Source organism: Corvus cornix, chromosome 18 (genome assembly GCF_000738735.6).
Source record: "Corvus cornix cornix isolate S_Up_H32 chromosome 18, ASM73873v5, whole genome shotgun sequence".
In the NCBI taxonomy this organism is placed as follows: domain Eukaryota; kingdom Metazoa; phylum Chordata; class Aves; order Passeriformes; family Corvidae; genus Corvus; species Corvus cornix.
In genome coordinates, this window is record NC_046347.1 from 9,319,406 (window position 1) to 9,380,353 (window position 60,948).

The 60,948-nt window shown below is 45.9% G+C and overlaps 2 protein-coding genes across 2 annotated transcripts; both read right to left on the reverse strand.

Moving 5' to 3' along the window:
* Nucleotides 1–3,211: 3,211 nt before the first annotated feature.
* Nucleotides 3,212–13,119, reverse strand: CACNG1 (calcium voltage-gated channel auxiliary subunit gamma 1). Its single transcript, XM_010410087.3, has 4 exons — nt 12,725–13,119; nt 7,062–7,136; nt 4,828–4,965; nt 3,212–4,110 (listed from the first exon to the last, which is right to left on the reverse strand). The coding sequence occupies exons 1-4, from the start codon at nt 12,963–12,965 to the stop codon at nt 3,884–3,886; spliced, it is 681 nt and encodes a 226-aa protein (XP_010408389.1). The 5' UTR covers nt 12,966–13,119; the 3' UTR covers nt 3,212–3,883.
* A 4,012-nt stretch (nt 13,120–17,131) lies between these two features.
* CACNG4 (calcium voltage-gated channel auxiliary subunit gamma 4) lies at nt 17,132–60,739 on the reverse strand. Its single transcript, XM_039562377.1, has 4 exons — nt 60,423–60,739; nt 27,729–27,812; nt 22,265–22,405; nt 17,132–21,434 (listed from the first exon to the last, which is right to left on the reverse strand). The coding sequence occupies exons 1-4, from the start codon at nt 60,643–60,645 to the stop codon at nt 20,896–20,898; spliced, it is 987 nt and encodes a 328-aa protein (XP_039418311.1). The 5' UTR covers nt 60,646–60,739; the 3' UTR covers nt 17,132–20,895.
* Between the last annotated feature and the right edge of the window lie 209 nt (nt 60,740–60,948).

Here is a 60,948-nt window from a genome sequence, read left to right on the forward strand (position 1 = left end):
GGCCAGGGATCTCATTGCAGAGCGGAAAATTCCCAGATCTTTGGGACTTCCTGGAAATCATTTCCACAGCTGTCAGAGTGAGGAGAAAAAGGTGACAGCCACAAGGAAGTCACAGAGTGGAAAGGGATCAGTGAAAAAAACAAAGTAAATTTGTAAATACCTGTGGCTTTGTAAACTAAGTCAGGGTGATCAAACACCTGAGCATCCTGCATGTGCTGGCACTTTCCAGGTTTGGACTACAGGAGAAATAGGGGTGTGTACCAGGATTTCTGAGTGAAATCCTCTCTCGTGCACCCATCTGTGCTGCCTTGTGTGCTGAGCTCTTCTCTCCCCGCCTGCTGGTGCTGGGCTGTGCCTGCAGTACCTCGTTGCAGATGAAGGGTGTTCAAGAGCTCAGCTTGCTGCTAAACAGGCAGTTTTCTTCTTCAGGGTTGCTTGTCTGACACCTTTTCTGCACATTAAATTCACACAACACAGCATTTAAAAACAAGGGAAGCAGATTCTCTCCATGCCTCACAGCAAATCTTACATAAACAAAAACCTTCACGTCTTCTGTTCCATTGACTGTGATTTAACACTTGGGCTTTGGCAGACTAAAGCAGCCCAAATCTCAGCACTGTGACTTGGGCAGTGCCCTGGGGCACCTCTCTGTGGGTGTCCTGAGCAGGGGACAGGCACTGGTGTTGGATTAGGGAGTGGCAAATGCCCAAGGGGCCCATCACCGAAGGTGTCCGTCGGTCTGGTAGTGGCAGGACCAGCGCTCAGGTTTTCATGGTGGCTGCTGGTGGTTCCTTGTTCTGCAGATTGCTTTGCCTCTCCCTCTCTCTGGTGCATGTTTCCCACTCAGTTCTTTGGCTGTGTCCCAAACCCACGAGGGCTCCTGTTGGATATGTGGCAGCCAGGTTCCCATCCCCATTTGGCTCTGGTGACTCCCTGCTGGTGAGGATGTTTCCTTCACATTTTCATGGTACAGTCCAGAGGTTCTGGTGGCTCTTCCCTGCTATTTGCTCAGCTGAGAGAACGAAAACTGAAACTGGTTACAGCTCCCCTCTCCAACATTATATTCCCTTTCCTTTATGAAGGCCAATTGCTTTTATTAACTCTCTTAAAACACATTATCAGCTCTCTGGCAGAACAAACCTGCTGCAGGAGCAGAGCCCTTCCCACTGTGAGAACCAACGACCAATTTAATGGACAGGTCCCTCTTCAGCAGTTCTTAATATCTGGAAGAAAATGAAGTTATCCACATGCGTCTTCTCAGTCTGACAGGGACCATACAGAGTAGGGAATGATCACAAAGCCTCAGCCTGGAGCAGAAAGAGAATAAAACTCAGTGAATTTTAAGGGCTTTAGGAGGCATCTGGCTGAGCCGCCTGATCTCTGGCTGTGAGTGTAGGATCTTGGTGCCGTGAGCTGTGTGTTTTCTCTGACTCATGAGTAAAGTGAGCCCAGAGAGACTGTAAAACCTTGGATCCAGGCCAAACACCAGCACTCACCAGGAATCTTTCCATTGCCGTCACTGAGACTTGGATGAAGCGGATCAGGAGCGTGCAGGAGATGGGTTTCAGGGTGTGTTTATCTGAAATGTGAATGTCTTACTCTTGAATATCAGGAACAGGGCTAAGCAGCGTCTTAGCTGGCAAAAAGTTGGCCCATCAGGATAAGAACCCACCTAGAAATTACTTTCTCCCAGGAGAGGTGTTGAAAGAGAGGGATGGCACTTCAGAAAAAGTGTGGATGGGTGAAGGGCTTCCCAGGGACACAGGACATGTCACTGCTCAGCATGGGGTGACAAACTCAGCTCCCTGTCCCCAAACCTTGCTTATCTCAACCCATGCCATGTCTGAGGTGATGATGATGATGATTGCTGAGCTGGGAATGCTGTTGTTCCTGCCAGTTGCTCTGCTTAGATTAATCTTTGCTGTGTAGGTTTGGATGTCCCAGCCTGGGGTCAGCCACCCCGGGGGTCACACCGACTACTTCCCTTTTTGTTGTTGCATGTAAAGGATCTCCCTAGAAACTAGCCTCTGTTTTCCTGAACAATGAAAATGCAAATTCAGGATGTCAGCTCTGTACCCAAAAATAAGATTTCAAAACCATTTAGCATTTCAGAGTGGTTCTGTGACAACGTGAAGACTTGCCGTTGTCTCTCATGATGAGAGACAAGCAGAGCTCCTCAGCTCACACTCAGATCTGAGCACCAATGCGTGCTTTATCCCCAAACTTTGTAATATATGTATTTGTAGTGTTTTTCAACTTCTAAGACCTTGAAAAACATTAATGCAACTTCACAAAAGGCTTCTGTTCTTGCTGCCACTCTGCTAGTGGGGAAAATGGAGATGAGCCTGAGTCTGGCTGGGGCTGCTGGGGCTCAGGCCACCCCAACGGAAGGGCCAAGGGCAGCCCCTTGAGCCAGCACTGAATTGCTGGGGAATTTCTCCAAATGTCTGAACATGCCATGATTTCAGACCTCTTCAAATTGACCAGAGATTTTCTGTTAAGAATTCTGGTTTTCTTTAGGATTGTGGACAGCTAAACACAGAGGGAAGGCCACTTCAGTTCCCCTTTCTCCTGATTTTTAAATTACCGGGTGAAAAGAGTACACTGTAAACCATGTACTTTTTCCTGCTTGGGGGGAAAATGCTGAGCAGATTCTGAAAATTGAACTGCAAAAAAACCCAAAAAACAACACCCCACCTCTTGGTGCTGGGGGGACCATGAGGGTGAAAAGGGCTTGGCTGGAGGGCTGGGTGAGCGTGTGAGACTGGGGGACGCCCAGTGCTGCAGATGGTTGGACTGGGGGACTCCCAGCCCCCCCAGTGCTTCAGGCAGCTGTGGCAGAGCCCTGCAGGCTCTCAGCAACAAAGCAGTGCCCGCAGCATCCCCCAGCACTGCCTGGGGTCTGTGCTTCTGCAGCAGCAGCAGCAGCAGCGAGGCACCGGCGGGGTGTTCTCAGGGCTGCCTCTCCCGGCTCTTTCAGGCTGAGTCCTTTCCATCTCGGCAGCTGCCTTGAAGGATTTTTCGTGATATGTAGCTTTATGTACACGTGTGCAGTGTGCAAAGCAGGGTGCTCTTAAAAAGCCACTCCTGGGGAACAAATGAGAGCTCCATGCAGCAAACACCACCCAGCACTGCACTGTTGTCGTGGACCTGGCAGAATCTGATGGGCCAAGTGATTCATCCATCAAAATAATTTTCCAGAAAATCATACTACTGGAAGATTATGCTTTTTATTAAAGGAAAATATCACTCTTCATGTTCAGTACTTCTTGGCTTTGCCATTGAAGTTTAAGCAAAATGAAAGACTCTGTTTTGTGGGGTTTTAAGCTTGATTTAAAACAATGGAACTGCAGGGTGTAAATTTGGAGGGGGGATTTTTATCCCAATGCTACACAAAGTTCTGTTTTGTTTTTATATCAAATGTTAACAGTTTAATAGAAGAGCATAAGGATCTCCAACTTATTCTGGAGACACAAGCTAACCTTTCTGAGGGAAGGAGAGGAGTAATGGCATGAATGGGGACATACGCCCAACTACACCAAACATCTTCTCCATCATAAAGCTGTCTCCGACACAGATTTCCCCTCAACTGCATCAGCACAGGTCAGCCCCAAATTGGCACAGAGCAGTGCCATTCACATACACCCATGGTGGTGTTGAATGGTCTTTCTGCTTTCTTAAAAAAAGAAAAAGAAAAAAAAGAATCAAAAAAGAGAGAAAAAAGAAAGGAAAAAAAGAGAGGAAAAGAAAAAGAAAGCAACAATTGCAATCGAACATGCCTTGGTTCAGTAAAGACTCACATTGTGTAGTGAGACCCAGACATTTTAAAAAATACTAATCTTTTCAGAACACTTTCTGGATTTTTTCATGGGTGCAGGGAACATCAGTGCTCCGGTTCTGCATCCATGCAGGTCTCCCAGGGGTTCTGGGGGAAGCGGGGCAGCGCGATAAGGAGGAGGGCGATGCCACAGACGAAGAGCAGCACAAAGGAGGCGCAGGCACAGGCGAAGGACCAGGAGTAACTGTACTTGATCCAGGCTGTCTCCTTGCTGTCAATCATCCTCTTCACGGATTGTCTCATGACTTCAACAGAGATGATGATGCAGAGACCTGAAGGAAGATAGGAGCAGTGGGTTGAATCAGCTGTCAATTCTTCATCCTTAATTAACTGCTTCATCTGTTGTTTTGCATACAGGAACTGCAGTGAGATTCACAGGTGAGTCACTGACTTCAGTGTTTGAAGGAACCAGTGCTCAGAACTGCCAAGAGCTCTGCCATAACCCAGGTCAGCCACTGACTTGTTGAGCGTGATCTCTTAGGCAGGCTTGGATGGGAAGCTCAAAGAGGGGGAGGAATAATTGCATTCCCTGGGGAGCTTTTTCAGAGGTTGAAGAAGATTTTGTATTGAGGTGACAATTTGCACCCTTGTCTTTCACTCATTGTGGCATGTCAAGGTATTCCTGGCTCATGTAAAAGTGCAGTCTTCATGTGTTTGGGAGACAGTTGAGTATTTTGGGCCTGTTGAGCCATTTTGTTGGTTTGAGGCTTAATAAATGAGACAGAATATTGTGTGTGCCTGGTTCAGACTGGGGTTGGCAGTGAATATACTAGAAGGGAGTGAATGTACTTTTAAAGGGGGTTGGAGAAAATACAGACCAGCTGCTGAGCAGGACGTTCTCACACCACACAGGGACCTGTAGTCTGTGGCCAGGAAGAAAATGCTTTCAGGGCATTTTTAGAAGGGTCTCCCTCCCCCTGGATCTATCTTAAGTTTCTCTGTCTTGTCCTATGAACCAAGTGCAGAAATGCGAGCAGCCCTCCTCGTACCTGCGAAGGTGTAGAACATAGATGCTGGCTTCAGCAGATAATCCCTCTTCTTCCTGAAAGACAGGAGGATGCAGATCGTCCCGATGATTGCAAAGCCAACGCTGAAGATGGCAATGGCTGCAGCTGAAATGCTGTATTCTGCCAAAGGGAAAAAAAACACCAAAAATGATGGTGTGTGCCCATTTTGAGCCCGCTGCCATCAGCTGTGGGGATGTTGCAGCAGCTCACTCTGAAATACGTGCACTCCTGAGGCTGGGGCGAGGTGGCTTTGGTGAATTATTTCCCTCAAGTGAAAACAAGGGCAAGTATTGGCCATGTATCTTTTGAATGTGGAGGGTATAAAATCAGAGCAGGAAGGGGAAAACACTTTCTAAACACCTACTGAGCAAGCTCAGGGCGCCTTTGCTCATCAGCTCACCTGTATGGGGCTGATGGAGTGCCGGGCTGGAGTCCCTTTGGCTCTGCCGTGTAAATGTTTAAAGCCTTGCTGGGCTCCATGCTCTCGTCCCTTACATCACCCCACACTCTGCTCCTGGAGTAAATAGACAGCCCTCTGCTATTTTTATTCCATGCTTTCTGCAGAGCCCTGGCCCGTGCACAGTGCTGATGCTGTCCCAGAGCATGGAGAGCCGAGTGCTCTGTAGGTTCAGCACCCAAGCGGGCCAAGGGTGAAGTGTTTGCACAGGTCATTTTTATTCCTTTTCCTTTACAACAATGATTTCCAGCTGTGAAAACCCAGCTTCTTCAGGGCACAAGATTAAACCTTCCCCAGAACTCCTGGTTTTTGCTAAGCCATGCCCTGGACGCTTCCCCCAGCCCAGCACAGCTCAGTGTCTGGGTGGAGAGGGAGAGTTGCTAATTGAGTAATTCAGGCCTTCATTTGCATGTTGTGTTCGTTTTCAGATTAGTTTAATATTTAACACATGTAGCCATGCATGAACATCACATTGCCTGATGATATTTGCCTTTCAAGCCATTAAAAAAAATATCTCCCAGGCAAAATCATGAAGAATTTTTTTGCCTGTTACTAATTAGCTCCCATCCAAACGAGCTATTTCTGTGAAGAGGAAGAGCAGCTCACTCTTTGTTCTTACTGCTTTTTGTATCTCTGTTTTACTATAATTTTCTAACTGTTTCTCTTTTCCCTGTGTTGGAACGGCCTGAAAGTGTTCATTTCGTTGTAAAATTGTTTGCTGGGCTTCAGATTTTCTTTTTGCCCCAAAGAAAAGAAATTCTTCCTGATTTTTTTTTTTTCTGAAGAAGAAATTCTTCCTGATTTTTTTCTTCATTGCCCTGAAGGCATTGGGTGCATTCTGAAGATCGGGTGGCTGGATCAGACAGCAGATAAGTGAGCAAAAGCAGGTGACTCAAATATATGCTTTTCTATTCAGTTAAAATTCCTGTCTTTCCTGTCTTAGGAAGCTACTCTTTTAGGGAACCTATCTTCAGGGTTTTCCACCATTACAATTTCCACTAGAAGCAAAGCAGATTAATACATGTAATGTAACCATTGGCTCACATTTTCCACAGTAAATACATTGTGTGGCAAACTAGGAAGGAATTTGTCCTCAAAGAGAGGATGAGAAAGAGAGAGGAGCATTTTACGGGAGCCCTCAAAATATTTGGACTTATTAAAAATGTGAAACTTGTCCATGAAAGACTATTTTGCTGTAAACACTGACAGTTCATGTCTTTGTAGGATCCCTGTTCCTTCCATCCATCGATAGCTCTATTTTTTACATGACTTTCATATAAAATCAATATGAAGCATAAAATTCCTAATGGTCTTCAGAGAGCCTCTGCACTTCTTTTCAGGGTCAAGACTCTGCCTGGGCTATGATGTTTTCATTTAGGTTTTATTAATATCTTCCCCTTTGATGGCAAAGGCTCAGTGTCATGGATAGTGCCAATGTTGTGAAGTCATTTTTATGCTGAAAGGACTTCTTGCAGTTTTCCTGCATATTGACACTGTTATATATTTGTCGGACAACTTATGTAAAATCATGTTTATGAGTGTGATCATATATAAAAATAATTGTCCCCAGGAAGCTGGGATTTGACCTTGTCCAGGGCATTTTCCACATTTTTCCCAGCTGATGATGCCTGTTAGAAATTCTGCTGCTTTCAGTGGAACCAGGGCTGAACCCTCATTCTGGGGACCCCTTTCCATTAGATCTTATGTGCCCATCACTTCATCCAACATTAGGAAAATATTCTTCTGTTATCATTCTTACCTTTCTGGGTGGTTACTTCAAATATCTCCGAGGTCTCTCCTGGAGTGAAGTGCTTGAAGTAGGAGCAGTTGTGGTCTGAAAGAGAAAAGAAAATTCAATTTTGTGTGCTTGGAAACCTCTGATATAATGCAGTAGAAGTCAATTAGCTTTTTTTTGATGTACCAAACTTGCGGTGGTTTTGAGGCTCCCTACCCTTGGTGATACCGAGGAACTGGAGTTGGATCTGATTTCCTCAGGAGCAGATGAGGACACCAGGCTCCAGCATGGACAAGGCTGAGGCCCCTCTGATACCTTTTGTATCCCTCTCAGAGCTGATTGCTCTTCTGTTTAAAATACGAATTAGAGATGATTTTTCTCATTCTGTCTTTGGCCATCACGTTTCTTCCTCTCGGTGTTGCAGCATTTCCTGGGGATGTGACCTGCCATGCCAAGAGCTGAGCTGGCAGTTCTCCTCCCTCACCAACCCACCCACAGTGGCATTACCCCATTGGGGTGTGGTGACCTTGGAGTCCAAAAAGGGAGGATGGGGTGTTGTCATCCACCTCTCCCTCCCAGCTCTTCCCTCCTGCAGCTCCCAGATCCCTGTGTAGCAGTTGGGGGGGTTTTGCTGCATGCAGGAGTTTGCTGATATGGGGGTCCCAGAGATGAGGCTGCTGCAATGCAGCAAAGCACATGGTGTTTTACTAAGATAGGGATGCTGAGAGCTTTTTTTTGTCTTTCAGTAAAAAAAGACAAAAGTAAAAAAAGACCAAAGCTTTTTGAAGCCCAAGCAGTTGCCCAGGGAAGGGTAGGCCGTAGGAGCCAAGGGCAAAGAGGCTCTCATGCCAGGCTTTGTCTAAGTTTGATCCCATCAGAGCAGCCTATTAAGGTAATTTGGTAAGACAGCAGAGTTAGATAGAGGGAGCTTTATGAAGTTCCTCTGTCTGGACTTCACATGAGCACAGTGCCAGGTATGGGGTGTTCATAGGGGGGTTGAGAAGTGATCAGGGATCACGACTATGGGGCAGGGGGATATGGGGACGAGGGAGGTTGTTAGCTGAGTCTCTTGATGGCCACGATCCTTTTTCCTCCTCAGCTTGGTGAGGGCCAGCCAGGGGAGCAATGTCACTGCTGTCAGCAGACTCACAAGAGACTTCCAGCCTCAGCCTCCCAGGAGGATGGGGTCTGGTGAGGACCTGCTGACTCGGATCTTTGGCAGCAGCAGGGTAAGGGTGGAGGGTGTTCTTGCTATTTATAACTGATTTAATTGAGGGTTTGAAGGGGTGTGGAGCTGGGAGAACAGTTGCTCACCAGGAATTTGGCTGGAAGGGTGCACTGGTGGAGACATGCTGAGCAGTGCCAGCCCCAACTGTGCCCTTCTGCTGAGCTGGGTTGGGGGGGGACATGCTCAGCACCTGCCCAGCACCTCTTGGGCAGCCAGGGGGGCTCCCAATGGCCCAGGAAATTGAGCCAAGGCTGCCCGAAACACAAAAAATAGGCACCCCTTGGTTAAGGCCAGCGTTGCTTCCATTAAATAATGGAGTTAGCACCAGCTTCCAGAAGATGCTGTGGGGAAGCCTCTCCACATCCAGGCTGAGACAGGCTGCTCCAGCACAGGGGGAAGCCTGAGCCAGGCTGGGTGCAGGACCATGCAGGGACTGCTGTGGGTTTCTGCCTGTGGGCACAGAGAGCATTTCAGTGGTTCGTTACAGCATTAATTCCTCTGGCAGAAGATCCCTGTATTCTACCTGTTGGTTCTTGTGGGTTTTTTCTGTCATGTAAATGGCGGCTGCTGGAGTAAGTGACTCAGGGAGGATTTATTTTCCGTCTCCCAGGAGATAGGTAATTGCAAAGCAGCATTTTTGGGCCTGTTAGTGGAAGATTCCTTTGAGACACTCTTATCTACTTAAGTTTATAAGCTGACTTTTATTTCATCTGCAGATTCTTCTTGCTAGAGACGAGGTTAATGTTTAGCTCTTGCATCTCCTGACCTGTTCTTTATTATCCTTGCAAATGACTGGAAGAAATATATTTGATCTCAGCCTCTGTGACTCTAATCATGAATTTTGAGCCTCAAAGCAGTGGTTGTGTGCCTCCACCAGCAATTCAGTGGTGGCTGAGGCTGAGCATTGTGTCTGGGATGCTTTATTTGGGATTGTTTGGTTTAGCTTTTCATTAATTCTTTAAAGAGCCTGAACTCAAAGGAGTCCCCAAGCATGTGATACAAAGGTGGAGGCATCCAGACTTGGTGTGGTGGGAGCACATAGCTCTGTGTCCACTGCAGGGGAACCAAACCAGCCCAGTCCACCCTCCATTCTCATAAACCTTTCAGAGTTGGACTTGCCTGCAGGAGATGGAGCTGCCTCTGTCCTTTGTGGCCCTTAGCAAAGCTCTGCCAAGGTATGATAAAAGGGGTCATCACCGAGGTGGGTTGGTGTTTTTGGAAAATGTGCTTGTTGTGGGAAAATATAACTAGATTGATTTTGGTGAAATGCTGAATTGTTTTCAGTTCTAAGATGGTTCCATGCTCTGTTGAGCTGGGGATATCTGTTTCAACAAGTGTGTTATTCATCAGAACCAAGGCACTGCAGTGACTCTGGTGCCATCATGAATAAGAGAAAAGCCCATTTATGTCACAGCACATTTCCATAACAGATAGGATTTACACTGGGGTTGATAATGGATGAACATTGTGTGGTAATCTTTTTTCTCTCCACCCCAGTTGCATTATCTCTGCCACGAGGTCACCCCAGCGTGCTGATGGGGACAGTCCAGGGGCTCTGTGGTCGCATGAACTTCAGGGTTGTAATGTGGTTTATCACACTGTCCTCACCCCTCCAAGTCACCCCCTCACAGCCTTCCTGCTCCCTGCCGTTCAGATCCATCGCTCCTGGATGCGGGCATGGGATGCAAGAGAAGTGCAAGCCCACTGAACTGTGGTTGAACCTTGGGGAGATGCAATTTGGAGACTTTGTGGGGGAAGAAGGGGTGGAAAGATGATGAGATGTTTGGGCCATGCAGAGTTTTGGGTGGCAGCTTCCCCTGTAAGAATTGGAGTGACAGGCTGGGAAAGGGCTAGAGCCCACCCTGCTCTGGAACCTGAGATGGACAGAGAATGGGGGGTTTGTGGCAGGATGGATGGTTAGAAAATCTGGGATTTTAGTGTGGGCTTTCCACTTGTGATGAGTTTGGGAGACAGGACTTTAGAGCAGGTGTTAAGGTGAGGGCTGAGCAGTGGAGGGGGGCAGGCCTTGGGCTCTGACCTGGCCAATGAGGCCTTTGACACACACAGAGTTTTGGAGATGGTCTCTCCAAGCAGTTTAATTTCACACCTGTCTTGCAGAGTGAGTCCCTTGTAACAGGGAACAGGCAGCCCTGCTGACAACCCATTTGCTCAAGCACTTCTCCTCTCCAGTTGCCTGCACTCAGGTTCTTGTATTTACAAGGACCTGTTTAAGCTGTTGAACATCCCTGCTACTGCTCAGAGCACAGGAGCCACTTTTCAGGACAGCACCAGCACTGGAGTTACAGGCAGTGACGCCAAACTCCGTTTACAGCTGGTAGTAAAATGCCCCAGTGCCCACCGACCACAGTTAAAAATGTCTCAGTATTAATCTGAATTTGCCTGGTTTTAACAAACATCTCCCTGATCTTTTTGTTTGTTACAGCAGGATGCTGTACCCTTTTCAATTTGTCAACACCCTCGGATGGGCGCTGTAAAATTTTAAAGCTCTGCCTAAATCACAGCCCTGCTTTGTGGACTGCAAGCCAAGTCATCCTCCCCACTTTGCACTGCTGAGCTCAAAACCTAATAAATAACATTAATCATGCCATCCATTTTCTCCACAGGGAGCGACTAGTAAATGGTTATTAATTCAGTGATAAATTCTGATGCCTCTTTCCCAGTCCTGGCAGTAAAGTCTGGTTATGTCTCATGATTTTCAGGAAAAGCAGCACCCGCATCTGCACTTTTACTGTGCGTTTGTTCATTCACATTTTCTCGGCTGCTGCAGGTTTCACAACCCTGGTGTTTCCCTGCTGACATCCCTTCCCAGAAGTGTGAAATCAATCTAACAGGAGCCGTGCAGCTGCAGCCTTGCTCGGCAGCCCCAGCCCCAGGGCTCTGCTCCCCTCTCCTTGCTCTGATCCTTTCCTGACTAGAACAGGGATGAGGGTATTTATGTTATAATTGAGGTGTGAATTTCACCCTTTGGAACATGATTATGATGCAGGCTATCATCCAAATTCCAAAATATCTTTAAAAACTGGATGAACCAGCTCTGGTGTGGGGGACAGTCCAGCCCCTCCATAATTCCCAGTTACTCTGTGCCTGGCGGAACGCGGCACTGGGATGTGATTCAATGTCTGTGCAAGCACATGCTGATGTCTGTCAAAGATAGTGGCTGCTTTTCTGTGCCCTGCCTGTGAATTTGCTTTGTGCAGACAGCTGGATATTTATGAGTTTTATATTTACCCCATGGTCATGCAGTTTTGCTGTTTATCCACCAATTTCTCTTGTTTTTCCTTTTGTGGGAGTTCTCTATGTGCGGGGGAAGGCATGCAGCGAGGAATACATCTCTAGGCACGTAAGTACCTTCCTGAGAGACATTAAGCATATGGATGACACACTCCCAAGTTTGATTAGAGGCAGATCCACGTGCTGAGGGCTCAGCTCCTCTCCTCAGAATATGTAATTTGGCCAAAGAGATAAAGGATTGCAGTAATACAGGCAATATACAGTCAGCCCAAGCAGGAAGATTTTTCACAGGAAATTTTCAAGTGTATGTTAACATATATTTCATTTCAAGCAATGAGTCTAACATGAAGGCAATCCTGTTATTTCTATTCTGGAAAGCATCCAGTACCCTATAAGCCTTCTAAAAAAGCAGCGTGGCTCAGTCACAGAGGGAGTGTATTAGTGCAAACAGCACAGATGTTGCTGACTTGGCAGTCAGCAAAAATATAATGAGCTCCTTTAACCATGGGAATGGAGCAGCCTTCCCGGAAAGCTGCTGTGCCCGCTGCCCTGCCCATCGATTGAACTGGAGGTGGAGACGTGTGTGAGAGCGGGTGCCTCTGGTGAGAGGTGAGGAGGCTCCCCCTAAGTCCTTGAGAAATTGATTCAAACTCCATTTATGACTCTTTTTCTGGAGATTGACAAACTATCCTGCAGGTCCCTCTCCCTCCCTGCCCTGAGGAATGGCTGTTACTGGAAAAGCTCAGAGATAACCCAGTGCCCACCGTGGATGGGCTGTTCCTCTGGGATTATATGGATCTGGAAATCCTAAGATCCGGCTGTGTTTGGTGGACCCATAAATCCTCTCTCTTGCCTGCTGCTGTCAACATGCCTGTAGGACCCTTGGCTGGGGTTCAGCAAGATTCCCTCCATCCCAATTTCCCTTTGTGATTCCCACTGTGCCCAATCCTCCTCCCCTTCTCCCCGCCACTGTTGCTGCTGCATGGGAGACTCAAATATGGTCACAGACAGATGTGCAAGGCAACACAGCAAAGCAGCTCCCGGCAGGAGGGATTGGCAACGAGGTGTGTTTGCAGACCAACATGAAAACAGCCCCATGCACCCCATCCCAAATGCAGTGCCTATTTTCCCTTCTGCCATGTCCTCCAGCCTGCTAAACAAAGCCTGGTGTGAGTTCTGGTACTTTCTCCCGTGCATGCTCACGTACCTCCTGGCAAGCTGATGGGCCCACAGCTCTTCTCTTTGAGACCTTGCTCCTGCATGAAAATCCGTTTGGTGCAGAGTCTCCAGAGCCCGAAATGAGCCGCCTCGCAGGTGGTGGTGTTTTTCTCCACACTGGGGCTGAGCACGGCCCAGTGGTCAGTCACTACGGCTGCGAAGAGCAGCGAGATGCCCACCAAGATCACGGAGAACGTCAGCCGGACCTTCAGGGGTTTGCTCTCGTCCATCCCGCTCCGGACCGGCGCTCCCGACGGAGCGCGGCGGGGGATTCGCGAGGGCTCCCGAAATCCTGGCGCATCTAAATGCCTGGAAATGTCAGCCCCGGGGCCGCAGGCAGCTGCTGGGCTGTGTCAGGAGGCTCCCAATGCACAGCTCAGCTTTCGCCCCGTCCCATCCGGGTTGTTTTGGATTCCCACGCCTGGCAGGGCGGGCGCTCCCTGGAGCGGCCGCAGCCGCTGCTCAGGGGCTGAGATCTCTTGACTTGCAGCATGCCCAGAAATAGGCATTAATAGGATGATTAACTTTTCTGCGGGGTTACAAAAACATCTGTGTTTATAATGGTATTGGGCCTGAGTTCAGACTGATCCTAAACAGTTTAATAGCCCTGGAGCCCGCTCGCTCCACGCCTGCAGCTCACGGGAACCCCTGCACGGAGCTTGGGGCTGGACGTGCCTCCAGAGCCCAGCACTGTGTCAGAGAGTGATAAAATCAGCCAACTAGTTTATTTTATTATTTATTTATATTATAGTTATTTTCATTCTATGTTTTTATTACAATTATTTTAAATTAACCTGAACTATTCAAAGTAGGGGGGGGGTGGTTTGTGGGTTCCATTTGTTTCGGGTATTTTTTGTTTTGCTTTTCTTTTGGTTAGCTTTTTTTTGTGTCTTTTTTTTTTTTCCTAATGCAAAATCTCTCAAATGCTTGTCTCCTTTCCTATCAACCAGGTTCCCTGCAATGCCTACAGTAACTCCAGCAGCCACTCGGCACATCCATTCCTTCTTCCAGAAGTGACTTCTCTTGCCTTGAGCCCAGATTGCTGGGGCTGGGCCAGTCTCTCTCCTTCCCTTTGATATTTCAGCTGATTGTAAAGCCAATTTGATGGTAATGTCAATGCAGAGGCCACTGTGGAGGTGACATTACAATTGTGATGTCAAACTGAGGAGGGTGACAGTACCTTAATGTTAAAAGAATGGTTAAAAAAATGCCAGTGAAAAGCTGCAAATATCATTGTGTCAAGATAATGTCAGAGCTTCTCCAGCCCTGTTTTATTAACACCCCAGTTTGATGTCAAAATAAAGGTGCAGAGGTGTCAGCTCAAGCTGATGAGGACAATGTGGAGCAAGGAATTAAAGTGTAGGGAGAGCATGGGAAAGGGAGAGAAAAAAAAGTGTAAATTAAAAAATGTTGGTCTAAAATAACTGTAATTGAAATATGAAATATTAGAGGGGTTAACATTACTCTGCTCCGCATGTGACAGGGATGGGTTAGACACCCCTGTGGAACACAGGGATGTGTGGGCACCCAGAGTGGCATCTGGTGCCCCATTCTTGCTGGGATGTGGGAACTGTGGGCAGGAGTGAAGGTGCAAAATTGGAGGGGAAGGGGACCAGAGAGGGAAGTGGGGACATGGAGCAAGGCAGTGACCAGGGACGACAGGCACATCTGTGCTGGGGCTGACAGAGATATTAGAGGCTTCCATTTAAACCAGAACCAAGAGTTCTCATGAAAGCAGAAAGGCCTAAAGCATTAAGCCAGAAAAGAAATGCATTAAAGATGTAATGCCTTTTCCTTTGAAGTAGACGCTTGTTAAATTTCACTAGACATCAGTCGATCTCAGGAGCTGCATCCCGACTTCAATTCCTTGATGCTACGAACTCCACAGGTGGAGCAGAGGGAAGTGAATGTGTGTTTGCAAATGTGGGCACAAAGCGAGGCTCTGGTTGCTGAGGCATCAAGTGCTAATGATCCTGCTTTAGACCAATTACAACCTACAAGGACTGCAGGGGTGGGAACTCATTAACTTTTTCACTGGTGTTGGTCTTTGTGCCTCTTCCGGTGTTGGCAAGAATCACACTTCTTGTTCTCATTTAGCTCCTTCATTCTGGAGAAGTTCTATGGGTTTGGTTTGGCTTTGAGTTTCTTAATTTCCAGGAAACAAATGAAGTGAAATCAGAAGGGAGTAATTGATCCTTCCCTACTGCTGAGTGGAGCTGGGAGTGTGAACAGGCTTCCAAGAGCCCCAGCATGGGCAGCAGTGGCTCTCCAAGCTCACATTGCTGCAGTTGAGGTGAAACACTGTCCCCAGCCCCCAAAAATGACCTAGTGCTGCCAGCCCATGGGAAGAAAAGGGTTTTGTGGGTTATTTTTGGGCACCTGAAAAATGCAGAAGCAAACCAGATTTCTGGAGGAGCACAGGACTAAAGCAAATCCTGGAAGTTTTCTGCACATCCAGAAGATCACGATACCTAATCCTCTGGGAATGGTTCCAGCAGTCTCCCTGTGTCAGCTGGTAAATACTCACATTTAAAAATTGATATCATGTGAAATAAAAACAGACTATTAATGAGGACCTGTTGGAAATCAGGGAGGGCTGCAATTAGTTGCACTTTAGCAGCAGTGAGTGAGGGACACAATTCTGTTTCTCTTCTGGAGAATACGGCAAAGGAGGCGTCTGAAGCCCAACTATTGTGTTGTTTTTTTCCCCTGGCAGAGGTGGTGACTTGGCTCTGCTCCCCAGCACTTAACTCTTCTGTATTTCTCCCAGACCAGCCTCAGTATCTACCACAACCAGATTAACCTCACTCTGTGGTTCCCTGCTTGCAGAACAATGCTCTGCAGAAGACCCTCCCCAGGTGAGAATAACCCAGAGAGGGGGAGATGGCACCTGCTCTGCTCTCAGCTCAAATGTGAGTTCAGCAAAGAGCTTTCTTCAAACAGGGGCTCCTCAGTAATATTTGGGCTCCCCAGCCTGCATTGCCCCAGTGTGGTGACACCACTGGGATCGGGGTGGGCTCTGCACAGCCAATATCTGGGAATGCCACCAATGGCACCCTCTGAAAGCTCCCCGATTCTGGGGTTGGGATCATGGAAGGCAAGAGTGGAACGTGTGTGTGCGCTTTGGCTGGCAATTTTATTTTTCAGTAGACTCCCACCCCGCTGTATATAGCTGGCCATCCCTGCTGCCCCGTGACTGATCCACAGCTCCGTGCTCCCAAAATACCGCCGGCCATGCCGGCTGTGTCGCTGGGGAAAGCGATCCCCTGGCTCTGGGAGCACGGACCGCCAGCTGAAGGTCGCACTGGATTGCAGACAGGTGCAGAGCTTCTCCTTTCCCTTTTAGTTTCAGCACTGCCCATGTCTGTTTGTTTGCTCATTCCAAGGAAATGCCACATCCTCTTTTTTCCACTTTCCGAAGCCTGTCTCTGCTTCCCCCCTCCTATAACACCACCACGTTTCCCAACACCCCTGCTCGCAGTGGGGTGGCCACACCTCCTGGAGTCACCATTTACCCACAGACTTGGGATGTAAATGTGGGAAAAACCCTTATTTATTTCAGTCCAAGGGAATCAGCTTTGGGCCTGAGCTTTAAATGGCTTCACTACCACATGTCAGAGGCATTTGAAAAGATGAATCCTCTACCTCCCTCCAGATGTGCCAATTCATCATGAGCCTGGGAGAGGTGGGTAGAGACAGGCAGCCAGTCCTCATCTTTGTAGACAGTCTGGAGGCTGAGGAACTGGGAGGTGAAGTTAAAAGAAGCATTTGAAGAAGAAATATTGTCTCTGATTCAGGGATGGTTGGGGATGTCTGGGAGTAGGGAGAGGCTGCTCAGCTGCTGGCCCATGTTCAGCACTGCTCGTCCTGCTGGGATTTTGTGTGGTGATCACAGCAAGGCTGTGTGGAGCCTCAGCACGTGGGGTCAGGCTTCCTTCAGGCAAAATGGGCGAGATCAGGGAGAGGAGGATGCTCGAGGTGAGATCATAAGAAGCCTTAAAAGCTGGAGGAAAGCTCAGGCTTGGGGAGGGCACTTCAGAACACTCTGGATTGTTTTCCTCAAGGGTGGTTTGCAGTGGCCTCTGGCCACCACACCAGGCTCAAACTGGGCACTGAAACCACAGTGTGTGTCATACGGGACAAGTTTAAGCTGGAAATGAGAAGGTTTTTCTTACTTTCCAACCAAATAACTGGAAATATTGTGAAGATATCTTATCTTGGAGATTTTGTGGTCTGTGGAACCACAAGGATAATTTTATCTCCTCTGAAATATTGGCTGCCAGTAACATGGCCAGCTGCAATCAAACAGTGAAAAACATGAAAAAATAAACAGAAATCTCAGCTCAGAGAATTTGGAAATTAAAAACCTATATACCTTTCTCCACACAAAACCAAATACATTTAAAATGGTTTATTTAAAAAGTAAGGATTGAGTACATTATACATGGTTGTGATTATACCAGTAGAACTGAAGCACAGTGGAAATAACACTTTAGAACTGCAGACAGAAATGTAGCCTCAAGGGACGTGATATATTAGCCCTTGTGGATATGTGATCCATACAGAGAGAAAAGGAAATAGAAAAAGAGTTTATTGTTAGATGTCTGGACAGCTGAAGTGATTTCTCCTTTTACTCCTATTGTGTATGAGAAATGAGGGAGAGCTCATGGTATACCTGAAACTTTGTTTCTTGGAAAATCATATCTGATCCAATAGCATTTATTATTTTTTTAGTTCTGCTGCTACAGTAGCCGATTATTGTTAATGATATGGTTTTATGGTTTTATCTGCAGGCCTTGCTGGGAAATGCGGCTCATTTGTTCGATGCTGTCCACGGAAACCAGAGAGATGTGGAAGAACAGATGATTTTTTTTTAAACTATCACTGAGTGGTTTCAAAGTCTGAGCACAATCTGACTCTGTTCAGATAGATCAACCATGGAGCAAGACTGTTCATGGGCAGGAATGCTGCAAATTTTTTAGTTTTGTCAGAATCAAAGTTTTCCATGGAAAAGGACTGGGTTTTTGAAGATTTTTTTTTTTTTTACTGGAATTGTCAAATGAATTTTTTTGGGTTTGGCTTTGGTTGAACAATTTACTGCACTGAAACTTAGCTGCTGCATTTTCAGTTGCAGCCCTTGTTGTCCCACAGGACAAAAGCTCTGGTCCGTGTTATCTCCCCATGCCTTTGTTCCCTGTCCAGACCCCATGAGCAGCCCATGATCCCCACTCCAGCTCCATTTCTTGAAGGTGCCTGCTGGAGAAGGAGCAGATGTTCCAGCTTGGACCGAAACAGGGCATCCCTCTTGGAGAGCTGCTGGACCCAGCCCTGCCCTGGGGGAGGAAGCTCCGGCAAAGAGCAACATCCCAGAAAGCCCAGCAAGACTTTTCTTTGCCAAAAATACTGCACGTGCCTCTGCAGGTCTGAGCTGGGCTGAAGAAAAACCTTGGATTTTGGCTGGAATCAGATGGGTGGTTTGAAGCACATTCACTGGAGAACGATGACTAAAAGAACAAAACCCACGCGTGGAGCAAACCTCACACTGTCCACTTCCAGTTCAAGGTACATGAGTTTAGAGAAACAGCCTATACCTAACTCCTGGTTTTAAAGGGAATGGTTTTATTCTTAATTACAGTAAACACGGATGAGGACTTAGTTCTAACTATTAGTTTATTAACACAGTGGGAAACAAATATTTCTGGGAAATTGCACTTGAAAAATACATTGACTATAATTAGATGTAAATTAATTAGCACTTAGTATGACACACTAATGAGACAGAAGGTTGGTTTTTTTCATTGCAAACTTCTACTTCTATCATAGCTAATCAAAGTATTTTAATATTACGAAGTCTCAAAAAGTAGGAAATAATTTATTGTTTGAAAGCATAAAGATTCTTGTAAAAAAACCTTTCATCAAGAACTTTAATAATTTTAGAACCCTTTTATGTTGTCCTAGCCGAAAAGTAGGTAAAAAAGTTTTCTTTTCTGCCTCTGTTTGAATGTTTTTTAAAAAGCTTGTGTAACATCTTTCTCCATAGTGTGTTGATACAGAAAGTAGCACAACATTTTCTACTTTTAAGTCGTTCCCATTGCTCCATTCGCTTTAGCTCTCAGAATTCAGAGGTTTGAAAAAAGGATCCCAGCAGAGTTTTAACCTGAATGGAAACTCTTAATGAGCAGGGATGAAGGCTCCAACCCACCTCTGTCAAAATAACGATGTGGCTCTGCCAGGCTGAGGGCCAGGCAGAGATTAACAGTGACTAGGGGAAGACTCTCGCTTAAAATTGAGAATTGTGTCTTGGTTCTTGCAAGGAGAGAGGCTTGAGCAGGGTTTATCTGGGGCGAGAGGGGATTCAACTTGCTTTTTGGGATGTTAAGGCAGTTTCTCCGAGATTTCCCTGGAGGACTTGGTTCCACTAGCTGAAAGCCTTGTATCCAAACCACCACTGAGTCTCTGGCCCTGGGGCCATCATAGGATAAATGAAGACTAAAGAGGTTTTAACAGTTTGGCTGAGATCTCCCACTACCAGTGACTCAGACTTTCCAAATTATGGAATTTTTCTTGTCACCACTTGTCTAGTCTTCTGCTAGCAAAGATTTTCTGGGCAAAGATGATGGGGATATTCAAAGGAATTTACAGGAATTAGATGCTCCTCTCTCACTGCATCTAATTCATCTGAGGGGAATCGGGCACCTCATTCTCATATGGCTTGGTTGAGTGGTCACTGAAATCAGCATGAGTACTATTAAATTAAATTACCTTTGAGTCAGGACCTTGAACTTTGAGATCCAAGCCTAAGTGTAAAAACTGAAAGCAGGAATTTATAAGAAAAAAAAAAAATATTTCAGACTCTTTCAAAAACATACAGAAGCAAATACAAATTAGTTCCCTCCTTACGTGATGCATAGAGTTTGCTGTGAGCTCTCTGCACGTAAGTAGAGGCATCATTACAAAATAAATTAAATTAGGTCGAACCACCATTTCCATCTAAAAGCAACTATACCTTGCACCATGCGGCACTTAATTAATAATAAAAAGAGTTTAATAAATATCTCATAAACTGTGATTATTTTTTTTGTTTTGTTTTGTTCTGTTTTAAAAAATACAAAGTTGTCATCTGCTCTGTTAACGCTTGGCTCCCATTGCTGTGGGAATTTCGCCAGTCCAGGCGCATGAGCTTCTCATTTGCTGACGCACGTTGCTCAGAGATCTTCGTTTCCAGTAGCGTTAGTGTTGCACTTGTGAAGCAGTAAGGAAATAGGAATGCGGTCTCAGGGGAGTTGCGGCTCCGCGGCTGCCCCGGCTCAGCCCTGCTCCTCGCCTCACTGTAGGAAGTCTCTAGGGGCTCCTGACAGCCAGCACTCAGCACCTTGCCAGATCAGGCACTAGGGCTCGTCGAAATGAGAATTCAAGTTTTCTAAACGTTAGGCAAGAAATTATATTTGCAACTATGCTCGAGTCCCACCTACTTTAATCTTTTCCCTTTCTAGGTGTTTCAAGACGCACCCACCCTCTGCTCCTCGGCCTGCATTGCCCCAAGGGATGCCTTACCCCAGGAATGGGAGACACCCTTCCCACCCCATTGGGGAGTCTGTAATGCTCAGTACATGGGTCCTCTACGGTTTCAGTGGCACAGGTCAGTTTTAGAAAGTGTTGCCTTCAAAAATATTTTCTTTTTTTTCTTTTTTTTCTTTTTTTTTTGAAAGAGGCAAAGCTTACGCCATGTAAAAGGAAAGTGGCTCACTTGATGAGTAGTTCATATTCATCCTTGGGCTTGGTTAAAAATTATATTTGCAAGTTTGTATTAAGGGATCTCAATATTAGAAAAAAAAAGTTGTACAACAATTTTTCAGTAATCCTTTAAAACACACTGGTGGCCAGTCCTTTGCAGTTTCTCCAAGACTGTGTACACACTACAAAAGTGCAGGAACATGAACTGCCTTCATCTTGTGACACCAAGAACGGAAATCAACAAACTCCAATTAGCTTCAAAAAAAGCTATGAGCATGTAAATATCTTTATGTTGGTCCAGAGGATCTCCACTTGCTACCTCAACACATGCCACAATTAAAGAGGTGAGAGGGTATTTTAACATCGCTCCTGACAGATCCATCCTGTTTGGACATCTCTTCAAAAAGCATGAGGAAGGAAGATGCTTCAAACAGGTGTCGTTCTCCTGTTGACCATATTCACATGGAGTCCTTCCTTAAATTCCTTCTGGAGGAAGTTGTGGACCTGCAGGAAACTGGCTTCTTGGTCTGCGTTGTAGCTGGCAGCCGTGGTAACCTTCAAAGGCTCCCTGGAAAGGGTGTACATGGAAATTTCGTTCATGGGGATGGTGCCTGCTATCTTCATGCCAACCGGAGAAATGTCCCTGGATGGAGAAGGCTCCGTGGATCGGGAGCTGGATCTGGACCTCCGCCTCCTGTACCTATAGCTTGGCATCCTGGCATAAGGAGAACTGGAAGAAGTCTTAAGGAATTCCCTCTTGGTCTTAAACCTCAGCTCTTTGTTCTTCTCAATATAAATGTTCACAGCCAGAACACCTATGGTTTCGGCCACAATAAAAGACAAGGCTCCAAAATAAAAAGACCAACCATAGTTGTAATGGTTCTTTTTGTCCTCATCTCGCTTGTCACTTGGGTCACCTGCATTGCTCGATATGTAGACAATGATCCCTATGATATTACTTAGACCTGGAGGAAGAAAAACATAAATCAGTGGTTATGTGCCTGGGGAGATAAAATTCAAGCCACGTTACTTTCTGGACCTGAATGGCTCTAAGACTGGGACAAGGAAATTTTATTATATTTATTTACTCTTACATTTATCTCAAGGTTTCAAAATATTCCTGAAAAACAACCAATAGATCAACATATGGGTCACGCGTGCTCACATGAATCCCAAAATACTCAGCAGGACTTTTTCCCATCTCTTCACTGCCACAGTGGGAAAGAAGAAGCGTATGGGAGCTTGCTAGTATTGTTAGTGGGATTCTAACATCCAGAAGAATGATAAAAATACATTTGGAGCTCAGGGCTATGGCTGTTCACCTTGATCAAGATAAGTTCTCTTCCATCTTGCTGAATTTTCATCTAAATGCAGCATGCTTAATCCAGGCTTCAGGGAGAGGTATTAACAATGGGGCTGACTCTCTCAGATGTCTCTAGTGTGAAAAACAGGTTCACCTATCAGAGGTGAATGTTTTCTGCCTTCATATTAAAAAAAAAGGCCCTAGGTATAAGAGATGCCTGATTCATCTAATGTTTAATACATTTTAAATAGTGTAAAACATGCTTGTTACCGAATTTCACTTCCTTCTGCAGGAAAACCAAAAGCTTTTCTAGAACATACTTGTTGTAGGGCTTCAAGAGCAAAATTTTGTCTTGAGAAATTTGCCTGGTGTGGTTTTGTTAATGCCCTCCGTTCAGGAAAGGGATGCAGAGAAAGCACTGCCAAGGAGCTTTTCCACAGTCTTTTCCAGTTGAAAAAGGCAGGACTTCTTAAGAACTCAATTTAAACATACCTGCTGCAACAAAGAGAATCCCAGCGCTGAGAATAATGTTGTTTTTGCTGTTGTAAATCCTTCCTGCTCCGACACAGAGTCCTCCCAGCAACAGCAAAATTGTGCTTAGGATGGGGAACACGCTGGAGGCACGGACAATGCCTGGAGGGAGACAGGTAGGAAAGGAAGAGAGACAGTAATCATTTCCAATGCCTCCTTGGGTGGAAGCATGGAGATTAGAGTCGCAAAACCCTTGCTTTTTCCTAAAATCTTTGAGAAGAATGATTTAATAGAACCAGAGAATTGTTAAGGTTGAAAAAGACCTTTAAGATCATCAAATCCATCTGTGAAACCAGCACCTCCACCATGCTTAGCACTAAACCATATCCTTGAGTGCCACATCCACATGTTTTTGAACATACTCAGGGGTGCCTATTCCAGTGCTTTATAACCCTTTCAGTGAAGAAATTTTCCCTAATCTAACTTACTATTTTTTTTTATTCCTTTTTGCTAGAATTATCACCGATTCTGCATTTCTGGGCATGTTTTTGGGATGATGAGGCCATGAGGTGGTCAGTGTGACAGACTCTCAACTGAGTGGCTTCAATCTTTTGAGCTTTCTCCCAGGAAGTCCAGTGTTATTGGCATTTTCTGATGCCACCGTGTGCAGAATATTTCTGGCAAAGCACGAGGTAAGTGACAGTAAGACCCAGCATCACGCAGGGAGCAGCAGTGAAAAATTCATGAGCTGGCTGTGAACCCTACAACGTTTGGGACAGCTGGAGCAGACGGATCTGTTCCGTGGTGCACACCCAAGGTAAGCAAATTACAGCTCTTGAAGTCAGCAGCGCCCATGTTGCCAGCAAGCACGGCTAATAACCCCTTTTTCTTTTGCTAGATATTAAGGACATCAAAACCTTTCAGATTTCTAAGGAAGGAATTTTAACAAGTGTATCTTAGATGTATGTGTTTAGTTTCCTGACAGCAAAATAGTCATTTAAAATTCTGTATGCTTCAGTCCATTCACCAGCGTGGGCTATAAAATCCCCCACAAAAATATTAAAACACTACTTCAAGCCAGCTTTCAAAGTCGGGTCACAACAAAGAGTAGCAATCGACAGGGAAGTGGCAGGGAAGGAACAAAAGGGCTGAGAAAAAATAAACAAGCATGAGAAGAGAGATGTCTGTATTGTAAAAACCATTCAGGTTTAAAAGCTGGCAGGGGTTCCTGAAAGGCAGAGTGAGGAACCGAGTTTTATTGCTCTAGAGAGAGGATTTTTTTTTTTTTTTTTTTTTTTAAGTCGGGGAGATAAGGTGCTGAATACTGCTGCGGAAAACAGGATCACTCTGAAGCCGGGGAAAGGCGAGAGCACAGAGGGGAGCCCTGGCAGTGCGAGGGGTGCCAGGCTGGGGGGATCCCAAGGCGAGTGAGAGTCGGGGCTGCTGTCACAGTGGCATGGAAATCCCACAGCAGACTGGGAGGCCACGGGCACCCCAGGGCTGAATGAATGGAGAGGAGAAAACGCCATCTGGGCCGCTGCGGTGCCGTGACCGCCGCGGTCTCTCCGGGTCCATCCTCCTGGCTGACACGCACAGCGAGCGGCGCCCGTTTCCCCGGGAGAAACGGGCAGATGTTACAGCTGCTGCTTTCTCATTTTGCTGTCGATGGCCGTGGCGTTCCCGACTCAGTGAATCGCTTCCTAACGATTCCCCTGGTAACTGGTGGCAGAGCTCCCAGTGGCTGCGGGAGGGACAGGGCTGGGGGGCTGCACCAGCATCGCTCTGTGTGCCCTGCACGACCCCGGAGCCCCCGCTCGGCCCGGGCCTTGGAGGGAGGGTGCAGACGCAAACCCAAAAAGACAGTCCCTGCCTGGGAAGCTTCTGCCTTTATCGATCTGCAACAGCGAGAAAAGCCCATCCATTCCCAAACTAGCAGCGTCGCTGCACGTGTCCTTCACAGATGGGGCATTTTCCAGCCGGATCTGAGCCCAGTCCAGGCGGGTGCATTGCTATTCAGACAGCGTCTTGCAGGAACTGCCAAATCCAAGTGATGCGGGTGGGTGTAAGGTCTCTGGTCAAAGCCTGTTGAGAGGTGAGAGCCTGTTCCCTTGTCCTGGGTGTACCCTCACGTGTGTGGTATGAATTAACAGCACTTTGGCTTTTGGGTCAGTTTTTACAGTCAATTATTAGAAAAAGATTCAAAGTCAGTCTCTGCTGCTGGACATTAAGGCACCCCAAATCGCTGTCTGTCTGTTTGTGCCCTGGCTAAAGGCTTAAAATCTCCTGTGGCCCACCCTTTATGGATGTTGTTTCCTGTACTTTATGGTCATGCTGTTTATAATGATTCCAGTTAAGTCAAAGAGCTTTCCCAAAATGCTTCAGTGATATCATTGGAAGGAGCTTGTCAGACATGCCAATTGTAGGGGGTGGGTTGTTCCATTTGTACTAATAAACTCCAGAGATGATTTTTCGGTAGTAGGGAATTATTGCGAAGAGAAACAAAACACACAGTGTTCTCTTCCTGAAAAACTCCACAGTATATTTTTTCTCACAATATGTACTTTTAGCTCCGAAATTTCAAAGGAAGCTCATAAGGTACCACGTAGAATTTACATATGTCTCCTGATACTGGTAATAAAATGACAGCACATCAAAAAGCATTACGGCAATCTGGTTTTTGCTTTCTGCCTGGCTTTTTCTCCCCCCTTGTTTACCGTCCTGTCGGTTTGCATCGCCTGCTGTGCTCCGCTATGTGTGGTGACACCTCCTTCGGTGGAGCCGCGGCGCTGCTCCTCCCCATGGGGCTGCAAACCCTGCTCGGCTCGGGCTTTTAATCTCCAGAAAGGCAAGAGCCGAGGGAATGGCTTTGAAAACAGGATGCTCTAGCATGCAGGGAAGGAGGGATAAAATTGTAGAGATGTCCCTGAAACGGGGTGCCCTTGCTCAGAGCAACAGAGCGCCGACATCCCCAGCGCACAGTGAGGATGAGATCCCCCTTCTGCAAAGGGAGAGGTGCTTGTGTTTCCTGTGATGCTGGATGGGAGCAGCTCGGGTTTTGTGTGCCCAAAGGAATGCCGGAGAGGAGGGAAGCGGGAGAGGAGGGAAGTCGGGGCACGTTTGCCGCTGGGGATGCGGTAGCAGCCCGGGGACCGCGCGGGCTCTCCGTGCTGGCAGTGGGACATCTGCTGCTCGCTGGGGCCCTGCACAGGCATGTGAGGGGGATTTTTTTAGACATGCAGATTGGCGCGTGTTGCCACGGGGAAGGTTCAATAGAAAGGGTCTTGTTTGAGCTCCTCTGCACGTGTCAGTTGTCACCGTGCTGTCATTCGCTTGGTTTTGCAGGGAGCAGCTTGAACACCAAAGGGCAAAATCCAAACTCCTGCCTCTACCCACACCCTGGGCCAAAGTCTCCTAAAATTAGTCGGTTTTGTCACTGATTTCCATGGGGTTTTGGACCAGGGCTCGATCCTGCTAGCACTACAATGTTTGCATTTCTCTGAAGCCCAAATTAAATTGGGGACAGTGGTAGAGGCTGAGACCCCTCACGCTGCTCTTTCAGGAGCACGAAATACATGAGTGTTGGTGCCTTTGTCTAAGCCAGGCAGGAAAAATAAGGATTAGTCCCAACATGTCCCTCTGAGAAACTGTGCCAAGAAATGGCCAGAAACAGTGGAGAATGATATGGAGCCAATAGACTGCAAAGGCGTTGCAGAGGGCAAAAATGGGACGGAAGCTCTCACGTCCCTTTGAAACAGGATGCAAATATCCTCCTGTCTTAGACAATGATTTGGTCCCTATTACATATAGGTATGAGCTCATCTCCTTTGGATTTAGACATGTAACCTTTCACTAATCTCTAAATCAACTGTATGCATGGGAAACTGCAGTTCTTCTTATGAAAGTTAAAGCCAAGGAGCCTTGTCTCCGTGCAGACTCTGTGAGATGAGCTCTGCTCTGTGGGGGAGACACCGGAGACTGATTCTGCAGAAGACATAAAGGGTTGGACCAACTTGTTTTTAAGGTCTGTACTTAGTCACTTTTGCAAACAGCTTTTAGGAACACTCGTCACAAGCACACTTACAAACAATTTACCAGTCTCATGTCTTAATGTGGAGCTGGAGACCGTTTTTCCCAGTTCTCACTTTTCTCCATATAAAGAAGGCAAAATGTACTTTTATCAAGATGCTACTTAATTCCTCTTCCATTTCACTAATAATGTTTGTTTCCTATAGCTGACTTGGCATCAATTTAACATTAGTTCCAAGGCTTTGTATGAAAGATAAATGCAGCTGTGCTCACACTCCGCCTGAGCTCTGAAATTATGTCACCCGGGTGCTATGACTGATCTAAATTGACAAGAGCAAAGAGGAAAAAAACATCTGGGCTTTCTAGTGAGGCAAACTTTTTGGAGATTTTTTTCCTTCTTCATGTCTTAGCAACTAGAAGTTGTTGCCCAGGAGTGAGCAGAAGGGCAGAGTGGTTCTCGAAGAGGTGTTTCAGGTAATTAATATTGTAATTGAGGAGTTCTCTGCCTTGCCAGCGGTATTGTTCTCTGCTCCCTGATTTCCCAACATCTTGTGAGCTGCAGTTCCTCTCCCTGGTAAAGGGCACTGCCTTCAGCTTGGCTGCTCAGCTCTTTCGTTCAGAAGGAACAACAACGCAAGGAGTCCTCTGGGGAAGGGGAACCCAACTTCAGCTTTGCAGGTTTCATGGTTGGGTTCCAAGACTTCCCATCAGCTGAGAGAATGGTCACGTGGAGGAGGTGAAACAATTGCCCTTGTTTCAAGCACCAGGTTGGTGGATGAAGCCCCTTCTGGAGGGAATCACATGCCAGCATGGAGCAGCAGTGGGTGGCTGGCCAGGCAGGGAAGCCACAGCCCCTGTTCATGCCGGGATTTTGCTGTTAGCTGCAGAAATTTCAGATTCCTTCCTACAGTTCAGTAATTTCACTGCAGGGGAAGGTGGCTCAGCAGCTGTTACAGGCTGAGGCTTGAGTAAGGGTTGGGTTTAAGCATTAGGTAAATCTTCCTAATGGGCTGGAACCCACTTCTCAAATCTGTTTTGTTACACTAACCCAATAAATACTCCCTCTGTAAAATATCCTCGCCAATCTGGGCATGATAGCTGTAGTTTTCATTTGAAAATTTGCCATATGATGTTTAGAGAATGGACACCAAAATCATGAGTATTACTCTGGCCGAAGCAAACCCTTGGAAAAAATCCTTGAAACCCCATGGCAAGAGGGTTGAAACTAGGTGGTCTTCAAGGTCCCTTCCAACGCAAACCATTCCATGATTCAATGACTATGAAATTGGGGTCCCCAAGGGTGATGGTTGTGTCAGCTGCAGCATGAACTGGACATGTGCCACCACTGAGCTGTGCAACCCAGTTTGGGCCAGTCTGGCAGTGAGTAAAACTCTACAGAACAGACACCCAGGGAAGCCTCTCAGGCCATATCTGTGTGTTAGGTATCACTGTCACTCACGGAGAAGGTATTCGGAGCTGTCGTGGTCGTAGTCATTGTCTTCAGGGAAGTGGTTGATTCGGAAACAATGTCCTTTGTAGATGCCTAAATGAAAACAAAGCAAACAGAACCCATAAAGAACAGAACCAGGTAAATGTGCTTTTTTTTACCTGTCAAGAAACCATCTTTAAAGTAGTGAATTTTGAGCAGATTGGGCTGAAGGAAGGGACAGCCAGGATTCCTGGGCTCTTTTCCTTCAGCCACTTATATCATTCTCTTGAGTTTTTTAATCTCTAAGTGCTTCACTTTATCAGTGCCGTGCTTATCTTACAAGCATACTGGGTTTGCAAATCTTCTTTTTGTTCCCAGAGTGGCCGTCATGCTGAGTCCCTGCTCCATGGTTGGGGCTCTAAGTGCCAATCTTGCTCCCATCACCCTTCCCATCTCATGCCAGTGAAGTGCAGCCTTCCCTTATCAGAGCTGGTAAATGCTGAATTGTCTGAGGCCTCTTCAATTACTCTCTAGGCTGCAAAAACAAGTCTATAAATCTCTTCCTCCTGAAGTTTAAGCCCATATGTCCCACTCAAGGTTGGCTCAGCTTTTAATAGCATATTTGTTTAGTTAACTGGAAGCCTGTGCAGTAAATCAGGGCACAGTGTGCACTCCTGATACCTGAAGGGACAAAGCTGCAGCTGGCCGGACAAACCCCTCGCTCGACTGGACACCTCAGCACTTTGTCCACGTAGGTAAAGCTTTCCATGAGCATTTTGTGTTCTTTCCCATCACAGTTATCCACATTCTGAGCTGGAGTTGGGTCGCTGTGGCACAAGGAGCTACGTGGGGACCTCTCCCGAGAGAGCTTCCTGCAGGAGTGAGCCCTGAGCTGTGACTGTGCCGTGGTACTTCCATTATTCATTAACCAGTGCTCTCCTGCTTAGGAACACATCACCCAGGCTGAGTTATCCCTGCACAGGAGCCTTGGTGCTTACAGCTTGAGCTGGCAGAAGGATTTAAAACCCATTAGTTAATACTACTTTAACAGAAGCACAGCTGCAGTCTGTAGGATATAAATGTGGATTTATTTCACTACCTATTACCAATGATTACGAAGATCTCAAAAGAATTACTAATCTGGAGGATTTAAATTGCACCCTGTGAGTGTCAACTGCAGGCTTGCTACTACAGCGCATTTAATTCTTCCAGTAAATGATGTATCGGCTCTAATTGCAGCAGCGGCTCAGGCTTTCTCTGCACGGCACTTCAAAGGCTGGGAACAACATGTAAGTGGCTCATGTCACATCTGGAAGTGACACACCTGTCCTGGCTGCCAGGTGGGGAGAGCACTTCAGCTGGGACTGCTCCTGCTGAGCCTGTGTGCCTGAGCATCCCCGTGATGGCCATCACTGTGTCTGTTGCTCCTGACGGCTCTTGGGCATGGCAACCCAAACCTCAAGTTTTAAAGATCCCAGTGCTTATTTTCATGGCAGTTCACGCAATGAAACTGAATCATTCCCAGCATTACGGAGTCTCTGAGACTGGATGGTGATTTCATTGGGTCTCTCCATTAAGGCGTGCAATTTACCGGAAATACATTCAGAGTGTGATTTTTATCCTCTCTATTTATTAAGGAAAAATCTAAATAATCTTCCCATCCTAATTTCCTGTGGAAATAGGCTTTCCAATGACTGTGCCTGTGTGTGTATGGGTGGGGCCATCTCTCAGTTTGTACACACTTCTCTCTCTGTAGGTATTGTATTCTGTGTCCTTCTCACACTGACAGAAGGCAGGGTTAGATGGGATATTAGGAAGAAATTCCTCCCTGTGAGGGTGCTCGCCCAGAGAAGCTGTGGCTGCCCCATCCCTGGAAGTGTCCAAGGCCAGGTTGGACGGGGCTTGGAGCAACCCGGGAGAGTGGAAGGTGTCCCTGCTCATGGCAGGGTGTGGAATGAGATGGGCTTTAAGATCCCTTTCAACCCAAACCATTCCATGATTCTATGATTCCCCAATAAAAGTTAAGGTAATTGGTTGAATTTATCCAGAGCTGATAAAAAAGTAGAAGTATCCCAGGTCACCAAGCTCCCAGTGCAGACAAGGGAGATGCCTGAAGGAGAGAGCTCTGTGCACCCACCATAAGCTCCTTTTGCACGTTCACAGAGTGCGGACATGGCAACAGCCCAAACAAACACTGCGGTTTCAGAACACTGCAGTTCCAGAACTTAACAGACAAGAAGTCTGCAAGACTGAAACGTTCCCCAAGCCTCTTGTGCTGCAGCACTGATGGACTGATGGAGGGGTTTGGGCTCTGTAAAATGGCCCAACGTAATTAAACTGCTGAGTGAAACGGGCCCCTCAGCAGAACTTTCACAGAGGCCATGAAGCCATTCCTTCCACCGCAGGGCAGGAATGCACCACCAGGACAGCAGTGATGAGATCTTCATTTCCTGGCTCTTATATTTAGAGCCTCTCACATGAAAGAGTATTAGCAAGACTAGCAGAGGCAAAAAACAGGATAACCACACCTCCCCCCCATTTAAAAAAAAAAAAAAAAAAAATATTCAAAATCTGGATGAATTTGAGAGTTGTTTTTATTTTCAGTTTTTAGGAATTCTGGGATTGGTCATTATTGATTGGTCATTATTTATCTGGCTAAAATACAGAAATAGCAAATGACTGTGAAATTTGGACTTGTATCAATGCCTAGGAATCCAAAATATTCTCCTCAGTATTTTGATGTAGTTCAGACCAGAGATACTGGTTCAAGGTCCTCTTTAACATCTGTGGTATTTGATAACTAGTAACAGCAGCCAACTGGATAACTTTTTTCTATAAACTGAACAAATGCAATGTAATTCAGCAGCAGCTTATTAAACTCTCAGTGAGGCTTGAAGTTGCTATCAAGAACCCTGGTGATTTACAGGGTATTGAGGCCTCTTTCAATCCACAAAGTAGCATAAATAAAGGCCTGCTAGGAAAAGTAACAATTCCTCTTTTCTTCATAATGATGGACTTTGAAACTCAGATTTGGCAAAAATTAAAACTAGCTGGAGAAGCTACTGAAGCAGTGGTCAGCTCTAAAAGCACAACAGCAGAGTCTGAGTTGTATTTATACATTAAAAGTAAGAACAAAGCAAAGCTGGGATTTGGTGGAATACCCATCTCCATGCCCTGGCATGTAAAGCAATGCAAAAAGAATAAAAGCCCTGGAATGGCAGAGGTGGCAGAAAAGGAAATGCCTCAGTTAAACTCAGTAACAACCATTCTGCAGCATCTGCACAAGGTCTGGGCTCCTTGAAGCTCTTCTCGAAGGCTTCTCAGCAGCTGCCTTGAAGAAATATGTAGGCAAACAAGGCCACTGGTCCACAGTCACTGAGGCACATGAAGCCATTTCCCACCCCAGGAGGTGATGTGGGAGAGAGATTTTCTTCCTTGCTTGAGTTTGGAGATACAGTCCCTTATATCCTTGGGACAGGAAGATGGAATATTTAACTCATACTGCTGTACCCACTAGAGAGAGGTAAATAAACTGGAATCACTGCCTAACAGATACTAAAATATTGAGAAGCACTTCTGAATACCTCTTGAGAGCGAGATATAATATCCCACTGAGATGCTGTAAGTATTACTCCTTTCTTTGAATGATTACTGATATGTTTTTAATGATGCTTTTAGAAATACAAATATTAGAATGTATTTTTTTCCTTCACAATAACAACATCTTTGTTCTCAATTTTGAGCCAGGACTTCAGGATCTGTGTTAATTATAATGAAGAGGTAAATTTTCTGAAGTGTTGTTGATGGTGTAAGAACAACTTTTTTCCACTGGTTGCAGCACACTTAACTGTATGCATTTAAGAACTAAAAAGCATTTCTGACTTGGTTCTACTCTGTGTTCAAGGGCTTCTCTGGCAAGGTTAGTACTTCCCAATCTCACTAAGTGTTGTTCAGACAACTATAATTAGAGTGTGATGTACTCGGATAATGTGATAAGGGAGGGAACTGTAGTGCCTAAGTGAAGATTAAGCTTTGTTTTGGGGTTTGAGATCTTAAAATACATAGAGGTTTCAACAGCAAATCAAAGTAGTGATCCCAAATTCTGATGACATACTGCCTTCTCCTTGCTCTTTCTCAAATAATCCTTTAATAATCCTGCCTCTGCCACTGCAGATTGCTCACTGGGTTTTTATTTTTTCATGACTGAGAGTGAAAGTTAATGCTTAGGGTGCAAATGCTTATTAATTTGGTGGCCATGCATTACATGATCCCGTTATTGTCCATAACATCAGCCATGTCTTTGAGAACAGCCATTTCCTGTGATTAGTGTTCATACATGACAACATTCCCTGATGCCCTGGAAGTGTTTGCACAAATCAGCACTGGAAAACAGAACCCTCAAGTTCTGACAATATTTGTCAACACAAGGCTGTACTTTTGTTTTCTCCCTGACCTAATCCTGAAAACTCGACACAAAAAGATCTTCCCATAGCATTGCTGCTCTGTTGTCATTTAAAATAGGTTTCCAGCACTCCAGACTCGAGCAGCTCTGCAGCAGAGGGCCCTGTCTGCGGGGGACTTCTGTCAATAGCAATTTTTGTCTCCCTGTGCTGAGCAGGCACTTACAGGAGGCGATATCCGATAGCTGTGGGAGATACTTGAGGAGAGAGGGGCCGAGCTGCTCCCTCCTTCTCCATCATCTTCTGCAGAGCTACTGCTCCATTAACTGTTTCAGCTGCCAGCCCTCTTTATGCAGTAAAACGTTGGGTGTGGGACCTGGTAGAGAAGCCTTTCTTGTTTTCTCATGGGACACCAGACATTTGCAATGTCTTGGATCAAGCTCTCTCCTGCCAACATGCCACATTCCTGCAGCTCTTGGGCAGCTGTGGATACTTGGAGCACACACATGCACACTATTAATAGTGTGAAACAGGGGATTCTCCCAAAGGAGTTGCACCAGTGGAATGAGGGCTGTGAATGTCAGCTGCAGAAGTGGTCACTTGGCTCCAGCAGTCACCTGCAGGCAGGTAAATACACCCACAGTCATCCACCCCAAAATCCCACCAACCAGCCAATTTCTTTCTGGCAAATATGGGACTTCTGGGATGGTTTGGAGACATGGAGCAGAATTATTTTCAGGATCATTTGACAGCAAGTGCTTGCGGAAACAGGGAATACAAGTTGAAAGGAGCTGACTGTATATTAAAAATAAGGCAGTTAGTAAGGTACCATGGGAAATTTGGACCAATGGTTCTGCTTGTTGCATCTATTCTGTGATTAAATACTGTGCCTCAGTTCCAGAGCCGACTGTCAGCCTGATTTACTGCAACACATGAATATCTGAATGTTTAAATGACAAGTTTTCTGAATATATCAGCACAGAGAAGGCTGACTGACAGATAGCATCACAGACCACAAGAAAAGCGTGACATGCAGAGTGGGGCTGTTGTAACAGAAGTTGCCTGAACACAGTGTCCATCCCAGCATGTCATGCAGGACTGGGTTTCCTTAATGGCATGGCTTTACACTTCCCTTGGACATCAGTGCAGAACCTCTATTTATAGTGAGTGAGAGTGTCTCAGTGCTGGACTCTGCCAGGGGAGAAGAGAAACAGTTGTGTATTTTTTTCCTTAGGAGGATTTCTCTGCTGACAGGTTCTGAAGCCTTTTGCTGAGTGATTTGAGCAATAGTGAGCAAAGGAGATCAGACATGCCAAAAAATGTTCATCTCTACACAAATATCTATCTGTGCACTGTGTTCATTTGTTTGATTTTCCACCAGTACAGCTCCCCTGTCTCACTGGACTGACACCACAGTACACGCAGCTGCTGCATTCGCTTTCTTCTCATTCCTCTTGTAAAATAACCCTCAAGAAGAGGAATCGAGGGTGCACCTCCTTTTACTTTCAAAACCTGCTTTGTGGTGCTGGTGGTCAAATGGGCTATTCTTGTCCTGAGCTCTCCCCTCAGACCACAAGGAACAGCATTAGATTTTCCTGTAGCTTGGAACTGTCTATGATAACTGTCCCAAGTTTGATTATTTGTCTCCTGCTGGTTGCTGAGAGTTTCACAAGCCTGTCCTTAAGTTACTTGAATGAGCACAGATCCCATGAGCCTCTGCCTGGAGATGTTTAATGCTGTCATTATAAAAGAAATCATGAACTATTGATGCAGGTCATGTGCAAAACACACCTCATGTGAATTTGCTACACCACAATGCTGCTGTGAGCCGCCTTCATCACCGTGGAGGATGGAGCCAGCAGCAGAAGAAGAAGCCTCAGGAGGTTAAATACACATTTATTGGGTGTCTGCCTTTGAAAAAGTTTGGCTGTTGTGAGAGGTGGGAACTTCAAAGCATAGGCTGTTTTTGAGACAGATTCTGTCTGACACCCCCGGGGTCCTGCCAGTCCTGGAAATTTGTCCCCATGACAGTTTGTATTTTTGTTCCATCCTGATGAATTTGATGAAGATCACTGCTCATACCTGGGGTTATTGTCATACTTTTGCCAGGGTAGGTCCTGTTTCCAGAAAATGCTCAGAACCTAAAAACATTAGGAGTTTATTCCCGTAACTGTGGGCTACAATGTACCATAAACCAGCTAGGCAGGACAAGCTGCCCGTGTGTGTCGTGCTCAGGCCAAAGCAAATTCAGCTCAGCTAAGTCCTTAAAAGGAGTTCATCCTTACTCCTAACCATGTTTCTCTACAGGTCTTGAGACTGTGAAAAAAAGAATCTTGTATTTCACTTATAGAAGTCCTTTCCTTCTTTCTCTGTCTGTCATTCCCTAACTCAGAACTCACCTGTTTGTCATTGCAGGGAGTGGAACTGCCTACTTATGGGCCAGATTCTGATTTCACTGCAGTAGACTCAAATCTGTCTCACCCAGAATATCAGAATCTGGCCTACTCCCTTTTGTTTGCTTCCCATCTACTTCCCGGGCAGAAAGAAAATTATTTTTAAATGTTGAAATGTATGAAATTTGCCCCACTTTCTTCCTTAGGAGCTGTCATCTCGAACAAACCCTTTGGGTTCTTCTTTTGATCTATTTTCAATTGTCTGGTGGGCAAAGCAAAACTCCTCCTCAAGTCTCTTATTTTCTTATCTTCTGCTGTGACATGAATTTCCCCTTTTTCCAGTCCTCCCCCTCCGCTGCCTACAGACCTTCCACTGCTCAGAGCTTCCTGGCAGTCCCCTCGGTGTCAGGTGAGGAACAACCAGTCAGGATTTGATGCCTGCTCCATTTTTCTCCTCTTTAAGGCTTTTAAAGGCAGAACACCTTCCCGGTGTGCTCAGTACCTCAGGAGGGCTCCGAGGAGCTGGAGGAGACACCAGAGCAGCTGCTGCTGCTGCCCATGCACTGCAGAGGAACTGGGGCTGGCAAGGAGCTCTTGCCTGGTCTTTATTCTTAGTGCTCCCCATTCCCCTCCAGCCTGGCAGAAGCACGTTTTCTCCAGGAGTAGGTCTGGGTTTATCTTGTCATCTGATATGCTCAGTCTCACTGTTAATCTCACTCCATAAATACTCCCTCCTGTATTTATTGTAGACTTTCTATGAGAGAAGAGACTGTCTTATACCACCACTCTCCAGTATTTAGAATATTCTAATCTGCTTTCCCCAACTTGCCTGCACTGTGGCAGTGCTTGATCTGATTCCCTTTTGCCGTCCACAGCCTCTCCCTGGTGTTCCTAGACAAAGCCCTCTCTGTTGGAAGCAGAGGCCGCTCACAGCCCCTTCTTTCACCACAGTCCCACAGAACGAAGGCTGTGCTGCTCTGTTGCTTGCATTGCTTTTTTTACAGTGGTCTTAGACTGCAGTGGAGCTCATGCTTGGTGTGGCCGAGGAGCCACCTCCAGCGTCCTGAGTGCCAATTCCACAGCCGCAAATAGCAACTGGCAAGGTTCCCACTTGGGCAGTTCAACCTTCATGTCACAACCACCCCTTTTAGAAAACTCCTGAGTTTCCTGTGGACCAGATGTGATGCCTTAGCTGACCTCCTCCAGATGCCAGGGGATGCACACTATTTCCCAGAGAAGTTGGCCCCATAGCAGAAGGTGAACCTTGCTTAGGTGGTAAAGAAGTCCGCTGTTCATGGAACGACAGAATGGTTTGCATTGGAAGGGATCTTAAAGCTCATCTTGTTCCACCCCCTGCCGTGGACAGGGACACCTTCCACTAGAACAGGCTGCTCCAAGCCCCATCCAACCTAGCCTTGAACACTTCCAGGGATGGGGCAACTCTGCTGTTTGGGGGTGACTTCTAATTCTGGCAGGAACAATTTTACTCTTTAAGCAAAATACTCTTTGTTATTTTGATGTTCCGCAATCCAGGATGCACCAAACACTATTTTATACAGCCTGGTAAAGCATCTCCAGATTCTGGATCATCTACACCAGAAGATATCCCAGGAAATGCCTACAGAGGCTCAGTCACTTATAATTCGTGTGGAAAACACACAGCCTCAGCAGCTGACCTCCTGTTTTCAGCTGGGCAAATATCATCAAAGATGTCGTGCATTTGTATTTCTGTGTAAGAAGTGAACAGATTCAGAAAAGATGCTTTGCCAAAGATGACTTTCAAATTCTATGACAGCCTTTTGTTCCACTATAAGATTTTGAGACCTTGAGTGATGTTAGAAAACCTGTGGCAGCAAAACTCATTTCCCAAATATTCACCTTACCTGCACATCTGGGAGCTAATAAAACACATCACAGTGTCTGGCTGCTGTCCTTTGAATTCTCTTCAGTCATTACAAAACTGCTGCCAAAAGTACTAAGTGTCCTTGTGCTACCACAGTGAATACCAATGGTACCAGGGAAATGCAGGACAGCAGCAGAGTAGGGGAGAATTGGGTGTTAAGTGTTGGTTTAGGCTACTCAGTTTCAAGTTTCTTCAAATGTTTGTCTCATAAACCATCATTCTGGCCATGGAATTAATGACTGAGGTTATTCAGCAGTGCTCCTATCCCTTCCCAGCTTCCTTTCCTTGGCCAAGCAGCAGATAATGGAGTAACTCCAGGAGTGCTGCTGAAGGGTCGTCCTACTACCATTTGCAATTTTCTCCTTATCAACCACAACCTCTCGTGCTGCTGCTTGGATGGAAAAGTGGGGGAAATTTCAGGGGATCCTGGTTTAGTCTTTCTTGTTGTTCCTTTTTATGGAACTTATTGAGGGAATGGCTCTGTGTTTTCTAGGAAGAAAGACTAACCAACTTCCAGCCCTGATGTTCAGTTTGCATTTCATAGATCAACTGCGCAGGGAAATAGGGGCAATTCCTATGACGTGGTTGTTTTGGGGCAACACTGGTGATGCTGTTTGAGGAAGATTTTAAAGTCAGAGATAAGTCAGCCCTGCCACGGTGAGTATTCTCATGCCTGGCTCAGTCCCAAGAAACTGTCAACATTTCTAGTTTGTCGTGGGGTTGTTAACTCACTTCTCTGTGTCTGCTTTTCTCTCTACCACCACGGCCCACACTCGCTGTGTTCTGCCTTCACACCTCATCTCGTCCTGCATCTCCTGCCACAGTCCTTTATCCCGGCAGCCCAGAAGTTTGTCTCACCACTCACTTCCATATTTTGCTCTGCTGCCACATCGCTGAGGCTGTTTCTGGGTGGCTGATATAATCCTCCTTGTCCTTTTAAAGTGAATTTGGAGCTTGGATAGAAACCTCCATTAGAGTTCTGTAGCTGGTTTTTCTACCTTAGCTAAAATTAGTCTAACACTTGAGGAGCTGGTGTTGGCTTCTTAGGTGATGGATGAATAGCCTTCATCCATCAGAGCTCTGAACTGAGAGTCATCCTCCAATGTGTTTCCAGCTCTTACTTACATTCTGGCTCCAAACACCTTAATTTAAAGAGGTACTTTAGTAACTGGCAGTGCTTTTGGCACAGTATGTCAGAGATTGACTTGTTTTTCTCAACTGTGAATGGCCCCACAGTGACCATCACCACTCCAACACCTCAGTGCGGGAAATAATGGTGCTGGCCTGAATGCTAGCCAGGATTTGGACCAATATCTATTATTTCCCCCCAGTATTCTTGACCCTGACACAAATTGAATAGTCCAAAGTCTGCTCATCCAGGGAGGCTGCTGCCAGTCCATCAGTCATTGTGAGAGGGCTGAAGTCCCAAACTGTACTGGATGCAGTTCTGAGAACAGACCCTTGTTTTGCCTGGTGAAGTTCACATGCTGCAAAATGACAAATCATGTTTATTTTCACAATGTCAAACTGTGCCTTTTTCCTGTATTTGCGCAATTGGAATCAAGTTTCCCTTAAGGGGTAGTTTGGTCTTTATCCATATGGTTTCCCTTCCTTCGGTAAGTCATCAGTTCCCCCTCATTAACATGGCGATCAACTGGATGGTTTCACCTTTTAGGATGACAGCACGTCTACAAATCCTGTCTCATGGCTCAGAACTTCCTGGGAGGGTGAATTTAAGGAAATGGACATTGATGTCTCTTCAGAGTTTCTACTGAGTTTGTAATTTGAGTCACTGTCATGGTCACCTCTGGGGTGCTTCTTGAACTACCTGAAACACACCCAGTGCAATGTGTGATGCTTAATCCCCTGTATTTTCTGCCACTTCAACTTTCACACATGCACAACCTCCAGCTATTACCTTCCTAGTCTTAACTTCTACTTTTAGATGCTATTAAACTGCCATTTTTTTCTCCATTTTCTGAAACATTTTCATTTCACATCAGGCAAGGTTTGCAGCTGGCATACAGCTGTCTAAAACTTAAGAAACAACTCTCCAGAATGAGGACCTGGGTAATCCTTCGGGATTTTGGGAGTAACACACACAGGGTGCACCTGGTGTCTTCTTCTCTAATGGAAAAACCTTCCAGATCTAGTCAGCAGAAAAAATGATTCATATTAATGGTTCATACCATTGATATTTTATTAATAAGGTGATGCTTCATAATATTGATGCAATCAATATTGAGAATTGATTACTGATGGTTCTGATTGCTGATGGTGAACTCTCTTGGTGTAGCAGAAGCTTGCAAGGCACTAAATAATTACCTCTCTGCATTAAATGAGTTATTGTCTGCTCCAATAGCAGGGAATGTCTCTAACCTGACATCTAGAGCTGAACATCCTTTACAAACTTTCTTTTGGCTCATTCATTTCATTGGCTCATGGCAAAGTTGGGTTTTTTTTAATGAAAAAAGCATGAGGGTTACACTGGAAAGTAGTGATATAGGACCTTGCTAGTGAAGTGATTAGGAATATGCAGAATATTTGGACACTCATGGAATCTTGTAGTGATTCCACATCTCTTCAATCCATGGAGATTCATCATAAGATGGTGGCATTCAGAAAAATAGTTGGATATTGAAGAAGCAATAGGGAAATAACACTCCATAAACCATTTTAGTTGGAAGGAATGCTTGCAATGTGTCTGTCTTTGGAATGCAGTGACCTTGAGCTGGATCTCCATTCGTTTTGGAGCACACAAATGAGTCTTCCTGGTTCCTCTGCCAGCTTGTTGAGTTATACATAGAAGCGAAGCCTCTAGAGATTGATCATGCACAATCAGTGATGCGGGGCAGAAACAAGGCAGATGACAACAGGGAATCTAAAGGTTGGGAGAAAGGCATGTAACTGCCAAACCCTGCTGATGGCTGGATTTGGGAAATGCAAGACAAAGGTTTCAGTAATCATCTGCATGATGTATTAGTGCGAAAGACACTCCACCAGGAGAGATTAGTGCTGTGTGGGTTGTTGAGCTGAATAGCCAGGGCTAACGTCTAACCTTGGGAACAAATAGCAGAGCTGATGGAGAGGCTGAGCAGGTTCCAGTGGGAAAAAAAGGAAAGGAACAAAAATATTTCACAACTGTTAAACCCTGGAAGGGAATATAAAGGCAGCATGTAGGATTTTAACTTGAATTAGAGTTACTACTGACTTGGTTATTCCTGATTCCCAGCAGTACGTGCAACCCAAGAGGTTCTGCACCTTCGTGGAGGAAGACAGAGAGCAATGTGAAAAAAGAGCAAAGGACCAGAAAAAGAGCAAAGGAGCACTTTGGGGCAGAATGTGGAGGAAGCACTCTGGGGAAAGGAGCACTTTGGGGAAGTTGTTCACAGAGGAGGAGAAAAAGAAGCTCAGAAGAAAGCGGGAGAGAGAGAAAGCTGAGGAAGAGAGGGGAAGGGTGGGCACGGGGTGGCTGGAGGTGAGCAGGGGGACTGGGAGGAGAGCAGGGGCTTGGCTGCTTGGAGGGGCCTGTGGAGATGGGGACCAGATGGTGACCCAGGTCCTCCCTGAGCAGCGCCGCCTGCATCCCAGCCCTTCTGGCATCCCATCTCTGCCTGCATCCCAGCCCTGCCTGGCTGAGGAGCTGGTGCCCCTTCCTGCCAGAAGGCAAAGGGATGCATAGCAACTGCCTGAAAAAAAATTAAAAGCCTTAAACTTCTAATTCCCAGGAGTGATTTAAATTATTGCAGCTAACAAATGACCTAATACGTAAAAATGGAGATGGCTACCAAATAGATCTGTTTAAATGAACATATGCAGAAGAGATTCCGTTTGGCTCCTGCACCTGAAACTTCCTATTTCCTAATGCAAACTAAGCAGTGAAAAATAAAAATGAGGCTGCAAAACCAGCATGACCTCTTTAAGCTTTAATTATTCATGAGAACTGTTTTCTTCTCTGCTGAGATTCAGAGCAACACATTTAAGCGGGTTCCTCTCAGGTTTATGGAAGATGTAAGTTCCTTGTTACACCAGCTAATAAATGCAACTAAACACAATGACCCAACAATATTTGTAGAAACAGCATTTGGGAAAATGTGTTTAATGAATCAGAAGAGCCTTAATCTAGTCAGTCTTGAAAAGCAAAACATATCATGCAAAATTACAATGCACCAAAGCACAGACTCATAAATATTTTATTGTCGAGATTTCTGAGTTTACTTTCAGTATTTCAGGATTTTGTTTTACTATGAAATGTCTCTACCTGCACTGGGGAAGGATAGCGGTGGTGGGAGCTTTGAGCAGTCCAATTTGGAATCTCAGAATTTCCTTTAAATAATGTATCTGAGAGTCCCAGCCCTCACCATCATCAGGCACATCTGCCATTGTAACCAGAAATGCTCATTGCCTTTTGCTGTCCTAGAATGGCATGGAAGCAGCTGGGAATGTTACAACTGGGAGGAGAAAACCAAAACATTTTCCTTTTGCTGGGAAGACTGGACAAAAGGCAGGTTGTGGTGGCTGTTGCGCCACTGACTCCTTCCCCCTCAGCCCTCCATGCCCTTGGATAAGAACATTTTGGGGACCAGATTTCCCCCTGAGTTTTGAAAGCTGGAGAGGACCAGTCTGTCACTGCCTTGGTGAGACCTCCTGACAGGTCCACATCAGGAGTCAGGCAGCAGCTCTGACTGCCTGGGAACGCTGCCATGCCCAGGGGGAGATTTACAGCTCCTCTCCCCTTCAGACACTTCGTCTGGCATGATGCAGAGCTGGTAGCTTCTCATTTCCAGCTAGTGCAACCTCCTCTTCCTCCTCAGGAGCCTGGGTGGGCTGTTTGGGGCCCCTCAGGCTGAGTTCCCCCAGGGCAGTGTCCCTGCTATGGCCCTGGCAGACAGGCCAGGGCAGCCAAAGGGCAGCTTTCCAAAACCTGCTTAATGGGGCCATGCTCTGGTACTTACTCAATCTTTACAACTCAGTGATACGCTGCCAATATATTTTTGCCAAGGAGACAAAAATATGTCTCTTCTTCCTACTCCCTCAGCCTATGAAATATCTCAGTTTTGTGCACAAAGAGATGCTGTGTGTGTGTGTATATGTGTGTATATTTAGAGGGGGGAAAAATAGAGTTTCTGTTAACTTATTTTCCAGTTGAAAGTCTGCCTTGTAGCCAGGGAAGCACTGTTTTCATTGGTTATAACTTTGGGCAAAAAAGCCTCACTTTGCGCTGAGCAGAAATGGCAGTGAGGGCAGTGGGAAATGGGAGCACATCCTTTGACTTCTCCATGGCCTGTGTTCTCTGCTTGAGGATGGATGCGTGATGGCTTATAAATGATTTGGGGATTTTTGGGTCAAACAGCCCTATAGGAGCAAAGTTGCCTAATAATGGGCAAAGAAGAGAGGCATAATCCTTGCAAGGTGGTGGGGTTCAACTCCACAAGGGCCAGAGAGACTCCAGGTATTCCACATGTTAATTAAGACTCTTCCACCCAGCCATGGTTTGGAATTCTAGCTTTGTTTTCTGAATGGTTGGGGTCCTTTAAAACCCCCTGGTACAAAAAGGAGAGACTGGAGGCTTTTCCTCAGCTCCCCAGCAACTTCGCAAACTACACGTTCCAAAAAGGTGTATTCCTTTTTCCTCCTTCCCCTCCCTTTCCCCCCAGACCTTGCATGACTTCAAGGCATCAAATGTTAATGAAAGTTTGCCAGGCTTCAAGGGCTGTGAAATGGAAGTTAAAAATCCTGCACTATAGGATGGCTCTAAAAATACTCAGTCATGTTGAAACATCACCTGGCTCCAGCAGCTCTCCTGCACCCAGTGCTGCCAATGCAGCAGGGCTTTCTCTCCCAAATAAGCTCTGGACAATGTTTGCCTAGTGACTGTGGATTACTTCTGCTCTACAGACTGGAATCACCGGGTTATGGCCAGCAAATACCTACTGGAGAGTGAGTATCTGCCACATAATTTAACTCTGATGGTGCTGCCAGGGCAGCACCAGTGCCGTGGGAGGGATGTGCCTTGCACTCCTGCACTGCTGACTCCATCCAGAGCACTCAGAGATGTGATGTCCATCCCTCAGGATGAGCATGGCCCTCAAACATCGGCCCTGTGGGTTGTAAAGGGGAGGTCTGATGTCAGCCCGCTCAGCATTAGGGTCCAGCTCCTGCGCTCTGCTCTCCAGTGTCATTTATTGTCCAGGGCGCTGGGGTTTGGTTGACTTTTTAGCCACAGCATCACCTAAACCCCTCTGCAGACCTGCTCCTGCAGGCTCTGGAGTAGGAGAGCTGTACCCTCATGAGACATCAGAGGTTTTCTGTAGCAGCTCCCCACAATCCTACCTGATGTGTCCTGCTAACCTGCAAATGCTGGATACACCAGGGGTTCCTTCATGGACTTCTGGGGGGCTACAGCAGAGATAGTGCCATCCCCTTGTGTTTTAAATGTGTTTCTTGGATTTTTTTTTCCAGCAGTGCTCTCACGAGTGAGAACCTGGGAGCTGCTTTTCCCACACCACAGCCTCCTTTTCCTTCTCAGAGAAGTACAAAGTCCTTTCTCCCCTGAAGCAAATGAGGAGCCTGAGCACCACGACTTGGATGGTGAATTGAAGCCCAGTCCCAACACGGTGCCTGAGCCACTCCCATCACAGGAGGAGCCACGGAGGCTGTGACAGCTGCACATCTGAGTAACACAGCACAATGAGCCCCTGCTCTCGGGGGACAGCACTTTGCCTTTGGCCTCCAGTGACTCCAAACTATGGCTCAGACCTCAGCGAGATGTCTGCACCCCAAACTCTGGCCATTTCCTGATGACCTATGCCCAGGAAGGGACAAGGGACACATAGAGCATGTCCCCAGCCCACGGTGCCTGACACAAGGCGGGGTATGTGGTCCAGGTATGCACAGAAAGTTTTGTGTCCCCAGGCCTGGCCAGGCTGCCTGGGCATGCTCCAGCCCTGTGTGAACACATTGCACAGGCTCAAATCACTATTTTTGAGCCAGTCACTAGAAATAATTCATGTATGTGCAAGTTAAAATTCTGCTTAAAACTTACCCTCTGTCTCAGAAACTTAAAACCTGAGACATCTATAGAAGCAGATGCTGAATTTCATTTTACAAGGTTCTTTCCAGCTGTTATGGTAAGCTTAGAACCTCATCCTGCATTTCTTCACTTTAAGGATCTTTTTTCATTCAAATATCTCCAATTTTAGCGTTGGCAGGAGCAGGGGCAGGTGCAAGTGTTGTGAAGAATCTGCCCCTTTTACTGGACCAGATAAAGTCTTGCACCAAACACTGAGTTCCATGATATTTCTTAAAGTTGAAGTTCAATTAATAAACATTCAACTTTTAAGGACTTAAAAATAAATTTCTAAATATTTCATGAATATATTTGATGGTGGTATGAACCAAGGTTTTAGAAAGCTCAAGGTGTAGGTTTGTGTGTGTCAACTGTGAGCAACAGTGCAAAAGGAAAATGCTTTTTCATCCATATGAGCTTCTGTAAAGTGTGTTCTATTCTTAGGAGAGTAAACATAACATTAAAAAAAAAAAAGTAATCATTTAAACCTTGCAGGAAAGAGGCAGGAGTGATGGGAACCTCTGAAATGATAAATGTATGAATTTATTCCACTGCCACTGTGGAGTTTTAAATTAGTTTTATTTTTCTTTTATTTCTTCTTGTTGACAAGCAGGGCTGCACTGCTCCACAGATCTAATATTTACAGATAAGGAAATATTGAAGGTCAAAAATTCTATTCTTAGTTATTCTTGTATAAGGTAATCTCCTTGTGCTGGTGACAATGCAGTGATCTCATGTCGCCATGGGTACCTGAATCATGCCTGTCTAACAGCAACATTCTCCATTCCCATCCCCTCCCCTTAAGTTCTTACGTAGAAAACCCAAAGATATCTCCAAGAAAAGCTTCATTTGTGATGCAGATGATGGACTGCAGCAAACACTTCTCTTTAAGACAGTGCACTGTGCCAGTACCTGCCTCATACACAGCTGGGGTGAGGAATTCGTTTGCATTTGACTGTGACCAGGAAGAATTTTGCCAGGAATGCAGGCTGAATCCAATGTGTTACTAGTGTTCATTTAACGCCTGCAAATGGACATCAAAACTGATAAATTCAGAAGGGTTACTTTGTCCCTCAGGTGGGTAACTTTGTCCCCATGGCAGCCTCGGCCAGGGGGATGCACAGCAAACTGAGCTGAAACCCAGATTATGGGGGAAGTGAGACCAGCATCTGCCCACAGCAGAGCATGGCAGGGACATGGCAGGGAAGCACAGAAGTGTGGCGAAAAAAGGTGGAAAAAACCAGGAAAAACATTAATTACGTCTTCCCATGTCTCTGTAGGTTCAGCTCAGTGCTCTAATACCCAATGGATGTACCTTTCCTTGACAGCTTTGTAACATCTAAAAGGAAGAAAAGAAACCAAAGAGGAAGCAAAATGTGGGGGCCTTGGTGGTGACAGGGCTACAGCTCTTTGAATGCCAGCTCTTTGAATGCCAGCTCTTCTCCCTGCTGCATCGTGGAAGCTTTTGGTCTCTGCTAAACTGAGCTTTGAGCCGATGTGGATGGATCAGGCACATGAAAGACCAGCAGCAACAGTTCCTAGAGGCTGAAAGAAGGGCTGTGAATCAGGACTTCTGCCTTTTCCTATAGCCATGGAAGGGACTGAAGTCTAAATCTGGGTCTTTGTGCTCAAAGTCTTGATATAAACTTATTTTAAAGGGAAAAAAGAAACCCACAACAAGAAGAGAACGAATACTCTCTGGGAAGGGGGATTGAGCAGTCTGAGCTGCACATTGTTCTTAACACCAGGATTCCCTTTTTACTAAGCCATTTCTGACCCCGGCAGTGTGCAGCAGGCAGGAAAACCAGGTTGGACTTGCAGTTTCTGGCAACAGGATAGAGGAAATCAGATAAACCAGCTTGTACCTACCACCTTGCTGTGAATTAGGGCTGTCCTTGTGTTTCACTTTGGCACAATCAATTTTCAGAATAAGAGCCTTTCTTCTACGTGGCCAAGGGGTTTAATTCAACCCTGTAATAAATGGCCAGCTAACAATGGGCCAAACTCAGCTTGGACGTTGCTCTAGTTAATTAAGAAGAGTAGCATTGGGGCTAAATTTGGCAAGGAATGTGAAGTGACTGCCTTCAGAGGCAGGGAAGAAAAACCCTTGCTTAGCTCACTGCATCCAGCTCTTCAAATGCAAATTAACCTGTCAACATCTGCATGCAGCCACCCAGGACAGCTGCAAAAAGGAGCTCCCTGCACCCAAAAGAAGGGCTGGAAATGTTTAGTTCCAAACAGCTATTTTCTAAAATAATTTCTAGTAAATAAGAATACATTTAAAGTGGTAAACTGAGCATCTGCTGCATGAAATGAGTGGAGGACAGCATGCGAAAAGAAACATATGCCAAGTATGCACTTCAGATGCATTGACTACTTGCCTCAAAACCAGAGAGAATTTAAACATATTTGCAGCAAACACCAAAAAAAAAAAAAAAAAAAAAAAAAAATTGCCTCTGCAACCCAAAGAAAAGCCTCGAATAACAGCACAAGTTCAGCTTGGCCATACCTTGTCATTCCCGTGGTGGAAGGGAGCAGTTTGTTGGATTTCAGCTGCTGCCTGGCTTCTTTTCCTCAGGCACCCGTAAGGAATGCCAAGCCCAGGCGGCTTTTGTTTGGAGCAAACAATGTCCCTTTACCAGTACATTTAAAAACCCAGAAACCAAGTCACTGCCGAAGCCAAACCCTAGCAGATTTGCTTCACTGGAGGGAAGACAGAAAAATACCCCTGTGCCTTTTACACAGTGCCTTATCCACATTGTAGGAGACGGTAATATTCTGCCTGGGACCGATTCGCGACGTGTTCCGTGGAACCGCTCCGGCGCTGGAAGGGCACTGCTGGTGACTCAATCTCTGCCTTCAATACCCTGCAACTCATGGAAATTGCATTTCAGTATTTTGTTGAGCCCATTATTCTCAGACAAAATCTCTGCTGACTTAACTGAAGCTCTTACTTACAAAACAAGTACAGGGTAAGGCTCCTTCAGAGGAGGAGAGGTTGGATTCCAGCTCTAAAGGGTGAAACTCTTCTTTGCGAAGCAATGTGTGGGAATACTTTCAGTATAACAGGGCATAGGATAAGCTCTGATGTCTCTTTTTTTTTTTCAGGGGTGCTGTCTGTCTGTCTGCTGAGGCTTTGCTAAGTGTTTGGTTCTGCAGCCGTGATCTCAGGGTGCAGCCATCTCTTGTGGTCCCCTTGGGAGGGAGGGGAAACAAGCCATAAGCAGCTTCTGCAGAAACTGCTTTGCTATGATAGTGGTGTAATTAAACAGGATGCAAAAATCCCAGAGCCATAAAAACCCATGGGTTGTACCAACAATTTTACTCATCTGTGGGTTTTCAGGCCGAATCAGGGCTGAGCAAGGAGATCATGAGAAAAAGATCTCTGACTCAGTTGACAGTGTTGGGCTTTATCCTATTCACCTTGGCACATTGTAGCATCTTAATAACACAATTAAGAAGGAAAAAAAGAGAAAAACCTCTGGAAAATTCAGAAACCTACTGGTTCTCAAGGAGAACCTTGAAATAGAGATATCTCTTCCTGTCCCTTCTCCGCTTGGAGTTACATTTCCAGGAGCGAGGAGCTGCCGTTGTTCTGGCACTGAACTGCCACGGCCCAGCAGTCGGGCTGGGGTTGCATCCCCTTGGTTTGCAGAGCAGCACAGTGTTGCTATTGAGTGTGTGTCCACATGGCAACAGCAGTGGTGCTCCAAGAATTCGATTTCCATGGTGCCCCTGGGCCTTGCCTTGACATCTTCATTGTTCCACGGAGAAATAAAAAAATAAAAATCCAAGAGTAGCGTAAATGCAGTGCAAAATACAGAACACTATAGGACAGGGTTACCTAATGGTTAATTTAGAAAGGAACATATCATTAAAAACGTATGAAGGTGGCTACATATTTATGCTGTATAAATATTTAAAGGGATGCCTCTTGTAAGGGCAGAGTTCCAAGCTACACCTAAAATAACGTGTGTGAAGGAAAATTAAAAGAATATTTCACCATTTGGGCTTGTTTAATCTGCCTTGGAAAGGCTTTTTATGCCCAGCTACTGAACATTAGTATGGGAAAGGATATCAGACAGAACTCATTTGAGGTGTAATTCTACCAAAGTCAGCAGAGTTAAACTGAAGATGATTTTTCTGGCCTTTTAAATAGAGTGTAATTTTCTCTATGGGTAGCTATTAAATGCTATTGAGAGAAACTGCGGCTGCTGTTGGAAGGGCTTTCTGGAGAGGTCATTCTGTCCCATGTGAACAGCACCAGTGAAAAACCAGGAGTTTTGTAGTTCCTACAACTTGAAGAGTTCCTGGAGGCTCTAACTCCACCACACATCACTGCCTGACCCAAAGCTATGAGCACACATCTATTCTGAGTTGAGACATCCTGGCTTGACATCCGCTCCCACATCACAAGAATTCTGCCCGTAGAAATTGCTTAAAATATTGGAGGGGGCATTGCAAAAGATATCCATGTGGGCATTTGGTCCATCTCTGTCAGAGAGGCCACATTCCTTAAATACACTTTCTGAGGCTCAGCTGCTCAATCTTGACGTTTTGGGGCTGTTGGGGTTTGTGTGCTTTTCACCAGCTCTCCTAAGCACTGGCTGAGGTGGCCATTCCCTATCCTTATTATTTGGGACACAGATTCCTGCAGCCTTCTCTGCACATGAACCAATTTGAAGGGTGTAAAAATACCCAATAAGGTACCTCCTGCATGGACACAAGGCTGAATAAGTCCTAGACGAAAAGGTTCCTATTTTGGGGGAAATTGGGAAGATGTCAGGATCTCTCAAAAGGCACCACAAGGATCTGGATCTCCCGTGGATGGCTCTGCCCCTCACATGGGGTGCTGGGCCAGGTACCCAAAGTGTGGGGTTGGGCAGGAGCCAAGATGGGTTTTCTTCCTGCCTGTACAGCCAAGGACTCTGCCCTCTCTTGCAGAAATTAAGCTCAATCCTCAGGCAAAGCAGCAGCAAAATTTGGATCACAAATCAAGGTAAATCTTGGTTTAAATGGGGGGCAGAACCCAGAGAATTATTTAGCCATTTTACAAAAAGCCTAACATCCTCTTGGGATGAAAATGGGAACACATGAGACCTCATAATTTATATATGTATTAACTTCCCACTGGTGAAATTAAAATGCAAAACAGTGTCTCTAAACAAAACCGTGAAGCTCTGTCCCTTGAGAGAGTTAAAAATGAAATGGGCAAAGCATCTCCCACAGGATCTATTCTTACCCTGGTAGGACTCTGGGCTGGATCGTAGGTATTCTCTTTCTCATAGCCACAATGCTGAGCTCCAAGAAAGGATTTGTCTGTGCAATACAGTGAAGCTCAGCAATAATTGTCCATTGTGCTCTGTGATGAGCCATCCCTTTCGTTCTTCAGTAACCCGTGCACCTGGACTTTAACTAAAACCAAATAATATGCACAGAAAACATTTTTATGTAAGAGGAGGTGAACATCACTAAAAATCAGAGAGCCTTTGTATGGCATGCCAAACTGCTGAAGCGAAAAAATGTCTTCAGTGAAAGGGCTCAGATGTGAGCATGTTTCAGTGCACAGCTCCAGGAAAAACTCTGATAATAAATGTGAGCTTGTTATCGTTGCTTTTCAGTGGGAAGTAAAGCCGGAAGCAGGGTCGTGCTGGCTAATTAAAGCTTACATTTTCATTCAAGCACTGCATTTTAATTATAAACTGGTGACACAAGTGTCACTTAGTTCCTACCCTGTTTTAAGTGTGCACATGTATAAAAAATGTTTTCAGTTATTAATTTATTCTTGTGATCATATTCATTATACCACATTATGTCTACCAGGCACGTGTCTAATGACATGTTTGATACACACTAATTCTTATGCCTCTTTTAATACAGAGCTTACACAGACATTTTAGGCTGAGCACGGTGCCAGTTGGCCACCAAAACAGGTGCACATTAATGCTATAAAATCAGCATTAGGAGCTGTGTACCCATATTCTGGCCAGCTGCAAGCACTTGCTCAGCCCTCCCAGGGCACAGCAGTCATGCCAGAAAAATGGGATAACCTGTAGGAGTAGCTGCATCCAGTGCTGATGCCTGGAGATGCTGATGGTGAGGTCCTGCTGCCCAGGTCTGGCCCTGATCTTGGACCAGGATACAGCTCCGGTGTGCGAGTGCTCCCCGATCCTGCAGAGCTGAGCGTGATGGCTCTTTGTGTAGCCAAAGCCCTGGGTTAAGACTTTAAAATTCAGGTGTAAAATTTCTGGCCTGTTTTTCCTTCCCTATGGGGTTTTTGTGCTGTGCCCAAAGACTGTCTCCAGCTAGAACACTGCCATTTATACACAGAAATTAAAATAAAATGAGGAAAAAGGTCACTGGAAGATGGCTACCAAGAGTCACCAAGTAAGTAATTAAAAAATCAGATCAGGAACGCAAGTGAAAACAAGGAAAATATCCCTAGAAAGCAAGTTATGAAGGTAAACCTCTTTCAAAAGCATGGGGTGGAACAGGATAGCTGTGTTCTTCCCCTCTTAATTTGCTACCAAACTATAAAGAGGATTCTGTTTTAATAAGCACCACAGTAGCGGGACACTGCAAATGAATTGTTCGAACAGCTGTAATTAGAAGTGGTGCTGTGAACATAATTCCTAAAGGCTACATGGTTTATTTCAGGTCTTGCATCTTTAAGGATCCCAAAGCACCTCAGAACTGTCTGCATTTGTCAGCGCTAAAGGCAAGGACAAGAGCACAGCAAAATGTGCAGAGCAAAGGAGAAATGCTTCCCATCCTCTGGAGCAAACCATGGGATGTTTAATCTCACAGTGAGCAGATTGGCACAGTCTTGGATAAATATATTTTGAAACACCCAAATAACTTAAAAAATGAAATTTGGTTGACTCTTAGTGTGATGTAAGCTCGGATAGAGGTTGAAAGCCTCCCCCTTTGGAAAGTCTGCTCACTGTCTTGGAGCATCTTTTGCCAACAAAAATGTGTTTTCACAGTGGGCAGAACTGGGGGGACGTGGACCAGCTCTGATCCAAACAGAGGGTGGGAACATCCAAGCAGCTCCACACATGAGCCAAGAAACTCAGCCTCTTGCTACATTCATTGGCTTTGGTTCAGTGTGTGCAGAGGGGCTTTTGGACTGGAGCTGTCTGTGTCCTACTGCTCCGTCTGGAAGGGGTCAGTCTGTCTGCAAAGAGCACTCTGGTGACCCCCAAATTGCTGTCATGGCAAATAACTGAGCCCCTGCTGGCTGGCAGAAGGATGAGGGTAAGGACCCAACTGGTTTGGGTTAGCAACTCGGTTTTAAGAAACATTTCCAAACTGTTACTGAGCTCCCAGATCTATTAATTGATGTTTAATCATGTCTCGGAGAGCTCTGTTTGATACTGATGTTTTCCAACAGTTGCCCTAATAAAATGCAATTGAAATGGTTAACGTTGTTCCTGAGCTCCAACGGTACAGAATAAACTGCCTTCAGCCAGGTGTACATCAGGTGGCTAAATGGGAACAGGAGGTTAAATCTGGGAGGAAGCAGAGTCTGGAGCTCTCCCTCTCCAATGGAAATCAAGTTCCTGAAGTTTTGGTAGTTCACAGTTGCAAGCAGATCACCTTCCCACACTCAGCAGAGTCATATCTGGAGCTTAACAATCCATTTTGGGCTATTGGCTTCACTGGCTCCAGTACCAGGGCTCTGTTCAATGAATTTGAGGGATTCAACCCTGTTCACAATCCCTGTGGATGAAAATGTGATGTGACACAATGCAACTTGCTGTTTCATCATCTGGCTAAAACCAAACTAACACACAAAGAAACCAAGTCTAGCAAATTTTGCATTAAAAGATATGCATTATGTAAAAGAGCATTGCTATGATTTACTTGAATTTAGAATATCCACTGGACAAGGACGATTAAAGCCCACTATTGCCATTAGTGAGTCATGCACGGAAGAGTATCACAAACTTTCATATCTGGATACCTTTGAAAGCTCAGCCTAAATAGTCACAAGGTCTTCCAGCACTGAGAGTTTGTTATTTCATTTGCTTGCAGGCACTTGAATGCTGGGGGCTGAACTCTAAAAAACCTCAACAGCATGACAATTCTTCCAAAAAATTCATCCAGTGCCCTGCTATCAGCTATCACTGATAACCAGCGAGCTGTGAGATAGGTGTGCGCAGCTCCGATAGGTATTTGCAATAAGTTATAGTTTGGATTTGATTACATTTAGGCAATGTTCCTCTGGCAAGATCCTATTTCAAGTCATAATTGTGACATGTCATGGTTCCTTTTTAATGCCTTGCAGCACCAATAGATAAACTGTGCCTCTGGGATGCAAGGAAGACAATAACAATCCCAGTGTTATTGAAGGCTATATATTTGGACAGGAGAAAATATCCAGTCATCCATATTCCACAGAAAACTGCATCATTTAAAAAGTATAAATGGGAGACAACTGATCTGAAACCCCTGGTAGAGAACTGGCAGTGACTTAAAAATGGTTATTAACTTAATCTGAAAAAAACCCTGGCAGCTAAACAAGGGTGGTAATTCCTGCCTGAACTGGGTTCCTCTCCCACTCGAGCAGGGGATGTTCTGCACTTCTGAATATCTCAGAAACATTTGGCATTATCAAGCTAACAGGACTGGCTAAGCGAGACACATTCAAAGGGCACAACTAAGTGGCACAATTCCAAAACAGCAATTAAAAGGCGGAATGCTTGAAGAAGAACAATAAAAGAGGTTAATTCGTATCAGGGCTTGGCAATTGGTACAGGAAATACTGTAATTCCATAACGTGCTCTCCCTTCACCCAGCTCTTCATACTACGACCGAATGTTTATAATCTATCATTCCTTCATGGATAACATTTGACAAGAAATGACTCAATTCTGTTGAAGAATAATATACAGGGTTATTTTTAAAGTAGGCAGGAGCCTGGATTAATCCTGGGAAACAAGTAAAACAGGTAGAGAAAAAGAGAACCCAAACGATACCTTTGGATAAGTAAGTGATTATATGCTTTTCATTGGCAGGATGGCACAGAAGATGGTCAAGAGTTAAGAAGATAAATTAAAAATCTCAAATTTCTACCTGGGGCAGTATCTACTAGTTTTCTAGAGAAGGACTCATGCACTGTCATCGAAGAGCTAATTTCAAAGGTATCTCGTTAGCAGAAGGAAGGTTACAACTTTTCAGCAAGAAGAGGCAAAAAAAGAAAGAGAACAAAGATGTTGAGATGACAGGATGCAACGGGAAGGAGGAGAAAGAGGGGCTGGACTATCTGCCAGGCTAAATCAAGAACCTCTTCAACACTTCTACTGCATTTGACTCACAGCATGCAACAACTGGCAAAAATGCCCCCAGATCTGAAGGGAAATCTAGCTAAAGTCTGTGTAGGCTGGGCTATCCATCCTGCAGGCAGCTTGCTCGGAGGCTTGCTATTTTGAGATAGTAGAGAGGACACTTGTCATTAATATTATGATAAATCTCAATATAGAGAAAGCCTCAAATCTTGCTGTGGTCCCCAGCACCTCCGTCTGCCCCTCAAAAAAGTCACAACCACACTGAAAGAAAAAATACGAGCTGAAGCCCAGGAAAGAGCCACCTTCCACGTTAAAATGCTGAAGACAAAATGAACTGATGTACTTTGGGAGTGGAGACAAATAACTAAGGGAAAGAACTATCTGGGAGTAGAAGAGGGAGGACAAAATATGTTGCAATCTAACTGATCAAAACACATTGGAAAAGTGAGAAGCTTTAGAACAAGGCAGAAAAAAACCGTGAAGTCCTGCCCAGCACTGGTGCTGTCTGCTGAAAACACCCCTTTGTTCTGAAGTCATAAATGTGTATCAGCCTCTCAGACATATGGGCAGTTGTGCATTTATCCTGTTTATTTTACTACTCCTGTGCATCTTGCCTTGCCATCTGTTGGGAAGAATTTGGATGCTGAACCATAAGTCTGAGATATAATAAATACCAGTAAACAGAAATCTAAAACGAAGATAAGCACCGAGTAATGTTTGGAAGCAGGAACAGTTTTTCAGTTTGATAGTTTGATTTATTTCCTGAGATGAGCCTTGGCTCAGAAAAGAAGGACCAGCAGGAAAAGGTCCAATTGAAGGGACAAATCTGTGATCCCTTCTCTTATATTGGCTTCATATTGGCATAATTCCACCGCCTTCCTAGAAAGCAGTTAAGTCTACGTAGGTGGAGGATCAGACTTAATCCTGTCCCTCAAGGAAGACATGCTTAAACACCAAATATTGCACATATAAAACATAAGTTGCAAGCAAAATGTTTCAACCCCATTTAAAGCAGTGTTCATGCATCTTCCCTGAGCTGGGCAGCCCTATCGCCGTGTCCCAGTTTCTCCACATCTTCGTTTCCATTTTATTATTAGAATGAGAGGGAAGTGGGTGGAAAGGAAGCACAGTTATCCCTCCTAGTCAGGGGCAGAAAGATAAAGTAACTGGCCCCAGATCAAGCAGGAAACCTACCAAAGCCCAGAGCCACAAGCCCATCCTCCTCCTCCTTCACCTCCTCCTCCTCCTCCTCCCCCCTCTCCATTTTCAGTTTGGGGATACAGAAATTCTACAGAAATTGCTGCTCTTTAACACATAAACCACAGAGACACCAACTAAATATCTGGGAGCTGGGAGGTGTTAATAACAGACTTCAGATTACACTCAGTACCTAAGTACTCCTACCTCCTCAAAGGAATTAGAGATGAGATGAAAGCACTTGCTTCCCTTCCTAATATTTTTTTTTTTTTTTCTCTGTTTCTGGAAAAATACACAGGACTACAGAATGGAGACATCAGATACACTCCCCTTATCCCTGAGTTCTTTATGAGGTGTTCTGCACCTGGCAAGACTGACCAAAGCTACAGGTGGAACAGCACGACCTGAGCAGAGGTGACACTGTGTGACCCAGCAAATGGGAAAGAATGCACTGAAGGAATAATCACTGTGTTCAAATTTCACAGGAGCAAAAAAAATACATTTTTATATTGACTTGTTTTACCAGTTTACACTGGCGAGGGTCAGTAGAGCTGCCAGCAGGCAGGGCAAGCCCTGGCAGTATCTAAAAAGAGCAATAAAAGCCCATGGCAGAAGTTCAGTTAAAGATAACAGCTGCTGGACGAAGCCCAAAGGCTGCATTACATCATTGCAAAGGTCCCCACAAACCCCAACATGAGTTACTATGGCTCTGAAAGATCCTACCACAAATGCCACCTGTCAAGTCCTCAGAACGTGCAGTGTAACTATATACAGAATAAAACAGTAACTACAGCACAACACAACCACGAGTATCCTATTTGTACAACCCAACACCTCCCTGACTCTTCACAAAACATTTCTGAAACCTCCACAGAACAATCCTGTAACTGAGGTAAGATTAATACTCTCCACATTGCATCCTGCACAGTAGAAGGAGCTTTACAGCTGGATTACAAATCTGCTTTCATTGGTTTGCAGCCTTCAGGGAGCATCGCTAATGCACACAGAGTCTTTGGGATCTAAGTTTTGCACTGGGATATCTGACATGCTGAGAGCCACGGGGAAAAAACCAAAACCTTTGTGTAGCCTGATAGCTCCTAACTGGATGTGGAGTAGATCAAATTCAAGAAAGCAAATTAATTCATTAAAGTGACATATATTCAGTCAATTAGCTTCAGATCCCTGTTTCATAGAGCAGGGAAGAATAGACGTTTTGTGACATCAATATGATCATTCGAGAGCCTCTGTACAAATGTTCAAAGAGGTGCACTGAGGAGACACATGCTTTTTTTTTCATTTGAGAACAGATAATACCTTAACCCATCTTCTGCTGACAGGTCCTCCAGCACCAAATTTCTCAGCATTTTAAAGTATTTTATACTATGGACAATATTTCAAAGGGATTGAACTCTGTGTCCAAGAGGCAGCTCCAAATTCAGAAACTCTAACAAATGGAATGCTCTTGAAAAAAAATTAACTTAAAAAGGCTGTTAAAAAATCACTCCATGAATTGCTGGCAAAACTGCCCTGCTTCTGCCAGGGTTGCAAAGCTGACATTGGAGTGCTAAGAATTGCTCTTAAAAACAGTGAGTAAAACACATGGACCTTCCCCATGTGTTTTACCAAGGAAACAAAGATGGTATGAGCAGGACATATGGAATGAAAGAGTGAAAATACGGGCTGAATCTCAGCAAAGTCCTTCACTAATGGGTTTATGTTTGTGTTGAAAGATTCATGGGTGAAAGTTCACTCTTCAGGAGTGCAATAATACGTACATATTGTCCTAAAAATAGGCCATGGCATCACAAAAGAAGTTTTTCAGAGCAGAGACACCCATTTGTGTATTCTCCATTTGCAACCACTTTTCTTCCATGGTGTGAGCACAGGCTCAAGTGCCTGCAAAGACTAAAAAGAGCAACCACCTCTTACGGAGCCTGTGGATACAACCTCCAAGACAGGTCATGTCTGCTCTTAGAGTGATTTAACATTTGCTCTACACCAAGTAACACTTCGGCCACAGAACTGGAAGAAAAAGTCTGCATTGTATTCAGTTTATTACAAACAGTGGTGATGCTGGAGCTTCATAGCTGTGCTTGGAGAATACTAAGGAATATTCATTCTTTTTGGATGAGCCATGAATTTGCAGTATTGATGGATAGCAGCCTGCCTCTATTTGCTTGCCTCAAACACTGGTATAAGCATTTTTATTTTGTTTTTAGGAGTATCCATGGAAGCAGCGCATGCGGGTGCCGCAGCTCCCATGTTTGTGCGCATTCATCCAAGCTGGAAGACTTGCAAATAATTGTGCAAATGTGCGTTTGTGCAAGTTTTCAAATCATAAATGATTTACTCGATCCTTCCTCCCCATTATAAATGTTCCAGCCACGCAGCCAAAAAGGACACGTGAGCTCACATGAATTAAATAGCCAACTGCACCACTTGAAAAGTAAATGGCAAACAGAGACTACTAAAAGCAGTGGACACAATGGGTTCAAAGAGATTCATATGCGAATGAAGTGTTTAATAAAATACTCTTTGAATAAATTTAAATTACAACTACATTACTTGATTTCCTATCTTGATGTCACAGAGCCAGCAGAGCGCTCTATTGTAAGCTGTCCTATTAACTTCAGCACGATTGTTCACCAAGATAAGCAGTTTCAGTGGATAAAGTGGTGGTTTTAACATTGTGTTTTCCTAGGCAAATACTTTAATCAGATCTTCCTCGTGAGTAAGACTGCGAGGCTTACAAAGCTGTGCTGCACATTTCCCATAGGAATAGGGGCTGCTGGGAAATCTGAGTGGTTTAATCTCCCTTTCTCAGGTTAGCTTGACCACAAAATGGTTATTCACAGGACACAGCTTTTGCTGTGTTTTCAAGATCCTGCTCTGCACCCAGGGACCCACAGCTTGTGACAGCCACAGCTCGAGTGTGGACATGGAACAGAACAGCAGCCACGCAAAATGGGGATGATTTGCTCTTCTTGTGAATTTGTGGGCTGGGGTGCAGGTTTCAGGTTGATTGGCTGCATGGGGGCTCTGTCAGAAACTCCCTACTCTGGTGACATTTCAACTTCAGCAGCCAAGGCTGCATTTACTGTGGTTGTCTCGGGCCCAGAAAACCAAACCACAGCTTTTCCAGAGAGCCCCTGGGCCATCTTCCTGCAGAGGCTCAGCCCCTTCTGTCCTGCACATCCACACCAGGAATCATTTCCGTTTCTGACCGAAGGCAATTACCTTGGATATTACTTTTAAAAATCCACGCAGAAACAGAGTGCTGTTATTTAAAATCCACTCAATGAACCTCCTACCTCCACCTTTGACAAACATGCTAAAAGAACAAAATTGGGATTAGACAGGCAAGAGTTTGACTGATGTATCATTAACGCTGCTTCTTGAGTGACTAAGCTCCATAGTAGTAACAACTACTAGTACTGAAACATTATTTCATCCCTGCAGCTCCAAACAAATAATATGCTTGATCCCTAAGCTGTATCACTCCAATTATGATGCCAATTTGTTGTAAAATATTGTTTCAAAGAAAATCAGGAAAACATTGAGGAGCACCTGATAATTGAATTACAAGTTTATCCTTTTACATCCTGTTTCAGTAATTTTGTTTGAAATCTTGAATTGGGGCTACTGAACAGGTGATTGCTCAAAATCCAGCATACAGATTGTTTTATGGATAGAGTTGAGAAAGATTTTACTGGGAAATTTCAATTGACCTGAAATTTGCGGAGCGAAATGCTTTATGTATGTCAAAAACAATTTCAGAGGCTGTTTAAGGCATTTTCAGCTTCTGCACATTTGTGTCTCAGATTTGGCCTTTTGACATGAGTGAAATGGCAATAAAGACCATTAAAATAAATGAAGGTGGTTTTTACAATTATTTCTCCAAAACACCAGAAGATTTCTAAAAATAGGTTTGAAGCCAGACCATTTAATCACATATAAAAATCCATAACTGAAGTTATTTTCCTGCTAGGTATCTCCTCAGAATTGCAATATTACCTTTATATTACTGAAAGACTCACCCACTTCAAATGAATGAGGCTCTGAAATGGTCAAGAGAGTATTGTTTTAAATCAGCTTCTGGAAATGGTTTTATTATTTTGTAAAACAAAGGAATGGTTCCATGTTGAAATCCAAGTCCCATGGTATGGTTTAAAACATGAATAATTTAATGTATCTATAGATTTTATCTTACAAAACAGAACATACTGAAAAAAGAGGAGAGAATGTAGTCTCTGCTCCTCATCTCTGTGAACAGATGACAGCTTTCTCAAATTGGGCATTCTTAGCACATATTTGACAACTTTAAAAATTGTAACTTTATAATTTGATTATGAGCGTTTGAATTTTGAGCAGAACAGCTGCCTTGCTGATTGATGCATCCCATGAAATCCCTTTTTATCCCCCAAACTGGTGGGGGTTGGAGCTTTACTTGCATACAACTCCTGGGTGCAGCTGTTCAGCCAATGCCCTGGTGAGTGCCAGGAGGGCACCGGTGCTGCCCAGTGGTGCAGTGAGACTGGAGCTCGGCCGCATTACTGGGAGCTGCTTCAACACTGCCCATTCCTCACAGCTCCCCTGACTGCTGTTCTCCTAAATAAAGTTCTGACTTAAGCCCAGGTGAAATCAAGGCAGAAATTCCACCAGTTTCAGTCGAAGCTGCACTTTACTTCTATGAACGGTGTTACTGGGAGACCACACAGAAATCCTGACATTGGGAAACTCAGGGATTTTTCCTGACAGGTCCAGCCTAGCTGAGCAAGCTCAGCAACTCCTGCAAGATGCAAACAAACTTATTTTCCATGAAAAACAGAGACTGAAGACACTTAGAACAAGCTCAGTGAAGATCACAAGATTCAGTTCAAGTGGAGGATGCTCAGCATCGCTCAAGCAAACTCAGGAGCTCTCAGATGCAAGCCTGCATTTTCCAGGTGCCGTAAAAGCCCATGCTGAGAGTTAGATTTCCTTTAAGAGTCATAAAGTCAAGCATTGCTATTACCCTAAACCTTCACATTTCAATAATCCTTCCTCTCTTTAGCATCCAAAAAGATTTCCTCTTTGTACAGCTCTTCCATGGATGCCTACTATTACTAGGTAGCAAATCCGATATTTTAAGAGAAAAATCATGTTACACTGTAGCCTTAAATCATTAGCAAAAGGAGAAAATGAGAACATGCATGAGAATGAGGTGTTTTCTACCACGCCACAGCATTTTCTGGGGAGAAAAAAACCCCATCTGAACACAGCTGCGATTCTGAACTGGAGCTGGGCTCGTCTGGGCTGAGCCGTCTGTCAGTTGGAATAAAGCACAAAGCCAGGTTTGCGAAGTTCCCGTGTGCTAAGCCGTGCTGATGGAATTGGGTGCACAGCAGCCCGCCCTGCAAGTGCATCCCTGTGGGGAGAAGGGCTCCGGCGTGCCCCCACCCCCACGAGCCACAGAGCAGCTCGGCACAAGTCACCAGCGTTCCTCTGCTCTCCCTTTCCCCCACACTCTCCCTTTCCTCCAGCACCACGGAGGCTCTGTTGGCTGTTCACAGACAGAATGGACCAGCAGGTGAGGAGCTTCAGAGCCACCGTGGTGGCCACGGCCCCCACTGACAGCACAGGTCCCTTTCCCGGGGATGTGCCGCTTTCCCACGGTCAGAGCCCCGCGCTCTCAGCTGGCAGATGTTGTTTCCCATCTGGGCTTTGCGACCTGCTCTGCCAAATCCTCGCAACACCCATGTGCTTCTTTGTCCCGGCAGCTACCGCCGCGCCTTCTCCACAACTCCATTTTCAGAGCGGGAGCCACATGTTCGGCCTCTGCGGGGAGCGGGGTCTGCTGCCCAGCCCAGCCACTAAAACACCCATCTATTTATTATTACTATCCTTCAGCCTGACCCTCGGGCTGTGTTAAGCAACCCCGAGTCCACATTGAGGCACCTGAGCGGTGGCAACACCACCTTCACCTGAGCTCCCGGTGCCTCTGTCTGAGGGCAGACTGGGAGGAAGTGGAGTTCCCACTGTCCTGCCCGAGAGCTGTGGTTGAGCTCCAAAGCTCCTAAAGCTCCCGGGGAGGTGCCCCAGCCCCGAAGCCTGCAGGGCTCAGGTACGCCCCAAAGCCCCCAAAAGCCCCGACCCCGCCAGGAGCCCCTCAAAGCCCCGGCGATTGTCGCGGAGCGAGGTCGCCCCCTTGGGCAGCGCTCCCCTGGGCAGCGCTCCGCATCCCGCCGCCGGTTCCCATGGCAATGTCGGAGATGCCGGTTGCCACGGTAACGCCATCCTCCTCCTCGGCCGTGTCCGAGGCAGCGGCGCGGCTCCGGCTCCGGCCCCGGCCCCGGCTCCGGCGGGGCTCAGCCCGGCGGCTCCGGGTCCAGCTCCGGCTGGGCTCTGCCCGGGCTCTGCCCGGCGGCTCCGGGCGCGCAGCCGGGTCCCCCCCGGGAAGTTGCTCCCCCCTTCCCCGGCGCGGCCCCGCTACCTTCGAGGCAGCAGATCCTCCAGAGCCCCGAGTGCGTGAGATCGCCCCGCGCTCGCCGCGGCGGCCCCTGCGCCTCGTCCGTCGTGATGTTGGTGCCGTTGCAGATGTGGGCGCTGGAGTAGAGCCAGTAGTCGGTGCCGATGGCGATGGCCATGAGGCTGAAGGCGGCGAAGGCGCCCACCGTGGTCAGCAGCATCTGGACGCCACGGTCACACCACACCATGGTGCTTCATAGTCCCCGCACGGGCGCAGGGGGCCGCACGACACCGCCCGGCAGCCGCCGCGCCCGCGGGAGGCTCCGAGTCACGGGGCGGGGGGCGGAGGCGGCGGCGGGGGCGCGGCGGCGGGGGCCAGGCGGGGGGAGCCGCTGCCGCCGCCGCGGGGCCGGGCTCCGCCGCCGGCCGCGCCCCCGCGCACCGCCCCGGCCGCGCAGGCACCGGGGACGGGCGGAGAGAGGCAGGGAGGGAGGGGCGGCCCGGCCGCGGGCACCGGAGGCACAGAGCCTCCCGACCCCCGACGTGACGCC

Excerpts from the sequence above, each read along its gene's own strand:
- CACNG1 (XM_010410087.3), bottom strand. The coding sequence starts at position 12,965 with ATGGACGAGAGCAAACCCCTGAAGGTCCGGCTGACGTTCTCCGTGATC. Across the intron at positions 7,137-12,724 it reads GCCCATCAGCTTGCCAGGAG|ACCACAACTGCTCCTACTTC; the intron begins GTACGTGAGCAT and ends TTTCTCTTTCAG. Across the intron at positions 4,966-7,061 it reads TGAAGTAACCACCCAGAAAG|AATACAGCATTTCAGCTGCA; the intron begins GTAAGAATGATA and ends TCCCTTTGGCAG.
- CACNG4 (XM_039562377.1), bottom strand. The coding sequence starts at position 60,645 with ATGGTGTGGTGTGACCGTGGCGTCCAGATGCTGCTGACCACGGTGGGC. Across the intron at positions 27,813-60,422 it reads GAGGATCTGCTGCCTCGAAG|GCATCTACAAAGGACATTGT; the intron begins GTAGCGGGGCCG and ends GTTTTCATTTAG. Across the intron at positions 22,406-27,728 it reads CAGCTCCGAATACCTTCTCC|GCATTGTCCGTGCCTCCAGC; the intron begins GTGAGTGACAGT and ends GTCTCCCTCCAG.